This window comes from Cheilinus undulatus, linkage group 17 (genome assembly GCF_018320785.1).
Source record: "Cheilinus undulatus linkage group 17, ASM1832078v1, whole genome shotgun sequence".
Classification (NCBI taxonomy): domain Eukaryota; kingdom Metazoa; phylum Chordata; class Actinopteri; order Labriformes; family Labridae; genus Cheilinus; species Cheilinus undulatus.
In genome coordinates this window covers 1,723,874-1,795,962 of record NC_054881.1, presented here as the reverse complement: position 1 = coordinate 1,795,962, position 72,089 = coordinate 1,723,874, and the positions used below count along the sequence as shown (strand labels likewise).

Sequence of the window (72,089 nt, the reverse complement as noted above, 5' to 3'; positions counted from 1 at the left end):
AGCTTCCAGTGAGAAAAACCCACAGAAACAAAAAAAAAAAAGCCTCCAAAGAGCGCGATGCTTTCAGCCGTCTCTGAGCACGCTCTCCGTGTTGTGTCGTGTCGAGATCCCTGCGTGAGGAGGAAATTGGAAGCAGCACTTCCCTTTCATCTCTCCTCCTCCCCACTGACTACAATTAGGAGCACAGCCACAGTTACCTACAGGACGAGCCTTTCCCTCCTCTCTCAGTCTTTCCTGGAGCAAAACATGATCCCAGTTTGACCCTGCAGCTCTCTGAAGAACACATGCATTCATATACATACTCATGCATACTGATGCAGCACTTAGAGGCCAGAGTCAGGCCTGATATTCAGGTGATAGCGTCTCTCACTGGAGGAAATAACACCTGAATAGAGGATGTTATTTAAAGCGTCCTCACTGTGAAAGGACACAGCGGGGGGGGGTTAGAGGGGGGCGTTTCTCGCTTCATAGAGGCATAACTGGAGGCGACGTGCTCCAAACAGCGACGTCTGCCTCCCCCGTGTGAGAGGAGACTCAGCCAAACACAAAGATGCAGCAAAACGGTGAATCTGAAAGATCCGAGTCAGCAGATTTTAAAGATACGTTAGCTTGATGGAGAGGAAGGTCATCCTGTCTGCTAGCATCAGTTAGCATGTTAGAGCTAACAGGAGGTGAGTGCAGTGACTGTCTGGAAGCTCCAGTCACTCATCAGTGTTCATGGCTACCATTGCACCATGAAGACAGAGGAACACTCAGAGTAAAGGTTATTGGAGCTCCAAGCTTCAGCAGCTGAGATGGAGAGAGTTCTTCACAGTCAGAGAAAGACACTGTTGGAGTAAACTCAGGTTCAATCTGGACTAGAGTTCACCAGGACTGTGGGAGACTCCATGGTCAAGAGCAGGGGTTCTCAACCTTGGGGTCGGGACCCCGCTGAGGGTCATGAGACACTGAGAGGGGGTCTGCAGTTGCCCTAAAAAACTAACAATATTATTTCAATTACACTGCTGCCACTTTACACCATTTTTGTCAAATTTTAACCTCTTTTCATCATTTTTTCCTACCAACTTTAACCCATTTTACCATTTAACACCTATTTTTGTCAGTTTTAAACTCTTCCCACCACTTTTCTTCTGCCTGTTTTTGTCTCTTCTAAACCAGTCTGACACTTAACCTTAATGCTGCCTCTGTTGACCCATTAATGCCACTATTAACCCCTTTTACCACTTTTTACACCCAGTTTTTTCCCATCTTAACCACATTTTACTATTTGATAGTAAATTTTGGTAGTTTAAACAATTTCTGCCAATATCTGCTGAGTTTTTCTTCTTCAGTTAACCCTTTTTTGCCAGTTTATGTTAATTTTTCATCCCATTTCATGAAATTTCTGCCCATTTTTGCCAGTTTTAAGCCATTTCAGTTACATTTTAACTTATATTTTCCACTATTTATGCCCTTTTTCCAACTTCACCAGAATTTTTGCCTTTTTTTGCCATTTTTATGTAATTTTTTCCTCTTCTAACCCATTTCTACTACTTTAAAAATGTCTCTTCTAAACCAGTTCTTGTCACTGAAGCTTAATGCTGCCTCTGTTGACCCATTATTGCCACTATTAACTCCTTTTTACCACTTTTTACTTCCAATTTTTCCCATTTTAACCACATTTTGCCATTTGATATCTCCATTTTTGCTAGTTTAACCGATTTCTGCCAGAATATGTTTACTTTTTCTTTTTCAGTTAACCCTTTTTTGCTTTTTTTTTTTTTACTTTTCATCCCATTTCACAAAATTTCCACACATTTTTGCCAATTTAAAGCCATTTCAGCCATTTCTTCACTCCCTTTAACCCCTATTTTTGCCCGTTTTTCAAACTTTACCCAATTTTTTTACTTTTTTTTTTTTTTTTTTTTTTTGCCATTTTTGTCAAATTTTTGCCTCTTCTGGCCCATTTTGGCTACTTTTAAACCCCCACCTTTTCCACCATTTTTGGCCATTATTAACCCATTGTAGCTATTTTTAATCCAATTTTATTCTTTTTTTTTAACAAAGGGTAATTACATTTCTAAGAAGGCTATTTACTGCATAAGAACATTGTTTTTCTTTGATAAAAGTGTTTTGGTTTTTTTTGTTTGTTTGTTTTTTGGTTAAAAATGAAATATGGATCTCACAGCTTAACTTTACAATGGACCATGGTTTTGCTGACCACCATGGGCCCCCAGTTTGGCTCTCCCCTTTATCCTCCATTATGGATGGCCTTGTCTGCACGTGACTATTCCAAATTGTGCATGGCTGTTCAGCCACCTTCAGGTCCAGTGGGGGTCCCCGGTCTCTGCATCTTTATTTTGGGGGTCACGGGCTGAAAAGGTTGAGACTCCATGGTCAAGACGAAGAAAGTTCTTTGGTCTGATGGAACAGAATGGAGCTTCTAGACCATCAGACAAGACGCCAAACACTGACATCACCACAAACACACCATCCCCACTGTGGTGGCAGCATCATGCTGTGAGGATGCTTCTCAGCAGCCGGCCCCGGTAGGCTTGTAAAGGTAGAGGATAAAGTGAATGTGGAAAAATAAAGAAATCCTGGAGGGCAATCGTACTCCGTTAGAATCAGTATTTGTCTCAGAAAGTGACACCAGGTTTTGACCACAAACACAGGCGTTAGGACTACTTTTCCCTCACCATGCTGGAGTCGGTTTGAACCCTCAGATTCTTACCTCTGTGTTTTAGCCGGATCTCACTGAACCATTCCTTAAAATCAAACTTTTCCGTGGTTGTAAACACTGACTTTGATATTCTGACAGCAGAGAGAACATAATCCAGGCAGCAGACGGAGCTTGTTTGTTCTCGTCTGGCCGACGGCTCCCTCAGTAATTACACATTTCTCACATGTGCAACTTTAATTCCACAAACTTACAATTTAATAACAACACATCATTCATATTCTAGTAATAGTTGTTTTCGCCTCTAGTGCTGATGTCTGTGCTCACAGATAATAAAATGAAATGAATATTAATACTTTAAAATAAAGGTTCACGCAGTGATGAAAGATGTCTGTTAAATAAATACACTGGCTTTAAACTAATCCAGACTGAAGGGCAAAACAGCAGAAGAAGACCAGAACATCCAAATCCTCCCTGGTTCAGGCTTTAGGAAAGGAAAATGTTCAAATGTACAGATGGTGTTTTTAAGAAGGCCTGGGTTAGTTCAGGATGATGAAATCATTGACGTAGGTGTTTTCTTTTAGAATTAGCATTTATCAGATGTACTTGTTCTGTTATTTTACGTCAGAGATGTGGCATTATCAGAAGAGGAGATGGTCTAGTGCAGAGGTTTTCAAACTTTTACTGTCAAAGGCACACCAAAGGTCAAGCCAAAGCATTAAGCCCATATTCTTGACCATGAAATAGTGCATCATCACGTCACTGTATCTGTAGTAGGGATGCATTAAATTGTATTGTTGCCAATGTCCTACATGCCACGTTATTATAGATTATTTTTAGCTGGTATCAATATTAAAATAGGTTAAGATGTAAAACTTCAGCAATAATGATGATTTAGAGCCAAATGTACAGCAAAAATATTGCTTAAGAGACTTTACAACCACCAAGAGCTGATACATCTGTAGGACAATATTTACACTCCAGGTAGGCTGTTGTTTACAGCAAATGTAGGCCGGAATGTAAAGCCAATACAGGTTGATATTTACATCTGATATAGGCCGACATTAACATCTGATATAGGCCGACATTAACATCTGAAATAGGCCGAGTTTAACATCTGATATAGGTCGACATTAACATCTGATATAGGCCGACATTAACATCTGAAATAGGCCGAGTTTAACATCTGATATAGGCCAACATTAACATCTGATATAGGCCGACATTAACATCTGAAATAGGCCGAGTTTAACATCTGATATAGGTCGACATTAACATCTGATATAGGCCGACATTAACATCTGATATAGGCCGACATTAACATCTGATATAGGCCGACATTAACATCTGATATAGGCCGACATTAACATCTGATATAGGCTGACATTAACATCTGATATAGGCCGACATTAACATCTGATATAGGTCGATATTTACATCTAATATAGGCCGATATTTACATCTAATATAGGCCGATCTTTACATCTAATATAGGCCGATATTTACATCTAATATAGGCCGATATTTACATCTAATATAGGCCGATATTTACATCTAATATAGGCCGATCTTTACATCTAATATAGGCCGATATTTACATCTAATATAGGCCAATATTTACATCTAATATAGGCCGATCTTTACATCTAATATAGGCCGATATTTACATCTAATATAGGCTGATATTTACATCTAATATAGGCCGATATTTACATCTTATATAGGCCGATATTTACATCTTATGTAGGCCGATATTTACATCTAATATAGGCCGATCTTTACATCTAATATAGGCCGATATTTACATCTAATATAGGCCGATATTTACATCTAATATAGGCCGATCTTTACATCTAATATAGGCCGATATTTACATCTAATATAGGCCAATATTTACATCTAATGTAGGCCGATATTTACATCTAATATAGGCCAATATTTACATCTAATATAGGCCGATATTTACATCTAATATAGGCCGATATTTACATCTAATATAGGCCGATATTTACATCTAATATAGGCCGATATTTACATCTAATATAGGCCGATCTTTACATCTAATATAGGCCGATCTTTACATCTAATATAGGCCGATATTTACATCTAATATAGGCCGATCTTTACATCTAATATAGGCCGATCTTTACATCTAATATAGGCCGATATTTACATCTAATATAGGCCAATATTTACATCTAATAAAGGCCGATATTTACATCTAATATAGGCCAATATTTACATCTAATAAAGGCCGATATTTACATCTAATATAGGCCGATATTTACATCTAATATAGGCCGATCTTTACATCTAATGTAGGCCGATATTTACATCTAATATAGGCCAATATTTACATCTAATATAGGCCGATATTTACATCTAATATAGGCCGATATTTACATCTAATATAGGCCGATATTTACATCTAATATAGGCCGATCTTTACATCTAATATAGGCCGATATTTACATCTAATATAGGCCGATATTTACATCTAATATAGGCCAATATTTACATCTAATATAGGCTGATATTTACATCTAATATAGGCCGATATTTACATCTAATATAGGCCGATATGACATTAAATAAAGGCCGATATTTACATCTAATATAGGCCGATATTTACATCTAATATAGGCCGATATGACATTAAATAAAGGCCGATATTTACATCTAATATAGGCCGATATTTACATCTAATAAAGGCCGATATTTACACCTAATATAGGCCGATATTTACATCTAATATAGGCCGATATTTACATCTAATATAGGCCGATCTTTACATCTAATATAGGCCGATCTTTACATCTAATATAGGCTGATATTTACATCTAATATAGGCCGATCTTTACATCTAATATAGGCCGATATTTACATCTAATATAGGCCAATATTTACATCTAATATAGGCCAATATTTACATCTAATATAGGCCGATATTTACATCTAATATAGGCCAATATTTACATCTAATGTAGGCCAATATTTACATCTAATATAGGCCAATATTTACATCTAATATAGGCCGATATTTACATCTTATATAGGCTGATATTTACATCTAATAAAGGCCAATATTTACATCTAATATAGGCCGATATTTACATCTAATATAGGCCAATATTTACATCTAATATAGGCTGATCTTTACATCTAATATAGGCCGATATTTACATCTTATATAGGCTGATCTTTACATCTAATATAGGCCGATATTTACATCTAATGTAGGCCGATATTTACATCTAATATAGGCCAATATTTACATCTAATATAGGCCGATATTTACATCTTATATAGGCTGATCTTTACATCTAATATAGGCCGATATTTACATCTAATATAGGCCGATCTTTACATCTAATATAGGCCGATATTTACATCTAATATAGGCCGATCTTTACATCTAATATAGGCCGATATTTACATCTAATAAAGGCCGATATTTACATCTAATATAGGCCAATATTTACATCTAATAAAGGCCGATCTTTACATCTAATATAGGCCGATATTTACATCTAATATAGGCCGATATTTACATCTAATATAGGCCTATATTTACATCTAATATAGGCCGATATTTACATCTAATATAGGCCGATCTTTACATCTAATATAGGCCGATATTTACATCTTATATAGGCTGATCTTTACATCTAATATAGGCCGATATTTACATCTAATGTAGGCCGATATTTACATCTAATATAGGCCGATATTTACATCTAATATAGGCCGATATTTACATCTTATATAGGCTGATCTTTACATCTAATATAGGCCGATATTTACATCTAATATAGGCCGATCTTTACATCTAATATAGGCCGATCTTTACATCTAATATAGGCCGATCTTTACATCTAATATAGGCCGATATTTACATCTAATAAAGGCCGATATTTACATCTAATATAGGCCAATATTTACATCTAATAAAGGCCGATCTTTACATCTAATATAGGCCGATATTTACATCTAATATAGGCCGATATTTACATCTAATATAGGCCAATATTTACATCTTATATAGGCCGATATTTACATCTAATATAGGCCGATCTTTACATCTAATATAGGCCGATATTTACATCTTATATAGGCTGATCTTTACATCTAATATAGGCCGATATTTACATCTAATGTAGGCCGATATTTACATCTAATATAGGCCGATATTTACATCTAATATAGGCCGATATTTACATCTTATATAGGCTGATCTTTACATCTAATATAGGCCGATATTTACATCTAATATAGGCCGATCTTTACATCTAATATAGGCCGATCTTTACATCTAATATAGGCCGATATTTACATCTAATATAGGCCGATATTTACATCTAATATAGGCCGATATTTACATCTAATATAGGCCGATCTTTACATCTAATATAGGCCGATATTTACATCTAATATAGGCCGATATTTACATCTAATATAGGCCGATCTTTACATCTAATATAGGCCGATCTTTACATCTAATATAGGCCGATATTTACATCTAATGTAGGCCGATATTTACATCTTATATAGGCCAATATTTACATCTAATATAGGCCAATATTTACATCTTATATAGGCCGATATTTACATCTAATATAGGCCGATCTTTACATCTTATATAGGCCGATCTTTACATCTAATATAGGCCGATATTTACATCTTATATAGGCCAATATTTACATCTAATATAGGCCAATATTTACATCTTATATAGGCCGATATTTACATCTAATATAGGCCGATATTTACATCTAATATAGGCCGATATTTACATCTAATATAGGCCGATCTTTACATCTAATATAGGCCGATATTTACATCTAATATAGGCCGATATTTACATCTAATATAGGCCGATATTTACATCTAATATAGGCCGATATTTACATCTAATATAGGCCGATATTTACATCTAATATAGGCCGATCTTTACATCTAATATAGGCCGATCTTTACATCTAATATGGGCCGATATTACATTTAATATAGGCCAAAATTTCTGTCTGATAGGCTGATATTTACATCTGATGTAGGCCAATATTTTCGTCTTCTATAGGCTGATACTTACTTCTAGTACAGGGCAATATTTTTAATCTAATATAGGCTGATATTTATATCTAATATAGGCTGATATTTATATCTAATATAGGCTGATATTTATATCTAATATAGGCTGATATTTATATCTAATATAGGCTGATATTTATATCTAATATAGGTCGATGTTTACATCTGATAGGCCAGTATTTAGGCCAGCAAGGATAATGGTATGGGGCTGTTTTTCAGGGTCTGGTCTAGACCCCTTATCTCCAGTGAAGGCCAATCTTAATGCTTCAGCAGACCACGACATTCTGGAAAATGCTATTCTTCCAACAGTTTGGGGAAGGCCCTTTTTTTTATTCCAGTATGACTGACTGTGGCCCAGAGACCAAAGAAGGACTAGAGAGACTAGAGTCCTAATCTCAACCCCATCCAGCCCCTGTGGGATGAACTGGAACAGAGACTGTGAACCAGGCCTTCTGGTCCACCATCAAAGCCTGTAATGGGCAGGTGGCCAAATACTTTTGTCCATATTGTGTATGTCTCCATGTCCTTGTTCCATCTCAGGTCCAAACTGGCCTGGTTTTAGACTGTTGAAGCCCATCTCTGCCTCTGCTCTCTGGTCTTTGACTCTAAATGGATCCATAGTTTACTCTGTGAGCCGTTTGTTGTCTTTAAGAAGACTGGACGACAAAGATTGAGATCACAAATTTGTCAGGAACATTTTTACCGAGGGAATAAAACAAGTTAGATTTTATTTCAGTAAACTAAGAGTTTCTTTAGTTATTAATTGAGTGGCTTTAATTGAAAGATCACCTTTAAATGTCAGCTAAAATCACTCCTAGTTTAATACTTCTCTTGTATTTTTACCACTTGGTGCTTCATGGAGTTGAACTGTTTTCCTGCAGTCGTATCAGTGACCATCTTTTATGTAAAGATTGCATTTGATTGCAGCTTCTCCTCAGAGTCACACGTCTCCTCCGCCGTCCTTCTGCTGTCAGAGAACAAGGTCAGACATAGTCACACGTTACAGACAGCAGCAGGGTGACTGGAGAGTGAAAACTGTAGAGAAAATCAAACATCAGCTCAAGGTATGATGATTGCATGATTCCTGCAGAAAGTTGCATAAATATTTACAGATTTATCCTTTAAATCCAGTGGTTATGTTCTGTTATTTACACGTTTTGTGCATGCAGCAGTCTCCTCCTTTGACCAGATTGTGCAGAAAGAAAAAAGCTTTCCTCAGCAGAGGTAGATTTTAATGGAGCAGCAGCAGAAGGCTTCACACCTGATCTCACGTTTCTTCTTCTCTGTCAGGTTTTTATTCTTGCATTAATGTAATTGCACTTCTTTAAGAGCATTTCTTTAGAAGTCCAGAAGTGCTAAGGCAGTGTTACTCAACGCGTGGCTCTTCTGTGATGATTCTTGTCTCTTTATGTCTGAATCTGAAATATTATTCCCCCAAAAAAACCTGTAAAAAAGGGAAACTTTGACCTCAGAAATGATCCATTAATCATGTTGTTTCCGAGGCTTGTACAGCTGGCCTTAATTGTCAACCATAATTTTTTTATCTGTAAATCTGCATTGCATTTTTGCCCCTTTTTTCGTTTTTTGCCACTCTAAATCCATTTTTACTGCTTTAAGCCCACTTTTTACACTACTTTTTGCCACTTTTTGCCTTTTTGTATCCTGTTTGTATGCTCTTCCACCATTTTTTGGCTCTTTTATCCTGCTTTTTGCTATTGTTCCTCTTTTATTGCCACTTTCCCCACGATTTTTCCACTTTTTTCCACATTTCACTCACTATTGCCTGTTATAGTCGCTTTTCACTCATTTTCAACACTTTTGTTCCACTTTTAACTTATTTTTTGTCACTTCTTACCCTTTTTTGCCACATTCTGCCCTTTTTTGCCACTTTTTCCTTCCATTTTTTCACCAAATTATTGCAATTTTAAGCCTACTTTGCCTCCTTTTCACCCATTTTTGCACCTTTTTCAATTTTTTTCACCACTTACAATCCATTTTTAAAGCTTTAAGCCCACATTTGCCACTTCATTCTCACCACTTTTGGCTTGTTTTTGCCTGCTGTTTGCCAGTTTTTCTGCCTTGTTTGCCATTATCTCCCACTTTTCACACATTAAAGCTGCTTTTTGCCATTAAATGCCACTTTTTCCCCCATTGTTGCCCATTTTTCCTGTGTTTTTGCTGCTTTTTGCCTGCCTTGGACACTTTTCACTCATTTTTTGCCATGTGTTTGTTGCTCTTTGACCATTTTGCCACCTGTATCTTTTTTGGTCACTTCTAACACATTTTTTTGCTGCTTTTTCCTCCCCATTTATGTCACTTTTAACCCAGTTTTTGCCTTTTTTATGCCTACTCTGCCCCTTTTCACCCACTTTCACCCCTTTTTGCCACTTTACACCACTTAGATTGTGGCTCTTGCAAAAGTATTTTTCAAGAATTTGTCTCTTTGCTTGAGCAGGGTTGAGTAACACTGTTTTAAGGTAATGAAAGCGAAAATGCAGTCTTCTTCTGATTCTGCAGAGCGTATGTCTGAGTTCATGATGAAATGGACATTTCTGTGTAATTGTGACTTGTTCACACATTGAAGCTGACTTTCCTCTGCTTTATTTACTGTTTTTTTCGTGTCTCTCGCTGTTTTGTTGTCTCTGTTGTGGGTTCCGGCTATATTTTGCTCTCTTTGACCTTTACACTGCAGTTTTTAAAGCTCCTGATTCACAGAGCCTTATTATAGTATTGTTGGGTCTCTGAACACATGCTCAGGGAGTAAAAATGAAGGAGCAAGGAGACGGAATAAGACATTTCTGAACTCCTCCAAAAACGCTGCTCACAGCCACTGACAGAACCTCTCTGCCTGTCGTCGTTTCAAAGACGAGGAGGAGGAAGAACGGCGGTTTTATCCTCGCTGGTAGGAGTGTGAAGCTGGATTCAGAGACATGCACACGTTGGTCTCTGCAGAGTTCACCGAGCTGAACTCCTCTGAGTCAACAGAAAACTTTAGAGAGAGAGGAGAGGATAAGTGGCTCACAGTCAGGGCCGTTTGATTTATACGCCCCGTCTAAAAACAGCTAAAGCTGACCAAAAGGGCCCAACAACCGAGACTGAAACAGAATTTAACAGTAGAAAAAACATTCAGAGCATCAGGAAAGAAGAGCCAGCTAGAATCCTATCAGACAAGAATGGGACAACATTCCTCCCCCATCATTTTAAAACTCTGACAAACAGACAACGTGTGCTCTCAGATCTCTCATGTCCTCTGAGTGTTACAGATGGTGATTTCTATTCTACTTAATAAAAATGAGGAAAGTCAGTTGAGTGACTCACGTGGAGCGCTGTCAGACTTTAACCTTGGTCTCGCTGCTGGAATCCACTCGACTCTAAAATGTTTCCATGAAATAAAGAGAGGAGGCCAACTTTGAGGAGCTCGGAGGTTTTGCTATCAAATTAAAAATGTGTGATTTCCTGCAGTAACTCAGAGACAGAGACCCTGTTTATACCTGACTTTAACTGCCAGTGACTGTCCTGGACGCTCTGTGTGGACGGACATCAGTGAAGACTGGGTCTGGGTCTGGGATGCCTGGGTCTGGGTCTGGGATGTCTGGGTCTGAGTGTGAGTCTGGGTCTGGGTCTGGGATGTCTGGGTCTGAGTCTGAGTCTGGGTCTGAGATGTCTGAGTCTGGGTCTGGGTCTGGGATTTCTGGGTCTGGGTCTGGGATGTCTGGGTCTGGGTCTGGGTCTGGGATGTCTGGGTCTGGGTCTGTGATGTCTGGGTCTGAGTCTGAGTCTGGGTCTGGGTCTGGGATATCTGAGTCTGAGTCTGGGACTGGGTCTGAGATGTCTGAGTCTGGGTCTGGGTCTGGGATGTCTGAGTCTGGGTCTGGGTCTGGGATGTCTGGGTCTGGGTCTGAGATGTCTGAGTCTGGGTCTGGGTCTGAGATGTCTGAGTCTGGGTCTGGGTCTGAGATGTCTGAGTCTGGGTCTGGGTCTGAGATGTCTGAGTCTGGGTCTGGGTCTGGGTCTGGGTCTGTGTCCTGGATGTCTGGTTTTGTAGGGTAAGGGATGACAGCGCTCCACTGAGGACGTTTCTGATCCCACATTTTGCTGGATTAAATCTAATTTGACAGACTGTCCTCAAACATTCACAAACATTTCAATAAAACTTTCTGATAAAACCAAAAGATTCGAACAAAGCTTTCCCCAGAAACATTTCCCAAAATCTCCAAGTCAAAAACTCAAAGCAAATTCCAGCCAAAATTTCAAAGCAAATTACAAATGAATTCCACCACAATTCCACAGAAACCCTACTGAAAATGTCCAGTTTAATACAACTAAACATCCAAATTATTTCCCTAAAATTTCCATTTAAATCTAAGAAAATTTGAATGGTAATTTCCCTAAAAGATTTCAATCAAATCCCCCTCCCAAAATTACAATTAAAGCACAAAACAAACAAACAAACAAAAAAATCTATGCAAATCAAACTCGTCAGAATATGGGTGCATTTCCCAAAAATTTCATGAAATTTGACTGAAAAATCTCAGAAAATTTATCAGAATTTAAAAACAGTTTCCACCCACATTTTCCAATCAAACTGCCAAAAAATGCAAATACATTCCAGCAAAATTATATGAGGAAATTATGGAATAATGGAATTTCCTCATATTTTCAATGACAGAAAAAATAAAGGCAAATCTCGCCTCAAACTTTCAATAAAAAAAAATAAATAAATAAACGAGCAAATTTCCCAAATTTTTAAAGCAAATTTCACCCCTAACATTTTAACCAGATTTCCAAAATTTCCAATATATTCCAGTAATATTCCATGGAAAGTTATGGAAATTTCAATACACTAAACATTTACAGAAATTCCCTTAAATTTTCAATGACATCATGGAAATTTTAAGCAAATTCCCCCTAAAATATCCAGTCAAATGACAATTAAATTTCACCAAAATTCCAAAATCCTGCAATGTAAAATCCAAACATTTTGCAAAAAAATGTTCAGTGCTATCTCTAACTCTCAACAGTTATTCCGCCAAAAATTTCCAATCCCATTCCCAAAAGCAAAGTGAAGTGATTTCCCCAAATCCCCCTGAATATACTTTACATTTTAATGTCAGTTTCCCCAAAATGAGCCTGCAATTTAAACTCTTCAAAATATAAAAAAGAAATCCAAGAAAATGTCCCAAATTTTCAAAGCAAATTCCAGTATCCAATCAGACTGACAAAAATTCCAAATAAATTCCAGAAAAAAATCCAGAAGAAATATGTGGGGAAAAAAATCCCCAAATTTCCCTCTTATTCCCAGTGATATTCGAGAAAATTTAAAGGTTATTCCACCAAAAGAATTCAGTCAGATTCCCAAGAAAACCTTAAAATCATTTTTGTTAAGTCCTGTGAAAGTACCCCAAAGTCCTACAAGACAATGCAGATCCCCCTCCAAAAAAAGTTTGGACCAAACTATGAATTCATCCCTTATACCCCCTTTTAATATCCCTTTTTTTTACTTAAAGTGCTGAAACTTCTGTGGAAATTCCAGATAATTATCTAAAACAGTCTAACAGCAGAATTAAATTCAATGTTTCAAAAGCAGAAATATAATTTCTTCATCTGTACATGCAGAGTCTGATGAGGAGATTCCGTAATTATGATAATTAAACCACAGAGCCACAGAAATCTGGACTGGGCTGTTGTCTGTAAAGAGGAAGTTCTGCTCTCAGGTCTTTACTAAAACACAGTCAGACACAGGTGAGACTCTCTAAACAATCAGATACAGGTGAGACTGTCTGAACAATCAGACACAGGGGAGACTGTCTGAACAATCAGACACAGGGGAGACTGTCTAAACAATCAGACACAGGTGAGACTCTCTAAACAATCAGACACAGGTGAGACTCTCTAAACAATCAGACACAGGTGAGACTGTCTGAACAATCAGACACAGGGGAGACTGTCTAAACAATCAGACACAGGTGAGACTCTCTAAACAATCAGACACAGGTGAGACTCTCTAAACAATCAGACACAGGTGAGACTCTCTAAACAATCGGACACAGGTGAGACCGTCTGAACAATCAGACACAGGTGAGACTCTCTGAACAATCAGACACAGGTGAGACTGTCTGAACAATCAGACACAGGTGAGACTGTCTGAACAATCGGACACAGGTGAGACTGCCTGAACAATCGGACACAGGTGAGACTCTCTAAACAATCGGACACAGGTGAGACTGTTTGAACAATCAGACACAGGTGAGACTGTCTGAACAATCAGACACAGGTGAGACTCTCTGAACAATCAGACACAGGTGAGACTGTCTGAACAATCGGACACAGGTGAGACTGTCTGAATAATCAGACACAGGTGAGAATGTCTGAACAATCAGACACAGGTGAGACTGTCTGAACAATCGGACACAGGTGAGACTGAACAATGAGACACAGGTGAGACTGTCTGAACAATGAGACACAGGTGAGACTGTCTGAACAATGAGACACAGGTGAGAATGTCTGAACAATCAGACACAGGTGAGACTCTCTGAACAATCGGACACAGGTGAGACTGAACAATCAGACACAGGTGAGACTGTCTGAACAATCGGACACAGGTGAGACTGTCTGAACAATGAGACACAGGTGACACTGTCTGAACAATCGGACACAGGTGAGACTGTCTGAACAATCGGACACAGGTGAGACTGTCTGAACAATCAGACACAGGTGAGACTCTCTGAACAATCAGACACAGGTGAGACTGTCTGAACAATCAGACACAGGTGAGACTGTCTGAACAATCAGACACAGGTGAGACTGTCTGAACAATCGGACACAGGTGAGACTGTCTGAACAATCGGACACAGGTGAGACTGTCTGAATGATCAGACACAGGTGAGAATGTCTGAACAATCAGACACAGGTGGGACTGTCTGAACAATCGGACACATGTGAGACTGAACAATCAGACACAGGTGAGACTGTCTGAACAATCGGACACAGGTGGGACTGTCTGAACAATAAGACACAGGTGAGACTGTCTGAACAATCAGACACAGGTGAGACTATCTGAACAATCAGACACAGGTGAGACTATCTGAACAATCAGACACAGGTGAGACTGTCTAAACACTCAGACACAGGTGAGACTCTCTAAACAATCAGACACAGGTGAGACTCTCTGAACAATCAGACACAGGTGAGACTCCCTAAACAATCAGACACAGGTGAGACTCTCTGAATAATCAGACACAGGTGAGACTGTCTGAACAATCAGACACAGGTGAGACTGTCTGAACAATCGGACACAGGTAAGACTCTCTGAACAATCGGACACAGGTGAGACTGTTTGAACAATCAGACACAGGTGAGACTCTCTGAACAATCAGACACAGGTGAGACTGTCTGAACAATCGGACACAGGTGAGATGGCCGGAAAAATCAGACACAGGTGAGAATGTCTGAACAATCAGACACAGGTGAGACTGTCTGAACAATCGGACACAGGTGAGACTGAACAATCAGACACAGGTGAGACTGTCTGAACAATCGGACACAGGTGAGACTGTCTGAACAATGAGACACAGGTGAGACTGTCTGAACAATCGGACACAGGTGAGACTATCTGAACAATCGGACACAGGTGAGACCGTCTGAACAATCAGACACAGGTGAGACTCTCTGAACAATCAGACACGGGTGAGACTGTCTGAACAATGAGACACAGGTGAGACTGTCTGAACAATCGGACACAGGTGAGACTGCCTGAACAATCGGACACAGGTGAGACTCTCTAAACAATCGGACACAGGTGAGACTGTTTGAACAATCAGACACAGGTGAGACTCTCTGAACAATCAGACACAGGTGAGACTGTCTGAACAATCGGACACAGGTGAGACTGTCTGAATAATCAGACACAGGTGAGAATGTCTGAACAATCAGACACAGGTGGGACTGTCTGAACAATCGGACACAGGTGAGACTGAACAATCAGACACAGGTGAGACTGTCTGAACAATCGGACACAGGTGAGACTGTCTGAACAATGAGACACAGGTGAGACTGTCTGAACAATCGGACACAGGTGAGACTGTCTGAACAATCAGACACAGGTGAGACTGTCTGAACAATCAGACACAGGTGAGACTGTCTAAACAATCAGACACAGGTGAGACTCTCTAAACAATCAGACACAGGTGAGACTCTCTAAACAATCAGACACAGGTGAGACTCTCTAAACAATCAGACAGGGGTGAGACTGTCTGAACAATCAGACACAGGTGAGACTCCCTAAACAATCAGACTCAGGTAAGACTCTCTGAACAATCAGACACAGGTGAGACTGTCTGAACAATCAGACACAGGTGAGACTGTCTGAACAATCAGACACAGGTGAGACTGTCTGAACAATCAGACACAGGTGAGAATGTCTGAACAATCAGACACAGGTGAGACTGTCTGAACAATCGGACACAGGTGAGACTGAACAATCAGACACAGGTGAGACTGTCTGAACAATCGGACACAGGTGAGACTGTCTGAACAATGAGACACAGGTGAGACTGTCTGAACAATCGGACACAGGTGAGACTATCTGAACAATCGGACACAGGTGAGACTGTCTGAACAATCAGACACAGGTGAGACTCTCTGAACAATCAGACACAGGTGAGACTGTCTGAACAATGAGACACAGGTGAGACTGTCTGAACAATCGGACACAGGTGAGACTGTCTGAACAATCGGACACAGGTGAGACTCTCTAAACAATCAGACACAGGTGAGACTGTCTGAACAATCAGACACAGGTGAGACTGTCTGAACAATCGGACACAGGTGAGACTGTCTGAATAATCAGACACAGGTGAGAATGTCTGAACAATCAGACACAGGTGAGACTGTCTGAACAATCGGACACAGGTGAGACTGAACAATCAGACACAGGTGAGACTGTCTGAACAATCGGACACAGGTGAGACTGTCTGAACAATGAGACACAGGTGAGACTGTCTGAACAATCGGACACAGGTGAGACTGAACAATCAGACACAGGTGGGACTCTCTAAACAATCGGACACAGGTGAGACTGTCTGAACAATCAGACACAGGTGAGACTGTCTGAACAATCAGACACAGGTGAGACTCTGAACAATCAGACACAGGTGGGACTATCTGAGCAATCAGACCCAGGTGGGACTATCTGAACAATCAGACACAGGTGAGACTCTCTGAACAACCAGACACAGGTGAGACTATCTGAGCAATCAGACACAGGTGAGACTCTCTGAACAATCAGACACAGGTGAGACTATCTACTCTTCCTCTGTGTTTTTCAGAGATATTTCTCAAACATAATTTTTCACATTGTGAAGGCAGAACTTTTCCAACAGCAACATCAGAGTCTGATGAGGAGATTCTGTAATTATGATAATTAAACCACAGAGCCATAGAAATCTGGACTGGGCTGATGTCTGTAAAGAGGAAGTTCTGCTCTCAGGTCTTTACTAAAACACAGTCAGACACAGGTGAGTTTCTCTAAACAATCAGACACAGGTGAGACTCCCTAAACAATCAGACACAGGTGAGACTCTCTAAACAATCGGACACAGGTGAGACTCCCTAAACAATCAGACACAGGTGAGACTCTCTGAACAATCAGACACAGGTGAGACTCTCTAAACAATCAGACACAGGTGAGACTCCCTAAACAATCAGACACAGGTGAGACTCTCTAAACAATCAGACACAGGTGAGACTCTCTAAACAATCAGATACAGGTGAGACTCCCTAAACAATCAGACACAGGCGAGACTCTCTGAACAATCAGACACAGGTGAGACTGTCTGAGCAATCAGACACAGGTGAGACTATCTACTCTTCCTCTGTGTTTTTCAGAGATATTTCTCAAACATAATTTTTCACATTGTGAAGGCAGAACTTTTCCAACAGCAGGTAAACTCCACATCAACAGAACAGCTGCTCTCTCTCCTCTGTTGTTTAACAGTCGTTCAGGTGTTTCTGGTTTCTTCCTCGTCTGTCGTCATCCTCACGTTCCCACGCTGCTCTCAAGGTTAACCTTTGAAGTGAATAGTCACACCTGGACGTCTGCTCATGTGGAGTTAAATCAGCCTCTAATGAAGGGATTTACAGGGCTTCTCTGTATGCACGGCATCATTGGGATTTAAGCCGTTTCTCCGGTTTGATTTCAGCTTTAATTAGGACTTCCTGGTCAGTTTTCTCAGTGAGGTGACAGAGAACGAGGACGAGATTACAGGAAAACCTTCCTTGAACACCTGAATCAAACACTCCCTCTGTTTCGGCCTCCTTATATCGTACATTTGTAAGAACCTTTGGCTCACCCTGCCACAGATCAGAGAGGGTTCTTGTGTTTGTGCTGAGAGAGAGTGAGGATGAGCTGCTGTGTGATTGATGATACCTGATAGAGGAGCGTTACAGGTTGAAGCTCTGCAGTGGAAGTACCTGTCAGACTCTGAGCTTTAAAAAGAACAAGGAAAGAGAGAAAACAAGAACAGAGAGGAGAAATTGTAAAGAAAAAAATGTCTCCAGTTAGCATAAAAAGCTCCATTTATTCAGCAATTAGAGGAAGAAAACCTTTAACCCTCAGATGGTGTGAAAGAAAATACACTGAGCATGTTCAGGACCATAGAATAGCAGTATAAGTAAAAAAAAAAAAAAAAAATTAATAAGACCTCCTCTTGATTTTTTTCAAGTATTTTATTATGAAATGTATTTATATATATTTGTAGATTAATATAATATAATATTAATTAGTGTATTTTATAATTTGGTATATTTTTATTAGTATTTTAAGTACTATTTATTTTACATTTTTTCTAGTATTAATTTTTAGAATTAAGCTCAGACCTGATCATAAATATCAAATACTGATTAAATTTACAAATTTAACCTTTTTAGTGCCAGTTGAAAAAGCAATGACTCCTGATGATTTGAAAATAAAAAAACAAAAAGAAAATGTATTTTTTATTTAATAGGTTTGATAAATGTTTAACTCTCAGCATTATTTTGACCAAAAATGGACTTCATTCATTAAAAATAGCAACAAAAAAAATACTTCACATTAGAAAGGAAATCTATCTTTTGCACGGATAAAAAAAATAATAATATAGTATTTTTTTCATTTTAATGAATTTAAATATCTGTCTATGTATTATTACATATTATTATTATTATTATTATTATCATTATTCTACTGATCCAATGCTCTGGACTTTTGGGTCCCGGGTCTCTGATGTGAAATGGTCCTGAACCAGCAGACTAAATAAACATCTACATTGAGTTCAGTAACAGCCTGTGATTGTGCAATAACTCACCTGGACTGGTGCCTTCTGGCCTTTGGACCTGATCCTCCAGGGTTAATGATGAACTCGTTCCCCAGCTCTGTGGACCATCACGCTCTACTGTTGGCGTCTGTGTCGACTGTGATGTGGGTTTTTACATGAAGCTTTCTGAATGAGCTGCTCATGTCTTTAACCCTATATGTCAGTGGACCATAGGTGGCGCTCTAACTTTAGTTCTATCCTGTTATATGATGACAGTAAAGGCTTTAAGTTGAATTGTAAGGTCAAGTTCTGATGTTTTAAAGCTCAGAGCTTGTGTAGAGACCTGTTTCAAACCAAAGCCAGTATGGTCCAGAATAGAGCACTGAGGGGGGACGTGGATCTAGTTCAGACTCCTGTTCTGGTCATGGGAAACAAACAATGTCCAACCTTGTCATCTGATTGGATATATCAATCCATTTATTCACCTTTTCCAATAGATTATCAATAAGATGTGGCTTTCAATAATCACATAGAGATCAGTCTGAACAATGAGGATCAATGACAGTTAAAGTCCAGGATTACAGAGTCCTCTGTCTTTGAAAACATGATGTTGGTTTAGTTTGGTTCCACGCTCACAGAGATCTTCTCTGGGAGAATCTGCAGTGGGGAGTCAGACCAATAATAAAAGATTGGAAGCATCCTGTCAGTGAAAGTGTGTGTGAAGGAGTGTATGAGTGTGTTAGTATCAGGATCACAGAACGACAGCTCTCCTCTGTTACAGTCCAGATTCACTCGGATCCTCTTTGGTTCTGTCTGAACTGAGAGAACAGTGGATCCATGTGATGGTGACTGTGTGCTGTATTCACCACCATAGAACTCTACTACCCAGATTCTATACCATATGCCTCCTGTCCTCTCAGCAGACTCTGGTAACACTCCCAGGATCCAGTTTGTACTGTCACTGACCTGGACGTCCCAGTTGTGAGTCCCTGAGTTAAAGCCCTCAGAGCCCAGGACAGAGTAGTAGTAACAAACCCTTTCTGGATTATCAGGAAGCTGCTGACTCTCTCCTCCTCCTCTCACAGAGGTCAGATCATCAGACAGGATGAGCTTTAATCCAGCCGTGTTTGGGTCTAGAATGACGGGCGTGTAAGAGACCATGTCCTTCATCTTGGTCCAGATCTTGAAGCCCAGGTTGCCCAAGTGTTTGGCCTGGTCTATCAGAGCTCCTGAGGGCAGCTGTGGCTCCTCCAGCAGGGGGCGCTGCTGGACTCTCTCCACTGCAGCCTTGTAGTTTCTCAGGAAGGAGACGTCTTGGGCCGTCAGCTGGTCCTCTGTGGCTCTGACTGTCTGTGAAAGATCTGCTATCTGTACTCTCAGAGCCTCCATCTGCTCCTTCATCCTCTGTCTCTTCTGCTCCTCTTCCTCCTTCACTGCATGCAGCCTGGCCTCCTCTTCCTCTGCTAGAAACTGATGAAGCTTCTGAAACTGCTCCTTAATCTGCCTCTCTGTGTGTCGGGCCTGGACCTCCATGTGAGCTTCTGTTAGATCAAACTCCACTTTAACATCTTTAAGAGCCTCTAACTTCTCCTTTAAGGGCTGCAGAGTTTCCTCAAGGTTCTTCTTGTGTTCTTCTGCAGCTTCATCGATGGGTCTGAATCGGTGCTCAGTGTGTTTTTCTGAATCTCTGCAGACGAGACACACCAGCTCCTGATGGTCCAGACAGAAGAGTTTGAGCTTCTCCTGATGCAGACTGCAGAGATCCTCTGAAGCTCTCTGTTCTCTCTCCTGCAGAAAAGTCTCACACAGATTCTTTAAAGCAAAGTTAGGATTTAATTCCTTCGACTGTCTCCTCTTACAGATGGGACACTCCTTGTCCTCCTTCTCCTTCCAGCTCTTCTCCACACACTCTCTACAGAAGCTGTGGCTGCAGGACAGCATGATGGGATCTTTAAAGATGTCCAGGCAGACCGGACAGCTCAGATCCTCCTCTAACTTGGACGCCATTTTGTCTGGAGTGAAGCTGGAGACGCTGCAGACAAACAGGAAGCCACTCCCCGTCCCTGAAAGTTCCTCTCTCTTTGGTTCTGAGTTCTTTTAAAGTCTGCTTCAGTTGGTGGATTCAGTACCTGGTTAAAGTGGAAGTATTCCCAGTTATCCCAGTAGAACCAGTACTCCCAGTACTCCCTCCTGCTGTCCTCTCTCAGTGGAAGTGGTGCTGGTTTTGGTCCGGAGCTCTCTCTCTCTCTGTCGGAGTGACCGTCTCTTCAGGTCAAAGTAACAGTCTGTTTTTTGTTTGGTCTGAGGTTAAATAGGGTGAGGGGGCGGAGCTTCCTCAGAGCAGGAACACAGAAACCAGTCTGATGTTTTCATGAAGCAGAATCTGGAGATCAGGAATGATTTTTAATCCTCTATGTAACAGGAACAGATCATCTTCTTCTGTGGTGTTTCTGATTTTGACGCTACAATGTTAATATATGCTACAGATCTGTTTAAGAGAGCTGGAGTTAACACTGGCTGAGTACGGTGGCCCAGAGGGGCAACTGCAAAAACATTTCCCTCAAAACTAAAATCCTCACACAATGTTAAAAAAAGCTTTTCTTTTCAAAAAGAGTTTGTTTGCTGTAGGGATGTATGATATTTTCAATATAATCTGAACATTTGTGCTAATGTTTGCTCCCAATAAATTACGTCTAAATATCAGCCTACATCAGCTGTAAATATAAAACGCTGGAATAAGATTGTGTAGTTTAACTGTCTGGACCAACAGACCTACATCACCTTTCTTTATCATATCCATCCTCATTGATTCAGTACAGTCTGGCTCCAGACTGTTCATCTGAGACACCGTATATCTAACAGCTGTAAAACATGCTAGATTTAACCCTTGTGCCCTCCTCAGGCATTTTTGGGCCAATTTTCTCAACTTTTTTTTTTTTTAATTTGTGATCATTTTGTCAGTTTTGCAGCTTGTGGCATGAATTTTTACAGCAACTTTTCTTTCTAGTTAAATTTTTGAAATCCAACATATTTCACTCTTAAATGTCATTCATGCTCTCGCAATGAATTTTGTACCCTCTGGACACTTTCGAGGCAAAAATGTACAAAAACTGCCATTAAATCCACATACAACAATTTTTTTTTCTACTTTTTTTTTTCAATCATTTTCAAGAATTTAACCCTTTAAATGCCAGTTTGATTATTTGAAATATTTAATTTTTTTTCTACAAAAAAAAAAAAAACACAAAAAGTGAATTATTTGACCCATCCAGACTCTTATCACCCCAAAAGCCCCATCTCTCTACTATTTATTATATGGAAAATAATCCACTTCTTGTGATATTTGCAGTAAAAAATGAAATATTTTAAATAATCAAACTGGCATTAAAAGGGTTAAAATTCTGAGAATTATTTATTTTTTGTGGTTTTGAGCAGGTCTGAAGTTGTTAAAGAGATTTATAAAAAATAAAAATGGAGAAAAAAATATTGATGTTGATTTAATGGCAATTTTTCTGTCTGTGTACATTTTTGCCTCGAAGGTGTAAAAAGTGTAGTAAATTTGAGGAGGGCACAAGGGTTAAGCCCAAAAAAAAGTAAAATTCCTTGATCTTAACCCTAAACATCCATTTAAAGTTAAAAGGCCCACTGAGTCAGTGATGTGGTCCTCAGAGTCAGTGATGTGGTCCTCAGAGTCAGTGATGTGGTCCTCAGAGTCAGTGATGTGGTCCTCAGAGTCAGTGATGTGGTCCTCAGAGTCTGTGATGTGGTCCTCAGAGTCTGTGATGTGGTCCTCAGAGTCAGTGATGTGGTCCTCAGAGTCTGTGATGTGGTCCTCAGAGTCTGTGATGTGGCCCTCAGAGTCTGTGATGTGGTCCTCAGAGTCTGTGATGTGGTCCTCAGAGTCTGTGATGTGGTCCTCAGAGTCTGTGATGTGGTCCTCAGAGTCTGTGATGTGGTCCTCAGAGTCTGTGATGTGGCCCTCAGAGTCTGTGATGTGGTCCTCAGAGTCTGTGATGTGGTCCTCAGAGTCTGTGATGTGGCCCTCAGAGTCTGTGATGTGGTCCTCAGTGGCTCTTAGAGCCTTGGACAAACAGATGCTTCGGTGTATCTAAGACTCAGCATAGTTGGTCCAAATCTTTTTGTGGATATGTTGCAAAAACCAGACAAGTAGTGGTCACTATCTATGCAAATCCTGGTCCTAAGTTTCACACATAACTCTGAATTTTCTGCTGTATCTTTATAATCAGATGGATAATTGTCCTTAAACTGGAGGACTGATGCACTTAAAGAGGAGAATTCTGCAAAGAAAAGTGCATAGATATCTCCCAGCATCCCTCGCTGATGTTTTTGAGCTTTAATGGCCGAGGAGCAGACAGGAATCAGCTCAGATCTGACCATTTATTGATTATGTCGGCTGAACAGGAGGGGAGCAAATTTCAAGGACATAATCGAGCAGAAAGTCTGAAAGCCAGGCGCATTTATCCCCACCCACTGTGTAAACTCCACTCCTGTTTGTCTTGTACAAACACGTAGGAATACCTTTGAAAAACCAGTGCCAGGGAACATAATCTGCCTATTTGGCAAAGCAAAGTTGTGTGATAAAAACATCATTTTCGGAGAGTTAATCTGAGGAGTCGTGTGGGATGGTCTTTATCCCTTCACAGACTCGAATTAGATCAGTCATCCTCGCTCACAGAGGCAGATAAAGACAGACATACGTAAATAAACAGCCGAGCGCTCGTCTTTCCTCCCTCCGCCTGTTGGTCTGTCACTCTCTCTCTGAGCATTTGGGTGTAAACAAAACCGCCGCAGAAACCTTCATTTGTCCTTGTTGTCAACACAAGTTTGTTGCAGAAGTCTGCTCGCCGTTCTCCACACAGGGACACTCATGGCCGTCAAATGTCAGCCGCAGCGTGCGAGCGTGCAGCCTTCACACGCAGAGATGATTGGTTGTGTTATCAGTGTTGAAACAGACAAATCAATCCCGCCCGACAACCACACAATTAGCCGCTTTATTAGCCCGCTTGTAGCCGCGCTCTTCTGGAGGAGGGAGTCAAGTACCCGCAAATAAATGTTCCAGCAGCGAGGAGACGGCGTTTAGCCGAGCGGGGACAGAGGTGAAGATTGATTGTGCTGATTAAAACTGTGAATTACAGAGAGGATCAGCGCGCTGGCTGCATATCTCACTTGTTGACCGTAATGAGGAGAGTGCTTCTGTTGAGCTGAAGGGGAGAAACAGACAGAAGCTGCTGAACTAATCAGAATAAAAAACTTTATTTATATAACGCTCTGAAACAGATGATTTATGATGGAGACGGTTCACAATATAAGGAGCAAAACATAAAATCAAGTTAAACTGCTGCAACAACAATGGCAGTCTGGCTGCAGGTGCATGCCCTGCAGACCATCGCTGACAGGGAGGAAGTACATGCAGAAACTTTCAAAATAAAACCAGATACACTTCTGGTTAAGGTAAGAGCTATGAGACCTAAGCTTTAAGTTTGCATGCATTTTTGATATTTCCTACTTATCTGGGATTAAAAGGACCTGATAATTACTAAACCTTCAACAAGTAGTTCTTAAAAACATTGAAGCCATGAAAGAGGATAGGAGAGCAGAGCAAAGATGGAATCAGTCAGGTCTGTGTGCATTTTAACATCCTGAAGGATTTATTCTGTACTTTTCACTGTGTAGTAAACAAAGTAATATATTTAAAAACTAAATTTTCATAATCACAACAGCAGGAAAAAAGGTCTACGCGCACATCCAAACCTAGGCGGGCAGGTGCTGAGTCGAAAAGGATACTGTCAAAAAACAAAAAAGCGTCTCGCACACTGCAGGGCTCCAACAATATAGTTATTTATTGCACCAAAGTGGTGACGTTTCGAGCAAATGTCACCACTTTGGTGCAATAAATAACAATATTGTTGGAGCCCTGCAGTGTGCGAAACACTCACAACAGCCACAGGTTTTATTTAAGACTGTGGACCACCTGGGTAACCCAGCCCCTCCATGTGTCCCGGTCCAGTCTGTTGCTGATTGTGAAATGTTATCCTATATAAACTCAGCACTGGAGGAACATTGTGTCTTTTTCTGGAGGTACCAGAGCTCCAACACAGCCCTGCTCAAGGTGACCAATGACCTTTGATGGCAGCTGACAGTGGTTTGTGCTCAGTCTTGGTTCTTCTGGACCCCAGTGCTGTATTTAACACAGTCAATCATCAGATATTTTAAACAGACTGAGGCACTGGGTCACCGTCATTTTACCCGTATGACTGCATTCCATCCTTGCCTTTGAAGATGATGTAATCCTTTTATAACTTTAAACATTCCATCCTCGCCTTTTAGGATCATTACATTCTTTTATGTTTATAAAACATTCCATCCTTGCCTTCAAAGACTTTAATGTCTATAAAACATTACATTCTCACCTTTAAAGATTATGTCGTCCTTTGATGTGCATAAAATATTTCATGCTTGCCTTTGAAGATATCATCCTTTAATGTCTTTCAAACATTCCTTCCTGGGCCTTTGATGATTTCAACCTTTAAAGTATTTAATATACTTTAAAAAGATGATGGCTTATATAACATTTCATCCTTGCCTTTTTTACACAAGCCAGTCTTTGCCCTGAGTCATCATTTCAGTCTAACAGTACCTGAAAAGGTTCATAATCTCAAGTGTTTCCATTATAAACAAGATTATGACAACATGAAGGAGAAAAGCTGCTAAAGAGACTCTGGTCTCAGTCCTAGACTCCTCTAGACTCTGGTCTCAGTCCTAGACTCCTCTAGTCTCTGGCCTCAGTCTGAGACTCCTGTAGACTCTGATGTCAGTCGTAGACTCCTCTAGTCTCTGGTCTCAGTCCTAGATTCCTGTAGACTCTGGTCTCAGCCCTAGACTCCTCTAGACTCTGGTCTCAGTCCTAGATTCCTGTAGACTCTGGTCTCAGTCCTAGACTCCTCTAGTCTCTGGCCTCAGTCTGAGACTCCTGTAGACTCTGATGTCAGTCGTAGACTCCTCTAGTCTCTGGTCTCAGTCCTAGATTCCTGTAGACTCTGGTCTCAGCCCTAGACTCCTCTAGACTCTGGTCTCAGTCCTACACTCCTCTAGACTATGGTCTCAGTCCTAGACTCCTCTAGACTCTGGTCTCAGTCCTAGTCTCTGGTCTCAGCCTTAGACTCCTCTAGTCTCTGGTCTCAGTCCTAGACTCCTCTAGACTCTGGTCTCAGCCTTAGACTCCTCTAGACTCTGGTCTCAGTCCTAGATTCCTCTAGACTCTGGTCTCAGTCCTAGATTCCTGTAGACTCTGGTCTCAGTCCTAGACTCCTCTAGTCTCTGGCCTCAGTCTGAGACTCCTGTAGACTCTGATGTCAGTCGTAGACTCCTCTAGTCTCTGGTCTCAGTCCTAGATTCCTGTAGACTCTGGTCTCAGTCCTAGACTCCTCTAGACTCTGGTCTCAGTCCTAGATTCCTGTAGACTCTGGTCTCAGTCTTAGACTCCTCTAGTCTCTGGTCTCAGTCCTAGACTCATGTAGACTCTGGTCTCAGTCCTAGACTCTTGTAGACTCTGGTCTCAGTCCTAGACTCCTGTAGACTCTGGTCTCAGTCCTAGACTCATGTAGACTCTGGTCTCAGTCCTAGACTCTTGTAGACTCTGGTCTCAGTCCTAGACTCCTGTAGACTCTGGTCTCAGTCCTAGATTCCTGTAGACTCTGGTCTCAGTCCTAGACTCATGTAGACTCTGGTCTCAGTCCTAGACTCCTCTAGACTCTGGTCTTCGTTCATCTATCTAGACTGTTAGTAGGGGGTCTGCAGGACTAAGTCATTAGTGATCTGGATCAGCTCCTCTCCAGGTAAACCGGTTCACCTGTGGTCCATCACGTCATAGTAAAAATCATAACTAAAGAAATGTTCTGATTGGTCCACATGGAGCTCTAATGGACTAACTTTCCTCGTAGACCCCATGTCTAATTTTCACGCTTCATCAGGATCACATGACTGAAATCATCCTATCAGGCTCCTGTTTCAGACCGTGTGTGTGTGTCGGGGCGAGGGTAGCCATTGATTCCCTCTTCCACAGCGTGCAGGTTAACTGAGCTGGAGCAGAGCAGGAGGAACCAGGGGATGGATGGGGATTATTTGGTGGATCCACACACAGGGAGGAGAGAGAGCTAAAATCAATAGGGGTAAGAGGGAACATCACCCTGAAGACTGATTGTTTCCAGCTCGGATGCAGAAGGAGAGAAAATAGCTTTCTTATTGAATCAACAGCAACCTGCTGCTCCCTAACACACACTACTGTACACTACACACACAAACACACACCGCTGTGTTGTCTGTGTAGGCAGGAAAAGAGAGGAGAGGGAGGAAAATTATCAATCAAAACTATCAGACTGTTTCTAACGAAGCTGAGGCAAAGTCAGCCTCTCTGCTGCTGCTTTATTTCTGTTTAGACCCCCGAACACAATCCCCCAAATTTCCTCCAATCAACACTTCTCATCTGCAGTCTCTCTTTTTTTCTAAGCTGATTTTTATTCACACCAGCGCTGCGAACATCAGCGTCTGGAATCAAAATAAAAGAGACGGCTCAGTTCTGATGAATTAGCCCATCTTTGATCATCAAACAGCAGGAAGGATGTTCAGGAAAAGTCGGCTCCAGCGGTTCAGGCTGGAGACTCCGAGAAGATTTAAGGCCAGGAAGTTTGTTTAAAGTTGGCTCCGTTTGTGAGGAATACGTAAGCAGAAAGCTGACTAATTAAAACCATCAGACACAGTCAGCCTGCCAGCACACAGAGATACAGCAGACGGAGGAATATTAGACGGATTAAACAAGTTTAATTTAGAATAAAAGGAAACTTTAATGGTTGGAGAAGGAGATCAGCCTTTAAGTTTATAAAACAAACATTCACCCACAAGACGGAGCTGTGAGAGTCTGTGTGAGCAGATTATAACTGGAATAATCTCTAATCAACATTTATAAATACAGAGGAGCAGATTATAACTGGAATAATCTCTAATCAACATTTATAAATACAGAGGAGCAGATTATAACTGGAATAATCTCTAATCAACATTTATAAATACAGAGGAGCAGATTATAACTGGAATAATCTCTAATAAACATTTATGAATACAGAGGAGCAGATTATAACTGGAATAATCTCTAATAAACATTTATGAATACAGAGGAGCAGATTATAACTGGAATAATCTCTAATCAACATTTATAAATACATAGGAGCAGATTATAACTGGAATAATCTCTAATAAACATTTATAAATACAGAGGAGCAGATTATAACTGGAATAATCTCTAATCAACATTTATGAATACAGAGGAGCAGATTATAACTGGAATAATCTCTAATAAACATTTATAAATACAGAGGAGCAGATTATAACTGGAATAATCTCTAATCAACATTTATAAATACATAGGAGCAGATTATAACTGGAATAATCTCTAATCAACATTTATAAATACAGAGGAGCAGATTATAACTGGAATAATCTCTAATAAACATTTATAAATACAGAGGAGCAGATTATAACTGGAATAATCTCTAATCAACATTTATAAATACATAGGAGCAGATTATAACTGGAATAATCTCTAATCAACATTTATAAATACAGAGGAGCAGATTATAACTGGAATAATCTCTAATCAACATTTATGAATACAGAGGAGCAGATTATAACTGGAATAATCTCTAATAAACATTTATAAATACAGAGGAGCAGATTATAACTGGAATAATCTCTAATCAACATTTATAAATACATAGGAGCAGATTATAACTGGAATAATCTCTAATCAACATTTATAAATACAGAGGAGCAGATTATAACTGGAATAATCTCTAATCAACATTTATAAATACAGAGGAGCAGATTATAACTGGAATAATCTCTAATCAACATTTATAAATACATAGGAGCAGATTATAACTGGAATAATCTCTAATCAACATTTATAAATACAGAGGAGCAGATTATAACTGGAATAATCTCTAATAGAGGTTTATATCTTTGTTTGTTTGTTTGTTTGTTTGTTTGTTTGTTTGTTTTATTATTTCATCGTGCCATACACCAAAAGAGGAGCCCAGCCCTCACAGGCTTACAGGACACTGAAATACAAAACAAATAAGAGCAATCAAGCAAAGATGAGAGTAACTGATCACAGCACATATCAGACAGGAACAAATCGAGTGTCAACAAAATGTTGCTCATTAGCAGTTAGACTTTGCTCTTGTTATTAGACCGCAGCTTTAGTCAAATATAAAGTGTTCCTTACGCTGTTGAAAAGCATTCAGCACAAATTGTGTAAGTTGAAACACTTTGTGTGAAACAAAAATTTGAGTCTTTCTTCATCAGACATAGAAAACAAATCAGGACACTGCAGACATTTTACAGAGACGCTGACATCTTAGATTGTGATACAGAGGACAATAGAATAAAAAGTGCATTTCATTTTCAACTTCACCCAAATCACACACACACACACACACACACACACACACACTTCCTCAGGTACAGCATGGAAGCGACCTGTTTCCAGAGCCAGAGGAAGGACGCCACGTCTGAGCTGAGCACAGACAGATCTCTGACCCTGGTTAGGTTTAGAGTAACATAAAGCTCTGGACTCTAAACTCTTTTAACCAGATTATAAATTCTTAATTTAGGTTTACATACAACCTCCTCAGCCCAATTTTGTTTATACCTCTCAAAAAGTATTGATTTGATTTGATTTGGTTGACATGACACCTTAATTTATTCCTATATATATACTGGAGACCAGCCTATCAAATATTTTTGCTACTTCTCTTGCCCAGGTGTAACTATTGGACATGTCCCAGTTAAATATTTGTTTAGTCAGTCTGCTCTCTGGCATATTGATCAATCTGTTCCATAGCCACACCATGTCACCTATATGTCTCACTGCACAAGGTTCCCAGCCCGTATCACTGTTGAATGCAAGTTTTGGGGCATTTTTATGTATGCCCAGAAAGCAGCAAATAGCTCTATTCTGAACTGCTTCACATCTGGATGGACTACGGTAACCCCAAACCCCTGCCCCATAGTCTAATACAGGGCAAACGCAGGATGTATACAGCTGTGTGTACGTTTTGTAGCCAAGATCACGACAAAGTTTAACTTTATTAAGGACGGCTCCCAGAGCTCTACCTGCAGATTCTGATAAAAGTTTAACTCCTTCAACAGATGTAAAATGTTCATCAGTGGTCAATCCTAGATACTTGTAATTCTCAGTAAATAAAAGGGGAGTAGAACCAAAACAAAATTCAAACTCAGTTTGTGACTGCCCCTTCTTCCTGAAATGCATAATCTGAGATTTATCTCTATTTATCTTTAATCTCCATTTACTACACCAACAGCAAACACTGTTTAACAGATTCTGAAGGTTGTTTTCAGTCCCTGCAAGGAGGACTATATCATCTGCATGTAGCAGAGTAGCTACCTTTAGATCACCTACTTGAACACCAGTCGCTGTTTGTTTAATTATATATATATGTAAATACAGAGGAGCAGATTATAACTGGAACAATCTCTAATAGACATGCATCGATGGATGGATGGATGGATGGATGGATGGTTGGATGGATGGATGGTTGGATGGATGGATGGATGGATGGATGGATGGATGGATGGATGGACGGACGGATGGTTGGATGGATGGATGGTTGGATGGATGGATGGATGGATGGATGGATGGTTGTGTGGATGGTTGTGTGGATGGTTGTGTGGATGGATGGACAGATGCATGGATGGATGGATGGTTGGATGGATGGATGGATGGATGGTTGGATGGATGGATGGTTGGATGGATGAATGGATGGATGGATGGTTGGATGGATGGATGGTTGGATGGATGGATGGTTGGATGGATGAATGGATGGATGGATGAATGGATGGATGGTTGGATGGATGAATGGTTGGATGGATGGATGGATGGATGGATGGATGGATGGATGGATGGATGGATGGATGGATGGATGGTTGGATGGATGGATGGTTGGATGGATGAATGGATGGATGGATGGATGGTTGGATGGATGGATGGTTGGATGGATGGATGGTTGGATGGATGAATGGATGGATGGTTGGATGGATGGATGGTTGGATGGATGGATGGATGGATGGATGGATGGATGGATGGATGGATGGATGGATGGTTGGATGGATGGATGGTTGGATGGATGAATGGATGGATGGTTGGATGGATGGATGGATGGATGGATGGATGGATGGATGGGTGGATGGATGGTTGGATGGATGGTTGTGTGGATGGATTGACAGATGCATGGATGGATGGATGGATGGATGGAGGGCTGGGAGGATGGATGGATGCATGCATGGATGGATGGTTGGGAAGGTGGATGAATTGATGGATGGATGGATGGTTGGATGGATGGATGGTTGGTTGGATGGATGGATGGACAGATGCATGGATGGATGGATGGATGGATGGTCGGATGGATGTTTGGATGGATGTATGTATGATGGAAGGATGGATGGGTAAATAAACAGTGGTCTCTTTGTACTGTTTGAATTAATATTTTATTTTGAAGTTTTGCCCTGTTGTGTCCTCTATGTGACTTCCTGTTAGCTGGATCTTCTGTGCTCATACTGAGGCTGCAGCATCAACGATAAAATCCTCCAGCAGAGTTTATAACAGATTAAATTCCACTCATTCATTTACAGAGAAGCTTAATTTCCAGAAAAGCTGCTGTGAAATGAGACGTTTTTAAAGAATAATCCGGGTCACAGACAAACTCCTGAAGGAGCAGATCAAACATTTACGTCTGTTTCCTCGTTAATGAGGAGCTGATTACTTCCTGTTAACTTCTAGATATCTTTAATGATTGTGTGATTGATCAAAGTGATCTTCTGATCTCTGCAGACGATCAGTCCTCTGACGGAGAATCAGAGCAGAATCAGTCTGATGAAGAACCGTTAAACTCTGACAGGCGTCTGAAATATCTGACGGGGAAATCTGATAGAAACGCCGCCAGATAAAAGAAATCTCTACAGCAGCGGGAGCTTGGCTCACCTGAGCGCACTGAAGTTTCCCAGCATCCTCCACGTTCCCTTTAACCGCCGCCTCAGGAGAGGAAACGCGCGCTAAAAAGAGACGAAGAAGAAGAAGAAAGCGGAGTTCATTAAAGGTAAACAGCCTCATTTCTGCCCTCATACAGCTTTTATTCCATCTTTTTATCCTCATCTCACAGTTTCTCTACAGTCTTTATTTCATCTGCTGCTTTTTATCCTAATCTCGCTCTTCACTCACATTTGCATACAAACACAACCACACACACACCTCCGAGATCAAACCGGTGTGAGACGACTCCAATGGGATGTGTTCAGATTAAGGGGATTAAAAGTCATGGAGCCCGGCAGCAGAGAGAGAGTCGATCCCAAGGTAGCGGCAGCTTCCTCCACCTGACACTCTTAATCTGCCGCTCTGAATCAACACTCTCTCTCTCTTTTTCCTTTGTAACGCCTTCTGTCGCCAAAATATTCAGCTTCATCCCCAGATACTTCCTCCTCTTCTGTTCCCACACAAACTTCCTCTGTAGTCCTCCTCCTCATTAGTCCGCTGTGTTTAAAGACCAGTTTAAGCTGGTGGAACAGGGTTCATACGGGCCAGAATACCGGCCTTAATCCCCACGTAGACCACTGATATCATCATTAACATTTATATCAATAGTAAAGAGGCTCGGAGCATTTATGTTTCAATTATCAGCCAAAGAAAGCTTCAAATCAACTACAGATGAACTTTGAACCCTTTAACAACAACACCTTTAAAACTGAGGTTTCTAAATGGATCACAAAATTCCTACCCCCATTTTTTTCTCTGTTAAAAAATTTCCCCTTTACCCCCCCCAACATTGCCTCTTTTTAACCGCTTCTCACTCACTCCACCCTTTCCAAACCCATTTGCCTCTTTAAAGGTCACATATTTGACCCTTTAAGACAAGTTCATGTCGGTCTCAGAGGTCCCCAAAACACGTCTGTGAAGTTTGTTGCTGTAAAAACCTCCAGTATTGATTTCTGCATGTCTAAAAACCCCTCTGCTTCAGCCCTGCTCAGAACAAGCTGTTTCTGTTTCTGCAGCTTTAAATGCTACTGAGCTGTCTGACTCCGCCCCTGACTCCGCCCCTCTCAGGAAATGGATGTTGCTTAAAGGATGTGGCTCTCCTGATTCTCCTCAGCGTGAGAGGAGGGCCGAACTTCAGAGAGACGAGATCCCAGGAACACCTGAAGGGTTAAACACAGGATGACGAAATGAATCGGAGACTTTTTAGCTCTAGACCAGGGTGTCAAACTCAAGGCCCGGGGGCCAAATCCGGCCTGTGGTGCAGTTCTACCCAGCCCACCAGATCATATCATATTTGTATTAGAACCGGCTCACCAGTATGAGGTCTGCAGATTTCCTCCAGTACAAAAATGTGAACTTAACCTTGATGATTTATAATATTCTTGTTTAGTCATAAAAATTAGAAAAAGTAAACAGTAAAAATAATTTGATAAAAAGTCAGGAATGTAGGAGAAATTTGTTTTCTCTATATTTTCATTTTTGCATCTCCCATGACTTAAAATTATCATTTTGACTTGTTACGTCTGCCAAGGAGGTCATGTGATCGGGTGGGTTAGTTGATCGGTTAGTTAGTTTGTTAGCAACATAACTCAAAAAGTTGAGAACGAATTTTCATGAAAATTCAGGAAATATCAGAAATGGCATAAGGAAGAACTGATTCGACTTTGGGAGTGATCCGGATCACCGTCTGGATCCAGGAATTTTTTAAAGGATTCTGTACTATTGGGAGATAGGTCTGTGCTGTTACCACTTTACACCAGGAGATGGCGGACATGAGTAACTTCAGTCCCAGCAGCATTTTTGGGTGTGTTTCTATTCAAAGTTTTGGAGTTTATAGAGTTTGAAAGACACACGCCCGGTCGAGGAGACGAGTCGGAGCGTAACAGAGAGAAAGACAGCGAACTGTAGCGAGAATACTCCCAATGCTGGGAGGGATAGAGGAATATTCACCCTCTGACATGACCTCCAGTCGTCTGGTGAGACCATGGGTGCTTCCGCCATGACAGTCCACCCATAGCGAAGCCAATGCTTTGCCTCACCGTGTCTCCACCCCAGCGGGGAGGGAGTAATCAGTGAATTAGATTTTGGGAGTCATCCGGATCACCGTCTGGATCCAGGAATGTTTTGAAAGGATTCCTCACTATTGGGAGGAAGGGCTGATGGCGGAGGTCTGCGCTCTCTGAGTGCTTTTCTAGTTTCATATTTTAACCTTTACATCTCAACTTTGACTTTTTATTTCACCTGTAAGATTCATAATTTTACATTAAATCCTAGTTTGAATTTTTAAAAACATGTTTTTGACTTTTATCTCATGTTTTGACCTTTCTCAATTCCTTATTAGACGCTTATCTTTTTTTTTCCTTTAAAACTTGTGATTTTTACCATAGTTTCATATTTTGACTAATAAAAGTCATGAATTTGAAATTTAATCTTATATTTTAACATTTTAAAATCAAAATTTCAATATTTATCTCACATTTTGATTGTTAAAAATCATGGTATTCTATCTCATATTTTGCCTTTTAAAAACATTATTTTGACTTTAAATGTCATGTTTTTACCTTTAAAACTTGTAAGTTTGACTTTTTATCTCAGATCTTGAGTTTTTAACTTATCTTGTTGACCTTTTAGTCTCAAAATCATTCAGGGTGATGGTCAATGGTTACATGTTGACCCTGTTAGTCCCTCAGGTTAGACCCAAATCCAGAATCCGGCCCCTGCTGTAGACTGTCAGGACAGTAATGTTAGTGGGCGTGGCTTCAGCTCATTCACAGACACGCCCACACCATCCTGGAGCAGATTTTCATGATAATTTCATAACCTTAGAGATGTTTCAGTTGACTAAAATCTGGTCTGATGGTACATAACACAGTGAGCTGACATACAATGAACCCTAATACCATTATTTTGCCATTTTTTAACCGCTTTTTACCATTTTGCCTCTCTAGACCAATTGTTGCCAGTTTTTTCCCACTGTTTCCACTGTCTGACCACTTTCACTCCCTTGTCTGCCAATATTTGTCAGTTTTAACCCTTTTTTGCCAAATGTAGCTGTTTTTGCTTTTGCAATAATTCAATAATTTTTCCCTTGACATAATTTTAGTTCCTATTACTTTATTCTCTGCCAGCCTGGTTGTGCACATCATGGCTTAGCTGTGAAGTCTGACTTTCCCTTTGACTAAGTTCTGGTCAGTGTGCCCGTCCACGCTGCTGACGTTACCAAAAAGAGGTAAATCTGTCTGAGAAAAGGAGTTTACATTTAAAAAGGCTATATTGTACTTCAGCAGAAGTAAATAAAATAAATTTTGTTTCTTTGAGAAGAGGTTGTTATTCAGGATAAATATAGAATATGGTTATCACTGATTGACTCCATGATGGACCATGGCTAACCTCCATGTGCCCCCCCCCAGTCTGCCTGGGCCCTAGAAAGCCCAGGGGTCGGGGGTTCATCCTGTCCAGCTAGTGCTTTAAGTTGTTGTAGATTTGATTAATCATTCTTACATTAAAAGTTTATTTCTATCCATTCACCACAGCAGTCTGGGTCTGCAGCAGACGTTCTGCTGTCTGGATGTTTACTACCATAATGAGGAAATGTTGTCGATTAATGCGCCCCCAGGTCTCACTAATGTGGATAATGAAGGTATCAGTGAAATGTTTCCTGACTACATATTTCATTCTCAGTAAACATCTGCTCATTATGGTGAAACTCTTTATGTTAATACAGAAAAAATAAATCCACAGTGACTCCAGATAGAGCATGTTTATTCAAATCAAAGCTAGCTGATTTATTCAGCACATTAAAACATCAACCAAGGTGCTGCACGAGTTTAAACACAAAACAAACAGACAAATATGAGTGAAATAAACTCTAAATATAATCGTTGGAGTGTAACAAAAACGACAGGTGAAGAGGCTGGTATGAAGAAAAGCGTGAGTGTAGCAGAGGAGGAACTTTTAATGCTGGGTTTGGGTTACTGTTAAAATATTCAAAGTTAATATTTTAGTTAAATATAACAAAAATCAGCCTCAGAGTTAACGGTGGTTGACGTGCCAAACTTTCAGGTGATGCTAGGAGCCAAAAGCACACAGTGAAGGCAGCTGTCCTCTGCTGCAGGCGGTGGAATGGCCCAGAAAAGCAGGTCATGAGAGCCTTTCTAGTCTTAGACCCCCTCAGGCCTCCTCCAATCAGAGAGGACAATGTGTCCTTTTCACACCTTGGTGTGAAGTGCTGCAATGGCCACTGGGAAGGCGAGTCCCTTGGTTTTTATGAGTCTTTGACAAATTCCATCAAACCTTCCATGACTTCTTCATGTCCTTCAGAGGTGGACTGGCTGGTGTGTTTGGGACCTTGTCCTGCTTTATAACCTGTGTACTTGAGCTGGAGGGGAAAAAAGGTGGGAAAAGGGCCCCAACATCCCCAGCTTCACCAACATTCTGCCCTGTGCGGGTGTTGTCAAAGCATATAACAATCCACCCATACTTTTGAGGATCTTTACATGTTGTTCTGGGTTCTTCTGGGACCTCCTGCATGAGTTGTCCATGTGCTCTTGGAGTCATTTTGGTTGGAAGACCACTCCTGGAAAGGTTCACCATGTTCACAGTTTTCTTCATTTGTGGATAATGGCTCTCACCAGTCTGAAAGCCTTAGAAATACTCAGGCACTCTTGGGAAGGTTCACCATGTTCACAGTTTTCTTCATTTGTGGATAATGGCTCTAACCAGGCACAAAGCCTTAGAAATGGCCAACCACTCCTTGGAAGGTTCATCACTCCTCACAGTTTTCTTCATTTGTGGACAATGACTCTCACCAGTCTGAAAGCCTTGGAAATACTTGGGCACTCCTGGGAAGGTTCCCCACTCTTCACAGTTTTCTTCATTTGTGGATAATGGCTCTCAGCAGTTCCAAAACCTTAGAAATAACCAGCCACTCCTGGGAAGGTTCACCACTGTTCAAAGTTTTCCCCATTTGTACTTAATGGCTCTCAGAGTCCGAAAGCCTCAGAATTGTCTTTGTAACCCTCTCTACACTGACAGATGTCAGTGACTTTTTCCTCGTCTGTTGTTTTTTAGTTTCTTTGGTCCATGGAGGATTACGTGTCACACACAGCGGCCTGCATCGGCGCTGCAGACAGAGCAGATCCACTGCTAAACTTTCTGCATCTTTCAGAGCTTTAAAGTCCCAAATGTGAGCCGGGTTAATAATCAGAGTCAGTTCCAGCCAACACGGCTGACAGCAGGCTCAACAGGAGGTTGATTAGATTTGATTTCAGGGTCTGGACTCTTGTGGACGTTTTTATTTAGTAAATCTGGGGCTGACCTGAGACTGTGTGACCCACGGCAGAGAGCTGGTGCCCCATCACTCCCCGTCTCTGTGTGCTGGCACGCCCGGCGCTGCACGAGGCCGCGTCAGGGATAATTGAGAGCGGATGCACATTTCATTGTGTCTGAAAGAGTCTGATAGCATCAATAAAGCAGGAGGACGAGGAGCGGGGGGGGCAGATCCGCCTGTAGCCGGGCCCCGGGGTCACACGGCCTCATTAGTGGACCATCACAGTCCCTAAGTCACTCAGAGAGACATCATGGAGGGCCCCTGAGCTGTGGCCCCCACCCCCAGAGTGTCCTGATCAGCCTGAATCACTCCTCTTCCTCCTGCAGCCGCTCTCCTCCTCTTCTTCTCTTGTTTTCTCTGCAGCTGCTTATGTAACAGCAGCCTTCACTCACAGAGAGGAGATAATGGGGCGCACACAAAGAGCAGAGGAAAGTCTCAGGAACAAACACTGAGACTCACTTTTCTCCAACTCTTTGAATTTCAAACAACTAAATACCACAGTTTGACTCGAGCAGGAGCTGTACTTTCTCTACGATTAACGGTTCAACTTTCTTTTTAGTCAGACTAAACTGAGATGGATGATTAAATATTTAATCCGTCACATTTAAGGAGCCGTTTCAGCTCCCACTGCAGTTAGAACACACGAGCACCCCCATGTCCTAACAGAAGAGGAAGCAGTAGAAGTTTAACCCTCAGAGCATCCTTTAAAATCAGCCCCCTCCCCAAACCCGCTGTAAAAATATGATGCATTCATGTTTTTTCCACTTTAAATGAGTCAATCCTGTAAACTACTTCAGCCTGACATATACATATCAGATAATAATGATATGGAAATTTTAACCTTTTAAAGCCAGTATGGGTCCATAACTCCACTGTTTGTTCATTAAAAAAACATTTACTCCTGTAAACTGCTGTAACTTGTTTTATTATTGAATAAACACAGAGTGTGCATGAAGCTGGACATGAAAGACACACACACAGACACAAACACACACATGCCATTGTCCAACATCAAAAGTGGCCCACGCTAACATTTCAGCAGCAGTGTACCCTTTTAAAAAACAGTAAAAAGTGAGATTTTGTTGCATGCTTAGAATGGAGAAAAGTAGCAGCATCTGGTTGACTAATATAAAAATTAAAACTGAAGGCCAGTGCATTAGTTTAAGTTAAGATAAATGTGGGATCAAAAATGTCATTTTCAGTGGTTTTCAATGGGGCCGTTTTTGTCCTTAGGGACAAATGTGTCGGTTTTTTCATTACTTAGCCATTTTAGGCTAATTTAATGAACTGATACAATTATTCAAAAATGTGTTGAAGATTACTATCCCCTGGAATATTTTAGCTTTATTCATTCAACACAGCCAACATGGCATGAAAATAAAAAAACAGACTGTACAGAAAATGTTCCCAGGAACCTCTGAGGGTTAAATTCAGAGCATTCAGGAAGTTTTCAGACCCACTTCAGATTTTTTAGTCTAGTTATGTTGCAGCCCACGGCCGCTCATAAGGGGGGATAAAGGGAGGGCTTTCTAGGGGGGACATCACCGTCTTTTATCAGGTTAGTCTGTGATATTACATTTAACCTGAGTATTAACCAGGCTTATCAAAAATACAACCCTGTCTCTGAAACAGAATTACCTCTGTTTTTGGTTGTGTGAACAGTGTGGACGAGCACAGTCATGATGTGAACAGACGTCAGGGCGCTGAGGACAGAGCAGAAGGAACTGAAATAACTCAAAGCAAAAAATGATGGAATTTAGGGGAAAATGTGTTTAGAAGTTAAAAATATTGGCTGACAAAATGTGAGTGAAAAGCGGTTAAAGAGTGGCAAAAATGTGTTAAAACAGGAAACAGTGGGATAAAATCCAATAACTTTAGTTATTTAGCACATTTTAAAACCATGTCTACCTCAGTGCTACACAGAGACTAAAACAAATAAAATCGTAAAACCACAGAAAAACATGAAAGTAACTAAAATCATATAAAGATATTTTCTTGATTCAATTTAAACTTTTTGCCACCTATAAAAAAATTAAATAAATTAAAGCAAGTAAAGAAAACTAAAGGCATACAGGAGAGCACAGTTAAAGCTAATGAATAAGAAATAAGTTTGAAGAAAAGTTTAAAAGTCAGTGAGGCGGTTTGATTTCCAGAGGAAGCTCATTCCACCGTTAAGTTGCCTCCACAGAAAACGTTTTTTAATCTGGACTTAGGGACTCCAGGGGATCTGATCAGGAGATCTCAAAGATCTGGATGGACTATAAACTTCTAAAAGGTCATTTCAAAACAAACAATAAAATCTGAAATATCTTTTAATAAATGAACAGGGGCGGGGGAATGGGGGTAACATGTACATAGAAAACTGAAAAGTGAGTCAAGAAAGGCAGGAAAACAGCAAAATAATGGTAAAAAGCAGTGAAACGGTGGTAAAGTTGATTGACAAATGTGTATAAGGCAGAATGATGGTGAAAAGTGGTTAAAAAGTGGCAATAATAGGCTTCGAAATGCAGCAGGTGGAAAAATGCAATTTTGCAAAATTGCAACAGCCCTTTAAATCAGGCCCCAGCCCGGACTGTTAGAGGACAGTAACTGCTGAAAATCATCTCAGTGTGTCGCTGTCATTTCTTCATCAACCTTCCCAGCATCGGTCGGTCCTGATGGATGTTTTTAAAGATCAAAAGCGCGCGTCATAATCGGCCTCTAACGAGAGAAAACCTGAGAAATTGGTGAGTTTTCTCTGTTTTCTCTGTTTATTTCTCAGACGTCTCCTTGTATTCAAGCAGTTTGACGCTCTGCACATTAATTGGCTGCGACTGAGAGGATAAATATCTTTTCCCAGCATGCACTGCAGTCAGAATCAAAACAATACAGACAGGGAGTCCAACAGGAAACACTCGACATGAGAAGAGAAACACAGGAGACACGAGTGAGCATGCTCAGTAGAGTCGGGGGGAGTCAGCCGAGGTTAGACAGTTTATTGTTGCTGAGAGACACGTCAGGACTCCTTTACCTCTTCTTTATCTACCTCCACACATACACGAGCGCTCAGCCCCGGGCTGTAATCAGGGAAATGTTGGAGCAAATTTGTTGTGCAATAGGAAGCCCAGAGGAGGCTGAGTAATGATGCACTGCAACACACACACAATAACACACACAGATACACGCCGCTGCTTGTTGTGTGTGCAGCTGAATTATTGTTTACTTTGATGCAAACAGATTTTAACAGAGAAAGACAAGGGGCCTCTACAGACAAAATAAAGAGCGCCACACTCCAGCGCCCATCCACCAAGGGACGATGGAGCTCTAGAACCCGTTAGACCTGCAGGTGAGTCAGAGAGACCAGGTCTAATTAACCGGACCATGAAGGGTTCAGACCTATCATGACTACGCTGCAGATCAATCATCCCTGCTCCAGGGCTGTTTGATCGTTTTCAGAGAACCATTTTTACTGAAGGAAGAATCAGCCGCTCTATCAATACCTCAGCGCAAAATCAACTCAGTCACAAGAAACGGCACTTAAAACCTAAAACAGTCATGTGGACTGTCAGACAGCCTGCCTGTGAGAGTCTCTTCTGCACCACATTCCATCTGCACTGATTTCTATCTGCACCGTGTTCTATCCTCACTGTCTTCCGTGTGCCCGGCATTCCATCCATGCCACATTCCACCTGCACTGTGCTCTATCTGCCCTGCTTTCATCCCTGCAGAGTGCCATCCATGCAGCATTTGATCTGCACAACGTTTCATCTGCAACACTTTCAGTCTCTGCTTTATTCAGTCTGCACCGTGGTCAACCTGCACCATCATCCATCTGTAACTGAGCCACAATCCATCTGCACCATGTTCTGTCTGCGCTGCATTTCATCTTCACAACTTTCCATCCACGCCACATTTCATCCGTGCAGGCTTCCATCTGCACCATGCTCCATATTCATCCTGTTCCACCTTCATCATGTTCCATCCTTGCTGTTTCATTGGTGCTGCATTCTGTCTGCTCAGTCCTCCATTTGCTCCGTAGTACCATCTGTGCCATTCGTCCCCGCCACATTCCATCCTGTTGTATTCCTGCTACACCATGTTCAGTGTGCACCCCATTTCATCTGCACAATGTTCCATCTGCACTGTGTTCAATCTGCACCATTTTCTATCTGCACTGCATTTCATCTGTGCAGAGTTCCATCTGCACCTTATAGGTCGTTTCCACCAAGCAGTCCGGCTCAGTTCGGTGTGGAACGGCACGCTTTTTTTTTTTTTTTTTTTTTTTTTTTTTGCGTTTCTATAGAGCAAAAGTTGGAAAGCATCCCAAAAAACCGACCCGTACCATCCCACTTTTCGGCACCCTCCTGTAGGGGTGCCAATCTTACCTACCCGTACCAAAAAGGTGGAGCTACACACACAACAATCGGGGCTGCACTGACGTCAGATTTGGGATAAGATTCAGAGCTCAAGCCTTGTAAGCCACCTCCTTGCTTCCCTGATAGTGGCTGCATGTCATTTAAAGGAGTTCTGCACAATAAATGTCATTGCAATCGTGACGTCAGGCTGAGCATTACACAAAAGGCTGTCATTATTTTAGTATCTAGTAGTACAGAAAGGTTTACCAAAACGTATTTATTCTTTGACATATGATGTTAAAACCTCAGCGTTTAATATGTGTGCTTTCAGTGAATAAATCCACTTCTAAACTCTCATAATTCATTGAAATTCCATTGAAAACCATGCATGGTGACTCCTGATATCATTTAAGGATTATATCAGAATTTCAAGTCACAAAAATTTCCAGCATACTTAAACTACCAGCACTAGTTTGAAGCTTAAAGATGTTCCACAGAGTAAGGGTAGAAACTACAAACATCTCCCCTCTCTGGGGGTAAAGACCCCCGTTTCCCAGCAGGCTGCATGTTTAGGGGCCTGTATGCTGAGCTGCTAAACATTTGGAGCTCTAACGTATGGAGTTGGCGTGATCTGACTTTTTTTTACATCCATGCTTCATACAGTCGAACATCCATCCTCCCCACGGCTCTGCAGAAGCCTCTGCTCCACCCATCTTCTGCTCTATCTCCGTGCTCCAGCTTTCACCATCCCTCCCAGCATCCCTCCACCGCTCCATCAGCAGCAGGGGGGGCGGCAGGGAAGCCATCTGACTGACTCTATCGGAGCTATCGGTAAATCCTCCACCGGGGTTACTGGAATGATTTCAGTGTGTTTCAGAGGTAAAGAGCTCTGTGTACTGTATATATGTGTGTGCTAGCCTGCAGGGAGGCTTCTGCAGAGGAACAGAGCGTGTGGGATCGAGGGCTCGTATCACAGTCAGTTTATCAGCAGCTGGGTCTGATTGGAATTGGGCCTGAGGACAGGAAAGTAATATGGTGTTGAAGTGAGATCTCTTCTCATCAGATCCCAGGGCTTGCTGTAGCCATCTCTGATTGGCTGGAAAGGTTACGGATCAGCCCCACCATCACTTTGTGTGTTTGTTGGTGGTTTGTGTTTGCCGCACGTGCTGCTCTTCCTCCCACACATCACGGCGGCATCTGCAGCGAGCCGTGGAGATAAAACTGAAGCAGCAAAAACACACCTTCAAAGTCAGCAATGATTTACCGTGTGCAATTTACATCTAAAACTTTTATTACCCCAACCAGCCCGGCAGAGACTCTTCTAGAAGTGATGGAAATATAAACGTCAGGCATGAAGACGGCCCTTAATGCACAGTGTGAGGCAGATTTCCCATTCTCTTTGAGAAAATGTCAACAGAAATTAAAGAGAAAATCTGGTGGTAGAAAAGATCTCTGTTGTCTGATCTCAGAGGAAACGTGCTGCCAAATTTGGAAAACCAACAATCTCAGCAACAGTTCTCAAGAAAAAAATATATTTGTTGGCAGATCTGCAGAAAAAAAAAATAATCCCAGGATAGAGGAGAGACTGGTTGCCAAATCTCATGAGATTAGAGAGAGTTTGGTTGCTGGCTGAAGAGAAAGAAGCGATGGCATAAACCCTTACATGATTTTAGGGGCCATAACAGCTGTAGATAGAGTACAAGGGCCATGAGGGGCCCTCACACCCTGTCTGCTTAATCCAACAACCCCAGGAAGATACAACAGCATGGCTTCATTATCAAAATAGAGTAACATCAGATCTGACAGAGATGATCAAACATTTAGCAAGGCAAGGCAAGTTTATTTGTATAGCACATTTCAGCAATAAGGCAATTCAAAGTGCCTCACACAGGACATTAAAATACACTAACAAAGGGAAAAAAGAAACACAATGGAAAATTTTAAACGAAACATGTAAAAGGTGATTAAAAACAGCAAATAAGATCCACAAAAGATAAAAACCTGGGTTCCTCTTGACCTTGGTCTGGAGACTGAATTCTGTCCCAGATAGTTTCACGTTTCTGGCCAATACCAGATCCTTATCTGAGCTCCAAGCTCTTGACTTAAAACAATTTAAAAGAAGAATGTAAAAGGTGATAAAACAGCACATAAAATCCAAAAAAGGTAAAAACACGTATATAAAAGTTACAGTGCAGAGTTAGAGCAAAAATAGAAAATTTAAAAAGTAATAATGTTTACCTCATTACCTCTTAAAAAAAAAAAAATTAACGGATCAAAGTCAGAACTCTGAGATAAAAGACAGAACCATTAGATCAAAGTCAGAATAATGAGATCAAAGTCAGAATAATGAGATCAAAGTCAGAATAATGAGATCAAAGTCAGAAACCTGAGAATACAGTCAGAACTCTGAGATTAAAGACAGAACTCTGAGATTAAAGTCAGAACTCTGAGATTAAAGACTGAACTCTTAGATCAAAGTCAGAATAATGAGATCAAAGTCAGAACTCTGAGATCAAAGACAGAATTCTGAGATCAAAGTTAGAGCTCTGAGATCAAAGTCAGAGCTCTGAGATCAAAGACTGAATAATGAGTTCAAAGTCAGAACTCTGAGATGACAGTCAGAATTCTGAGACTAAAGACAGAACTCTGAGATCAAAGTCAGAATAATGAGGTCAAAGTCAGAACTCTGAGATTAAAGACTGAACTCTTAGATTAAAGTCAGAGCTCTGAGATCAAAGTCAGAACTCTGAGATTAAAGACAGAGCTCTGAGACTAAAGTCAGAATAATGAGATCGAAGTCAGAACTCTGAGATCAAAGTCAGAACTCTGAGATTAAAGTCAGAACTCTGAGATCAAAGTCAGAATATTGAGATTAAAGTCAGAATTTTGAGATTATAGTTAGATTTCTCAAGTCAAAGTCAGACTTCTTAAATTGAAGGCAGATTTCAAAGATTAAATGCAAAGTTTTTGTGATTAAAGTCATAATTCAGAGATTTAAGTCAGATCTAGAAAGTGTTGGTGGGATCATATGCCAGGAATGTCTCAGGATTTTACAGCAGGAGTTGGAAAGAGTAGCAGAGGAGAGGAATGTCTAGGTTGTCCTTCTGCTTCCACTCTGACCTGACCTGGACTAGCAACAGGAGAGGGATGGAGAGATTCTAACCTTAATCTCAGGATTCTGATTTCAAAGTTTTCGAGTTAATTTCTAGAGTTTGAACTCAAAGTTTCTCAAAAATGTCACCTCTGTCAGGTTAGCCTTCAGTTTAAGACTACATTTCATAACTTTCAGTCATAGAATCTTCAGAAATGTGTTTCTTAGCTGTTTGTCTTGTTGGCATGACATTGAAATTGAATTGAAATGTCTTTATACTCTAATTTCTAAGGTTCAGCCTCTGATAAAGGTCAGACAGATGAAAACATTTGATACTAAAGAAGAGCAAGAAAAGAGATGAATATTGTGAATTCTATGGATGCATATTTAAACTTAAACTCCTAGAAGTCTTCTGAGAAGTTTTAAGGACAATTGGAGCAATGGTGTGGCGTGCAAATTAACACAGACATACAGACACGCCAACAATGATAGAAGATTAAATGCTTTTAAGCTGTTTTTCATTAGTACATTTCACTTTGTCAGGTTTTTTGTCGTCCTGTCCCTACTTTTTTGAGATGTGCTGCTGCCATCAAATTTAAGATGAGCCAATATTTTTCATGAAACATTAAAATGTCTCAGTTAAACATCTGAAATGTTGTTTGTGCTCTACTGTGAACAAAATACAGGTTTGACATTGGCTTCTATTTTTTTACATTTGACAAGGCACCCCAAATTTTTTGGAATTGGCGTCGTACTGAACGAGGTCTGGCTGCCTTTAACAGAAAAGTCACCACGGCCAATGAGAGTCAGCCGTACTTTGATCCCGTATACCTGGTGGAGGCGTGTGACGATGGTCTACTCATATCGCTGACCTCTCAGTGACTGCTCCATCATCAGTGTGTGTAGGTGTGTGTGTGCGTGTGTATGTAGGTGTATGTGTGTCAGTGTGTATATGAATGAGTGGGGAGCGCGATTGACCTGAAAATTGTCTATTAAATGTCCTCAATAATTATTGATCTGCTGCTGCTGGGGGCCGTTATCAGAGTTCTATGAGGCTGTAATTATGAGCAGTAGTGATTGGTCTGAACGTAGGTGTTTCAGTGTGAGAGGTTAAATCCATCACGGTTCGCCCCGTGGCCGCCATTAGAGAAAGGTCAATGTTCACGGCTCGCCTTGACAGCTCTGAATGGCTAATTAAGATCTGGATCAGTGATGGCGATGTCAAATGTCGGAGTGATTGACAGGAAGGACTGACGGGCCATCATCTCACACACAGATTTAACAGTAGGTCCTCTATCTAACAGAGTGTTACCAGGAAGATCAACAAGATAACTTAAATATTATTTAACATTTTTGTTGTTTTAAGCAGGTAAAACTCCTTTAAATGTCCTAAAATCTCCAGAATGAGCTGCTTTAATGACACAGTCTAACCCTGACCCTGACTTTTACCCGCCCCACAGTAAAACTAATGTTTGAACTCACAGTCACAGTTTAAACACAGCAAGAAATGTTCAGGGAATGTCTCTATGAGCGAGCAGGCAGAGGAGGCATCGTTCAAACCCTTCCAACCTCTGGATGGTAAACTGGTTGACTTCAAAGTTCACATCATTTTTCTAGTTGTGATGTCATGTGACCTGGTGCCTCGTCATGATTTGAGCAGTGAAGATGCTGGTGAAAAGAATGAATGTTCAGTCTAAACCTGTGCACTGATTAAACTGGAATGGTGACTGGGGGCCTAAATGCAAGGATGGAATGTTTAACACCTGTGCAAGAAAGCTTCGAAGGCAAGCATGCAATGTTTTACAGCTGTTAGGGATGAAATCATCTTCAGTGGTGAAAATGGAATGTGTTACAGCTGTTAAGTTAACAACATCTTCAAAGGCAAGAATGGAATGTTTTATGGCTGTAAAAAGATGACATCATCTTTAAAGGCAAGAATAGAATGTTTAATAGCTGTTAAGGATGAAATCACCTTCAATGGCGAGAATGGAATGTGTTATACCTGTAAAGAATGACATCACCTTGAAAGTCAAAGGTGGAATATTCTATAGACTAAAGGATGAAATCATCTTCAAAGGCAAGAATGGAATGTGTTATAGATGCTAAGGTAACAATATCTTCAAAGCTAAGAATGGAATGTTTAATAGCTGTTAAGGTAACATCTTCAAAGGCAAGGAAGTAATGTTTTATAGTTGTTAAGGTAACAATATCTTCACAGCCAAGAATGGAATGTTTAATAGCTGTTAAGGTAACATCTTCAAAGACAAGGATGGAATGTTTTATAGTTGTTAAGGTAACAATATCTTTAAAGGCAAAAATGTTTTATGGCTGTAAAGAATGACATTATCTTGAAAGGCAAAAGTTAAATATTTTATAGAATATAGGATAAAATCATTTTCAAAGTCAAGAATGGAATGTTTTACGGGGTACGGTAACAACATCATCAAAGGCAAGGATGGAATGTTTTTTTTTGGCTGTAAAGGATGACATCATCTTGAAAGGCAAGGATGGAATGTTTTATAGCTGTTAAGGTAACAATATCTTCAAAGGCAAGGATGGAATGTTTTACAGCTGGTAAGGTAACAACATCTTTAAAGGCAAGGATGGAATGTTGTTTTGGCTTTAAAGGATGACATCATCTTGAAAGGCGAGGATGGAATGTTTTTTTTTTTGGCTGTAAAGGATGACATCATCTTGAAAGGCGAGGATGGAATGTTTTTTTTTTGGCTGTAAAGGATGACATCATCTTGAAAGGCAAGGATGGAATGTTTTATAGCTGTTAAGGTAACAATATCTTCAAAGGCAAGGATGGAATGTTTTACAGCTGGTAAGGTAACAACATCTTTAAAGGCAAGGATGGAATGTTGTTTTGGCTTTAAAGGATGACATCATCTTGAAAGGCGAGGATGGAATGTTTTTTTTTTTGGCTGTAAAGGATGACAAAGCACTGGACCTTGGGGGACCTTTGCTGCAGCCATCCCCACCCTGAGGAACTCACTCCCACAAAACATCAGGAACTCAGACTCAATACTAAATTTCAAATCACTTCTCAAAACTCACCTGTTCAAATTGCATCTTCTTGACCCCTTTTTTCCTTTGTTTTGTTTTGTTTGTGAAGCATCTTTGAGTGTCCAAAAAGCAGTGTATAAGTGTGATGTATAATTATTATTATTATTATTATTATTATCATCTTAAAAGGCAAGAATGTAATGTTTAACAGCTCTTAAGGATGAAATCACCTTCAGTGGAATGGATTGTGTCTCAGTTGGAGGTATATATGTGTCATCAGCATAAAATAAAAAAAGCCAGATAAAGATTCTGAATGATGAACCTAAAGGAATAGTTTAAATAAAAAATTAAAGGGAACCTGAAATAGCCCTTGTGGTACACCACAGGTGGTGTGTAGTTACATGTGGAGGCAGCAAAGGTTCTGTTTAAAGACAGGAATAAAATCTAGTAAGAGCGTCCCTTTGTTTAGTAGAATCCAGCAGATCACGTCCATGATGGTCGGCCTGTAATGTCAGCTGTTGATGATGTGTTCACATCAGTGGTTTTCAACCATTTTTTGGCGCACCTTAGATCTAGTTAAATTCTCAAGGTACACTAACCTTGCAAAGCAGATGGATACGCCTGTTTCCTTGTTTTTCACTGGCGAATCCATCTTGTTAAGCTCCCGTCTGAATCGTTTGGGCCCGGTTAGCCAGCGACAGGACCAATCAGCGATGAGGGGCGGTACTTTCAGGCACAGCAGTGTCGTGACATAAACAAGCAGCAGCAAGAGCTGGTGCAGTTATGGAGGAAGAGATTAGCGTGGATGCTGCTAAAGCGCCAGTTTTATGAGAACTTGACGACATTTCTTCATGAAAAGAAGAACAGAGAACAGCAGTGAGTTGTTTTCTTTCCAAAAACCACAAAAGTCGAGTACCGACATCTCTATAGTCACCATGTTTCACGTTAATCCTTGGTAGCAGCGCAAGCGCTGCTCGATAGCTGCTACGTCACGTGTTTTGTTGCTCTGATTGGCCCGTGGAGATGTGACAGACAGAACGTTCATCCAATCACACTCTGAGTTTTTTTTAAATCCTCTGCCTTTTCTCAAACGTTTCCTATTGAAGCTTTCCCAGACGGATGTGTGAAACACATCCCTCTGGCGTGTCAGGTTAAAGGTACACCATATCCATACAAAATCATCAGCACCCACTCTTCCTTATTTGCTCACATTTATAGTTATCTGTGACTCACAGCGCCTCCTAGGGACCTGGGGGTCTTCTAGATTTGCAGTATTCCTCTTCTGCAGCTGCCTTTGAGTTTGTTACCCACGCTGATGAAATCAGCAGGGGGTTATGGAAAGGGTTACGTATCTTTCTTTCTTTCTTTCTTTGTATGTGTACTAGATAACTCCAGAACAGAAAGTCGGATCCTCACCAAACTTTCAGGGAATGTTGGGATAGTGACAGGGAAGAATTGATTAGATTTTGGTGATGATCCGCGCACCCGTTCAGTTTTTCTCTGACTTCGAAATTTTGAACACTACGGTAATCAATGGGAGCGTGAGTTCCTCGGTGGCGCTGCGTAGGCGTGGGTCTGCTTCCTCAGACGGCCACTCTAGTTTCATGACTGTGTTCCGTTTATCTTTCTGCAGCCAGTTTTATTTTTGCTTTTTGTGGCAGTTGACAGCATGTTTGATTTATTGCATGTGTTTCTGATGTGCACTTCTGAATCTGCTGCATGTCTCTGGATTGTTCTGATTATTTCCAGTGTGCACATTTGAGATGTTGCAGTTTACTTTTACTGTTTCACTGTTCACTGTTTTTATCTCTTGTTGTTCAGATTAATTCACCATAGACTGAACAGCATTTGACTAAACCCTCTCTTCCTGCAGGCTGCTCTTTATTTCTGTTGTTACAAAGAATCAAATTTGAGGTTTGGTTCTCAAATGAACCCATGAAGTGATTTTAAAGCCATCATCAGTTATTATATTCAATTATTGTAATTAAGCTGTCAAATACTGATGTAATAATTCCACATTCAGACGCCCAGAGCTGTTAGAAAGAAGGGAAAAATCAGAGAAATAAGACTGGAGCTGATTATTACACTCCCTCATAGACAGAAGGATTCCCACCATGCTGGTTTATAAGAATGTGACTCTGAGAGCTGATTGGATGTAGACGAACCCTCTCAGTGAACGCTGACACACACACACACACACACACACAGATCTGTAAATCACTGAAAGACCGTCACACTCCATGAAGCACAGAGCGGTGAGCTGCCAACAAACCTTCAAGGATGTTTTCACAGATCATGTGACAATAAAAACAAATATGTCACTGCTCACGGCGCTGTTAGCTCCCCTGAGAGGTGCATTATGGGAAGAAGTCAATACTAAATATCTGAACGGATGGTTCGTCTCACTTTTCTTCACATATACGTACCTTTATGATGATATCTGTAGATCTGAGAAGGCTACAGCTGCAAACGCCCCGTAGCTTTACCTCCCCTCAGATTTAAATGTAGTAATAATGAAACACAGAGGACGCACTGATTACAGAGCTCATTCTTTTTAACCGTTCCTGCCACCTTTAACCAGCTTCTGCTTCTTTTAAAATCTTGTTCCACCATCTATCCACAACAGTTATTGTCATTTCTAACTCTTTTCTACCTTCAAACTCATATTGTCCACTTCAGCCAATTTCTGCTGCTTTTAAAATCCAGTGACCATCCATTAACCATCCTTTTAGGCCAATTACTGCCATTTTCCCCACATTTCTGCCTTTTTAAACACATTTTTACCTCCTTTAACCAACTTCTTTTACTTCTCATATGTTGTTCTACCACCTATCTGCCCGTCCTGCCATTATAAACCCATTTTTGCTAGTGTTTAATCCTGTCTCATCACACTTTCTGCCTGTTTTTGACTCATTCTGCCTATTGTTGCCTCTGATAATAGATTTTTTTCTGACATTAATCCCTTTACACCACTTCAACACCCATTTTTGCCACTCTTTACAGTTTTTCACAATTGTTCAGTGGGTTTTTGCTGGTTCTAACCCATTTTTACACCTGAAATTCGATTCTTATTCTTTTAAATTCTAATTTTACCTTCTTTTTCTAAATTTTTGTCACTGTAACAACATTAATACCAGCTCTAACCCACTTCTGCTTCTGTTAAAATCCAGTTTCACCACCTTTGCCGCCAGTTTCTGCCATTGCAACCCATTCATGTGTATTTAAACCCAAGTTTGCCTTTTTAAAATCCTGTTTCACCGCTTTCCTGTCTGTAATGCCATTTCCTGCCAATTGTTGCCTCTCCTGACCCATTTTTTTACCCTTTTTCATCAATTTTGATACCAATTTTTGCCACTTTTAACAGCTTTTCACAATTTTCTTTTAGTTCTTACCACCTTTAAACACATTTTTACCATGTGAAACCCATTTCTGCTTCTTTTATAACCTTTTGTCACCACCTCTACCACCACTCAATGCTATTTTTAACCCCTTGTTGCCTATCTGTGCTTAATTTTACCTCTGTTTTATGAAGAAGCTAAGACTTTATACTCATAAACTCATTTATACTCATTGAACTACTAAGATTATAAACTGATGAAATGTGAACACTTATATTAATGCATTTATAATTATTTAAATTATGACAATGTTTTAACATCCCATGAAATGTTTTTGCAGTTGCCCCTCTGGGCCACCGTACTCAGCCAGTGTTAACTCCAGCTCTCTTAAACAGATCTGTAGCATATATTAACATTGTAGTGTCAAAATCAGAAACACCACAGAAGAAGATGATCTGTTCCTGTTACACAGAGGATTAAAAATCATTCCTGATCTCCAGATTCTGCTTCAGGAACAAATCAGACTGGTTTCTGTGTTCCTGCTCTGAGGAAGCTCCGCCTTCTCAACCTGCTAAAACTCACAGATAAACAGGAAACAGATTGATATCTAAAATATGTCATAAAACACATGGGGCAAGCCCCGCCTCCTCACCCTGCTTCACCTGTGAAAAACCAGAAAAACAGACTGTGACTCTGCTCTGAAGAGACACTCACTCTGACAGAGAGAGCTCCAGACCAAAACCAGCACCACTTCCACTGAGAGAGGACAGCAGGAGGGAGTACTGGGAGTACTGGTTCTACTGGGATAACTGGGAATACTTCCACTTTAACCAGGTACTGAATCCACCAACTGAAGCAGACTTTAAAAGAACTCAGAACCAAAGAGAGAGGAACTTTCAGGGACGGGGAGTGGCTTCCTGTTTGTCTGCAGCGTCTCCAGCTTCACTCCAGACAAAATGGCGTCCAAGTTAGAGGAGGATCTGAGCTGTCCGGTCTGCCTGGACATCTTTAAAGATCCCATCATGCTGTCCTGCAGCCACAGCTTCTGTAGAGAGTGTGTGGAGAAGAGCTGGAAGGAGACGGAGGACAAGGAGTGTCCCATCTGTAAGAGGAGACAGTCTAAGGGATTAAATCCTATCTTTGCTTTAAAGAATCTGTGTGAGACTTTTCTGCAGGAGAGAGAACAGAGAGCTTCAGAGGATCTCTGCAGTCTGCATCAGGAGAAGCTCAAACTCTTCTGTCTGGACCATCAGGAGCTGGTGTGTCTCGTCTGCAGAGATTCAGAAAAACACACTGAGCACCGATTCAGACCCATCGATGAAGCTGCAGAAGAACACAAGAAGAACCTTGAGGAAACTCTGCAGCCCTTAAAGGAGAAGTTAGAGGCTCTTAAAGACGTTAAAGTGAAGTTTGATCAAACAGAAGTTCACATGGAGGTCCAGGCCCGACACACAGAGAGGCAGATTAAGGAGCAGTTTCAGAAGCTTCATCAGTTTCTAGCAGAGGAAGAGGAGGCCAGGCTGCATGCAGTGAGGGAGGAAGAGGAGCAGAAGAGACAGAGGATGAAGGAGCAGATGGAGGCTCTGAGAGCACAGATAGCAGATCTTTCACAGACAGTCAGAGCCACAGAGGACCAGCTGACGGCCCAAGACGTCTCCTTCCTGAGAAACTACAAGGCTGCAGTGGAGAGAGTCCAGCAGCGCCCCCTGCTGGAGGAGCCACAGCTGCCCTCAGGAGCTCTGATAGACCAGGCCAAACACCTGGGCAACCTGGGCTACAAGATCTGGACCAAGATGAAGGACATGGTCTCTTACACACCCATCATTCTAGACCCAAACACCGCTGATCCAGAACTCATCCTGTCTGATGATCTGACCTCTGTGAGAGGAGGAGGAGAGAGTCAGCAGCTTCCTGCTAATCCAGAGAGGATTGATGGTTACTGCTCTGTCCTGGGCTCTGAGGGCTTTAACTCAGGGACTCACAGCTGGGACGTCCAGGTCAGAGACAGTACACGCTGGATCCTGGGAGTGTTACCAGAGTCTGCTGAGAGGAAGGGAAACATAAGGACTAGAGTTTGGGCAGTACGGTTCTCTGATGGTAAATACAGAAGATACTCACCATCACATCCACACACTGTTCTCTCAGTTCAGTCAGAACCAAAGAGGATCCGAGTGAATCTGGACTGTAACAGAGGAGAGCTGTCGTTCTGTGATCCTGATACTAACACACTCATACACTCCTTCACACACACTTTCATTGACAGGATGGTTCCATTCTTTTATAATAGGTCTAATTCCCCGCTGCAGATCCTCCCAGAGAAGATCTCTGTGAGCGTGGAACCAAACTAAACAAACACGATGTTCTGATGCATTTGATCCAGTCACTTCTGATATTTGAAACTTTCCTTTTAGGTTTTAAAATAACGATGGGCCCATAATAAATGAAGCCAATGCGGAAGTGCAAAAAATTGCTATATTGCTAGTGTCCACTAGAGGCTGGCTGCAGGAACACTGTAAGTCCCGTCTGCACACCTGTTTAACAGACGGTTTGACACTAGAAATAAACTGGTTTACATCCTGGTTCAAAACACCAAACGTGTCTCATTAGCTAGTGTCTTATTGTGCTCCCACTGTACGGGGGGGAATTTTTTTGTACCACAATCGTTTGGATTATATTTAGGATGAAAGCTGATTGGCGCATCTCAATTGATTGACAGAAAGCTCGGCAGGCAGAGGCTCCCTTTCTGTCAACCAGAATGCTAGCTAGCAGGCTAACAGGAAGTCGCGCTTAGTGGAATGTTTAATAGACTGTAATGACATCATTTTCAAAGGAATGATGGAATGTTTAATAGACTGTAATGACATCATCTTCAAAGGAATGATGGAATGTTTAATAGACTGTAATGACATCATCTTCAAAGGAATGATGGAATGTTTAATAGACTGTAATGACATCATTTTCAAAGGAATGATGGAATGTTTAATAGACTGTAATGACATCATTTTCAAAGGAATGATGGAATGTTTAATAGACTGTAATGACATCATCTTCAAAAGAATAATGGAATGTTTAATAGACTGTAATGACATCATTTTCAAAGGAATGATGGAATGTTTAATAGACTGTAATGACATCATTTTCAAAGGAATGATGGAATGTTTAATAGACTGTAATGACATCATCTTCAAAGGAATGATGGAATGTTTAATAGACTGTAATGACATCATCTTCAAAAGAATAATGGAATGTTTAATAGACTGTAATGACATCATTTTCAAAGGAATGATGGAATGTTTAATAGACTGTAATGACATCATTTTCAAAGGAATGATGGAATGTTTAATAGACTGTAATGACATCATCTTCAAAGGAATGATGGAATGTTTAATAGACTGTAATGACATCATCTTCAAAAGAATAATGGAATGTTTAATAGACTGTAATGACATCATTTTCAAAGGAATAATGGAATGTTTAATAGACTGTAATGGCATCATTTTCAAAGGAATGATGGAATGTTTAATAGACTGTAATGACATCATTTTCAAAGGAATGATGGAATGTTTAATCGACTGTAATGACATCATCTTCAAAGGAATGATGGAATGTTTAATAGACTGTAATGACATCATCTTCAAAAGAATAATGGAATGTTTAATAGACTGTAATGGCATCATTTTCAAAGGAATGATGGAATGTTTAATAGACTGTAATGACATCATATTCAAAAGGAATAATGGAATGTTTAATAGACTGTAATGGCATCATTTTCAAAGGAATGATGGAATGTTTAATAGACTGTAATGACATCATCTTCAAAGGAATGATGGAATGTTTAATAGACTGTAATGACATCATCTTCAAAGGAATGATGGAATGTTTAATAGACTGTAATGACATCATTTTCAAAGGAATGATGGAATGTTTAATAGACTGTAATGACATCATTTTCAAAGGAATGATGGAATGTTTAATAGACTGTAATGACATCATTTTCAAAGGAATGATGGAATGTTTAATAGACTGTAATGACATCATCTTCAAAAGAATAATGGAATGTTTAATAGACTGTAATGACATCATTTTCAAAGGAATGATGGAATGTTTAATAGACTGTAATGACATCATTTTCAAAGGAATGATGGAATGTTTAATAGACTGTAATGACATCATCTTCAAAGGAATGATGGAATGTTTAATAGACTGTAATGACATCATTTTCAAAAGAATAATGGAATGTTTAATAGACTGTAATGACATCATTTTCAAAGGAATGATGGAATGTTTAATAGACTGTAATGACATCATTTTCAAAGGAATGATGGAATGTTTAATAGACTGTAATGACATCATTTTCAAAGGAATGATGGAATGTTTAATCGACTGTAATGACATCATCTTCAAAGGAATGATGGAATGTTTAATAGACTGTAATGACATCATCTTCAAAAGAATAATGGAATGTTTAATAGACTGTAATGGCATCATTTTCAAAGGAATGATGGAATGTTTAATAGACTGTAATGGCATCATTTTCAAAGGAATGATGGAATGTTTAATAGACTGTAATGGCATCATTTTCAAAGGAATGATGGAATGTTTAATAGACTGTAATGACATCATTTTCAAAAGAATAATGGAATGTTTAATAGACTGTAATGACATCATTTTCAAAGGAATGATGGAATGTTTAATAGACTGTAATGGCATCATTTTCAAAGGAATGATGGAATGTTTAATAGACTGTAATGGCATCATTTTCAAAGGAATGATGGAATGTTTAATAGACTGTAATGGCATCATTTTCAAAGGAATGATGGAATGTTTAATAGACTGTAATGACATCATCTTCAAAGGAATGATGGAATGTTTAATAGACTGTAATGACATCATCTTCAAAAGAATAATGGAATGTTTAATAGACTGTAATGACATCATTTTCAAAGGAATGATGGAATGTTTAATAGACTGTAATGACATCATCTTCAAAGGAATGATGGAATGTTTAATAGACTGTAATGACATCATCTTCAAAAGAATAATGGAATGTTTAATAGACTGTAATGACATCATTTTCAAAGGAATGATGGAATGTTTAATAGACTGTAATGACATCATTTTCAAAGGAATGATGGAATGTTTAATAGACTGTAATGACATCATTTTCAAAGGAATGATGGAATGTTTAATAGACTGTAATGACATCATCTTCAAAGGAATGATGGAATGTTTAATAGACTGTAATGACATCATCTTCAAATGAATAATGGAATGTTTAATAGACTGTAATGACATCATTTTCAAAGGAATGATGGAATGTTTAATAGACTGTAATGACATCATTTTCAAAGGAATGATGGAATGTTTAATCGACTGTAATGACATCATCTTCAAAGGAATGATGGAATGTTTAATAGACTGTAATGACATCATTTTCAAAGGAATGATGGAATGTTTAATAGACTGTAATGACATCATTTTCAAAGGAATGATGGAATGTTTAATCGACTGTAATGACATCATCTTCAAAGGAATGATGGAATGTTTAATAGACTGTAATGACATCATTTTCAAAGGAATGATGGAATGTTTAATAGACTGTAATGACATCATCTTCAAAGGAATGATGGAATGTTTAATAGACTGTAATGACATCATTTTGAAAGGAATGATGGAATGTTTAATAGACTGTAATGACATCATCTTCAAAGGAATGATGGAATGTTTAATAGACTGTAATGACATCATCTTCAAAAGAATAATGGAATGTTTAATAGACTGTAATGACATCATTTTCAAAGGAATGATGGAATGTTTAATAGACTGTAATGACATCATTTTCAAAGGAATGATGGAATGTTTAATCGACTGTAATGACATCATCTTCAAAGGAATGATGGAATGTTTAATAGACTGTAATGACATCATCTTCAAAAGAATAATGGAATGTTTAATAGACTGTAATGGCATCATTTTCAAAGGAATGATGGAATGTTTAATCGACTGTAATGACATCATCTTCAAAAGAATAATGGAATGTTTAATAGACTGTAATGGCATCATTTTCAAAGGAATGATGGAATGTTTAATAGACTGTAATGACATCATTTTCAAAGGAATGATGGAATGTTTAATCGACTGTAATGACATCATCTTCAAAGGAATGATGGAATGTTTAATAGACTGTAATGACATCATCTTCAAAAGAATAATGGAATGTTTAATAGACTGTAATGGCATCATTTTCAAAGGAATGATGGAATGTTTAATAGACTGTAATGGCATCATTTTCAAAGGAATGATGGAATGTTTAATAGACTGTAATGGCATCATTTTCAAAGGAATGATGGAATGTTTAATAGACTGTAATGACATCATTTTCAAAAGAATAATGGAATGTTTAATAGACTGTAATGGCATCATTTTCAAAGGAATGATGGAATGTTTAATAGACTGTAATGGCATCATTTTCAAAGGAATGATGGAATGTTTAATAGACTGTAATGGCATCATTTTCAAAGGAATGATGGAATGTTTAATAGACTGTAATGGCATCATTTTCAAAGGAATGATGGAATGTTTAATAGACTGTAATGACATCATTTTCAAAGGAATGATGGGATGTTAAATAGACTGTAATGACATCATCATCAAAGGAATAGGGCTCTGTTATCCTGGTCTTTAACTGTCATTTATCCTCATTGTTCTGATTGATCTTTATGTGATTATTGGAATCCACATTTTACTGATAATCTATTGGAAAAGGTGAATCAATGGATTGATATATCCAATCAGATGACAAGGTTGGACATTGTTTTCCATGACAAGAACAGGAGTCTGAACTAGATCCACGTCCCCCCTCAGTGCTCTATTCTGGGCCATACTGGCTTTGGTTTGAAACAGGTCTCTACACAAGCTTTGAGATTTAAAACAGAATGTCTGAATGCAGGACTCTGACTTTAAATAGAGAACTTTGATGGTATGGTAAGATGACTGAACCATCTCCAGCTACAGATTTAATCTTTCACTGTGTTTTTCTACAGTCTAGTTCTGACACACAGAGTGCTCTCAGAGCCTCCATCCTGTATATTTACCATCTGCAGAAATTTACTGTTCCGACCGCAGATTCATTGCAGTTCTGCAGCATCTTGATGACAGTTTTTATGATTTGACCATTATTTACATGCCTAAGGATCGTTTTGGTGTTGAAGTTTGGTTTCCTCTGAACACTTTCACTTTCAGCCTGGAGCAGAGAGAGGTGGGGGAGAGGAGACATCATTGAGCCAGTTAACTGTCATTACAAAGAAAACAACAAATAGGCTGCTGGCCCTGCTCTGTGGGGTGATGCTTTGAGGAAAACAATCAGAAACTAGGGCTGCAAGGAGCACTGAGGGACCTCGCACCTCCGTGCAGGTTGGGATGTAGCGCAACCGCCAGAGTGTGATAATAGTGGGGTGTTGGCAAACCTGTGCAGTGTGCTGCAGCACAGCAGAGAGACCACGTTATTCCTCCTCTGAGTATGGTCCCTTTGAAAAAACATAAGCACAGTGCACTTTGTTTATGAGGTAGTACTGCCCCGTAACAGTAGGTGGCAGAGGGAAAAAGGTTGATGCTGATATGTGGAAGTGACCAGGGAAGGACAATTAATTATGTAAAATTAAAACCAGAGAAAACATTTTATGTCCAAGGTGCTCCTTGCGTGTTACAGTAGGGGGTGCAACAGTTAAACTAAGAAATTAATATTTAAATCTGGAGAGGGGCAGACCACAACCATACTTGTGACATTTGAAGGCAATCAGATGTTTCATATGAGAGTTACACCTACTTCCTGTCTAATGGTGAAGGATCAAGATGGCCGCCATGGCCACTTGGGCATCTTTTTATGAAACATGTCAATGTTGGGATTGATATTGAGGTCTTCAAGTCAAAATCAGAGCATGATAGATTCAACACACTAAGAGGATCACAGAAATGAGCAATTTGTATCACTTCCTGTTGGCAGTAGAGGGCGCCATGATGAGCTGGTTGCATGTGGGAGTGTTCAGTACAATGATGTTGTTTTACCATAACACACTGATGATCATAGAATGATCTCTGCCTTGGTTGCATTTGATTTCAGTGAATAATTTCCCCAAAAGAGGCCTTATTTTGGGCCTTTACTACGGCCCCGCCCACTGGTAAACCGTCCCGCCAAGCACAAGCTGATATCTCTAACTTCTCTACTTTGAGGAAAACCCATTCTGGAGTGGAGCAGATCAGTCCCCTCTGACAACTTCGATTAGATGCGAGGTCTGGAAATTTGCTGAAAATCACAGAGAATGGACCAAATATGGCTATTACCTACTTTCCTGTGCATTTTAAAAGATGGCCCCAAGAGGAGTTTTTGTAGGTCTAGTGATGATACATATGTGTACCGTTTTTTTAGAATCCTAGGTTTACCCTCCTTTGGGGCTGATGTTTGGAAATACTGTAGGGGCCGCCATTGAGTCATCAGGCCACATGCCCTAATAAAAATTATATGGTTGGTATGAATGACCAACAAGGGTCATGCAAATGAAATTTGGTGATTGTACCATACTGATAAGGCAAAGAAAACACTGCTTCCTGTTTTTTGACATTTGAGGCGGCGCCATGTTGACAGGATAAGAGGCATGTCAATGAGGCCTGGATTGGCACAATGCTTAAGGTGTTAAGACTGTTTCAGGGCAACTTTGAGGATGATTGGACCACCCATGTAGGAATGAGGACACAATATTTTTAAAAAGTAAGTTTGTGTTGCCAGCAGGGGGCGCTATGATGAAATGAGATGTGTTGCACCTGGATGTATTCAGGGTGGAGGTCTTAATATAGCTGTGAAGTTTCATGAAGATTGACATGAGAACTACTGAGTTATTAAGAAAAACATTTTTGGCACGGTGCCAAGAATCACGGTCCAAATTTGGTGCTTAATAATCGCTACATCCTGTGGTGAAAACTCATGTAGAGCACAGGCTGAGATGTCACACTTGTCTAGTTTGAGGCAAAACCACTCTTAAGTGAAAAAGTTAAGTTCCCTCGTATGGGTTCGATCAGATGGGAGGACTGTAAATTGACCGAAAAACTGCCAAAATTGGACACTTTGCTTTATGATCCCACTTCCTGTACACATTTTTAAAACAGAGTATATTCATTTTTTGTTCGTCTGGACTTGATACATATGTGTACCAATTTTCATGCACATCGCTAAAAGTTTGTGGAGGAGAACCCAAAAAAGGATGTTTCAGGATCCATAGGGCCTTTTTTTGAGCAAGATGAATGGAACCACCAGAATACAAAATTTTTCCCCAGGACCTAACAAGCCACCAAATTTGGTGAGTTTTGGATCATGATAAGGCCCCCAAAAAGGCATCTGTTTTGAGAGAAAAAAACGAATGAATAATTCTCTCAGATACAACAGGACTCTCGGACCGAGGTCAGTGCTCGGCCCTCATAAATCATACCAGCACCAAAGTAGACCAGCCCACCTGGAAAATACCCGGGATGCTGGATTGACAGTCCAGGATGTTTAATAGGGTTTATTCAGCTAAAATGGTCCTGCTAAGGTTGGAGCGTCCTGGCTCCCTGATCTTTAACAGCCAATCACAATGACTGATCTTGAATGCTTGCTTTAGAACTTGTTGTTAATAACAACAGATTTTATTGGTCAGAGGTTGCTCAGGTAGGTGGGGCAGATCATCGTGCGGCGTGAAGGAGAGAAAATGTGCAGAAAGTGACAGAAGCTAAGAAAAAATGGCTCTAACTAAGAACAGACATAGATTTAGGGACAGTTTACCAGTAAAGAAAAATACTGTTGATTATTTGACATGCTCCTTTAAATAGAAATCCAAAACTAGGGCTGCAAGCAGCACTGGAGGGCCCTCGCACCCTGGTGCAATTCGGGGTGTGGCGCAACCTCCACTGAGTGGCAAAAGTGGGGTGTAGTTGAACCCATGCTGTGTGCTGCAGCACGGCAAAGGGAGCAGGGTGATCCTTATTTGAGCATCATGACGTTAGAAAAATTCAGCATGGTGCACTTTGTATATGATGTAGTACTTCCCCTCAGCAGTAGGTGGCAGTATGGCAAAGGTGGAGGTGGACATGTAGAGGTGATGAGGGACGGACCATTTACTGAAATTTGTAGAGAGGCAGACTCCGATCATATGTGTGAAATTTTAAGGCAATCGGGTGCTTCATATGACAGTTACACCCACTTCCTGTCTCGTGGCGAAGGACCAAAATGGTCCACATGGCCACTGGGTCATCCAGGAATGAAACATGTCCATGTTGGGACCGACAGTGAGGAGTTCAGGTCAAAATCAGGTCATGATAGGTTCAACACAGTAAGAATAATCCAGAAATGGCCCATCTGTATCACTCCCTGTTGGCAGTAGGGGGCGCCATGATGAGCCGTTTTCAATGTGATACTTTTGTGTTGCCATAATAATTTGAAGACCACAGAATGATATCTCCAAAGTTACATCAGATTTCATTTGATATTTGTCCAAGACATTGCCTTATTTTGAAAGTGGGGTGGAGCTGGTGGACTTCCTGTTGGGATTTGGCATCGGACGGAAAATCATAGGCCTTGGATCAACGGTGTATTTTTGGTGAATTTTTTTGTGGCAACCCATAAAACAGACATGAAAATTCAATGGTGTAAATGTTCACCTGGCAGAAGAAGGCACTGTGACAAAAGATGATATTGATGCATGGTTGTATTCAGGACCATTGTGAAATTATCCTTGTGGAGTTTGGTGATGATTGGATTAAACACTAAAAAGCTATAAGGCAATAATGGTGGAACTTCACAGCCAACAATAGAGCAAAACGCAGAAAAGTTTGGGCAGCAATAACGTCAGCACCCTATGATGAAAACTCACGCGGAGCACAACCTGGGGACTCAAGGTTGTCTAGTTTGAGTAAAAAGATCTGGAGTCAGATAAAATCCCTCGGACAAGTTCTTTCAAATACGACCCCTAGATTTATGAAGAGCAAAATGAAAAAATGAAAATGGCCGACTTCCTGTTTGAGTTACGATATGTGTCCAAGAGGCTTTTTTGTAGCTCTGATGATGACCTATAAGCACACCAAAATTCATAAGCCTGGGTTGAACCAGCTGGGTTTGCTGAATTTTTGAATATTTGCAGTGGGCACCATTGAGCCAAGAGGGCACACCCACCAACAAACATCACATCAATTATCTCAGCATGCCTAAGTGAATTTTCTCACCAAGTTTCATTGCTTTACGAGTATCACAAGCCCCTGAAAATTCTACTTCCTGTTTCATGGCGAACAAAATATCGCCAGGGCCACGCCTTCTAGCGGAAATTTTTTTTCCATTGCATATGTGTAATGTCAACTCTTTGGGAACAACCTGAGTGAATTTCAGCATGATTTGGCCAATTATGTTGGAACTGGAATGTGAAAGTTAATTTCTGTTGCCATAGGGGGCGCTATAAGATTTTTCTAAATTTTAAAACATGAACATGTTTTTGCCTGGGCTGTTATCAAGCACATGAAATCTGTGGAAGATACAGCAGAGTTATGACTGTTAAACCATTTTGGGAGAGTCATGAAAAAAAGTTTCATTGAGAAATTGGGATGAAGCTGGTGGACTTCCTGTTGGGATTCTGGCATTGGTCCAAGAAGCTTTTTGTAGGTGGGGTCATGATGCATGTACTGACCAAAAATCATCTGCCTAAGTTCAAAGGTGTATTTTTGGTGAATTTTTAAAGTGAGAAAAGTGGAAAAAGTGCCAAATTCAATATTGTGATGTCACAAGGGGGCGGAGTTATTGATTTCTGATGTTGGTGCATGATTTGATAGAGCCTCCATGGGTGGTCATCTGTGAGAAGTTTGGTGATGATTGGTGTAAGCGCTCAAAAGTTAAGGACAATAATTGTTGTTTTTACACCATTTTTTTTCTGAGAAAAATGGTGAAAAAAATGCTTGTCAAACTTTGGCGCCTTATAACGGCCCAGCCCTGGTCAAAAACTCACCATTTGTACATCTCCATCTTGTCTACTTTCAGGAGTAACCACTCTGGAGTCAATCGTATAAGTCCTCTGGGCAGAGTCCGTTCGAATGCGAGTACTGCAAATTTGCCAAAAATGGGCAAAAATGGCCACTTTTTGCTGATTATATCACTTCCTGTGCATTTTAGAGGATGGCCCCGAGAGGATTTTTTGTTCGTCGAGTCATGATACATATGTGTACTGATTTTCATGCATGTCGGACAAACTTGTGGGCGGGGCTCCAGATTTGTTGGTTTTGGCGCCCCCTAGCGGCTGTTTGTGGAGGGCAAATCTGGCAACACAAGGATGCGAAGTTTCTCAGGAGTCCTGACGAGATGTGCAAAAATCCAGGACCAAAATTGAGCACGAAGTGTCGAAAAAATAATAATTTTTTTGGGCATAAATACAATAGGGTCCTCGCTCTGAGGTCGGGGCGGTGCTCGGGCCCTAAATATGAAAATAAACTTTGAGTTTTTGGAGGGAAAAGTCATGTGAGAAACTGGCCCATGTCATCAAAACAGTACCCATACGTTAGTCCTCAAAACACATTTTAAAGCCGAAAGAATGAATGAGGATAGACGATAAAAGAAAGGTGATGTAGTTCTGATGGTCCAGGAAACTCCATCTGTTTCATACATTCTGACATATTTACAGCTGATGTAGGCTGAGATTTAGACCTGATTTCTTGGTGGTAAATACCAGCAGAAATGTTCAGATCATATTGAAAATATCGTACATCCCTATCGCAAACAAACTCTTTCTGAGAGGGGCCACCGTACTCAGCCAGTGTTAACTCCAGCTCTCTCAAACAGATGTGTAGCATATAGTAACATTGTAGCGTCAAAGTTAGAAACACCAAAGAAGAAGATGATCCGTTCCTGTTACATAGAGGATTAAAAATCATTCCTGATCTCCAGATTCTGCTTCATGAAAACATCAGACTGCTTTCTGTTCCTGTTCTGAGGAAGTGCTGCCCCCCACCCTGTTTAACCTCACAGAAAAACAGGAAACAGGAAAAAGGCTGTTAGATTGTTCTGAGGAGACGCTGACTCGGACAAAGAGAGCTCCAGACCAAAACCAGCACCACTTCCACTGAGAGAGGACAGCAGGAGGGAGTACTGGGAGTACTGGTTCTACTGGGATACTGGGAATACTTCCACTTTAACCAGGTACTGAATCCACCAACTGAAGCAGACTTTGAACGAACTCAGAACCAAAGAGAAAGGAACTTTCAGGGACGGGGGGTGGCTTCCTGTCTGTCTGCAGCGTCTCCAGCTTCACTCCAGACAAAATGGCGTCCAAGTTAGAGGAGGATCTGAGCTGTCCGGTCTGCCTGGACATCTTTAAAGATCCCATCATCCTGTCCTGCAGCCACAGCTTCTGTAGAGAGTGTGTGGAGAAGATCTGGAAGGAGAAAGAGGACAAGGAGTGTCCCATCTGTAAGAGGAGACAGTCGAAGGAATTAAATCCTAACTTTGCTTTAAAGAATCTGTGTGAGACTTTTCTGCAGGAGAGAGAACAGAGAGCTTCAGAGGATCTCTGCAGTCTGCATCAGGAGAAGCTCAAACTCTTCTGTCTGGACCATCAGGAGCTGGTGTGTCTCGTCTGCAGAGATTCAAAAAAACACACTGAGCACCGATTCAGACCCATCGATGAGGCTGCAGAAGAACACAAGAAGAACCTTGAGGAAACTCTGCAGCCCTTAAAGAAGAAGTTAGAGGCTCTTAAAGATGTTAAAGTGAAGTTTGATCAAACAGAAGCTCACATGGAGGTCCAGGCCCGACACACAGAGAGGCAGATTAAGGAGCAGTTTCAGAAGCTTCAGAGGAAGAGGAGGCCAGGCTGCGTGCAGTGAGGGAGGAAGAGGAGCAGAAGAGACAGAGGATGAAGGAGCAGATGGAGGCTCTGAGAGCACAGATAGCAGATCTTTCACAGACAGTCAGAGCCACAGAGGACCAGCTGACGGCCCAAGACGTCTCCTTCCTGAGAAACTACAAGGCTGCAGTGGAGAGAGTCCAGCAGCGCCCCCTGCTGGAGGAGCCACAGCTGCCCTCAGGAGCTCTGATAGACCAGGCCAAACACCTGGGCAACCTGGGCTTCAAGATCTGGACCAAGATGAAGGACGTGGTCTCTTACACACCTATCATTCTAGACCCAAACACTGCTGATCCAGAACTCATCCTGTCTGATGATCTGACCTCTGTGAGAGGAGCAGTGAGACAACAGCTTCCTGCTAATCCAGAGAGGATTGATGATTACTGGTCTGTCCTGGGCTCTGAGGGCTTTAACTCAGGGACTCACAGCTGGGACGTCCAGGTCAGAGACAGTACACGCTGGATCCTGGGAGTGTTACCAGAGTCTGCTGAGAGGAAGGGAAACATAAGGCCTAGAGTTTGGGCAGTACGGTTCTCTGATGCTACATACAAAACATGCTCACCATCACATGGATCCACTGATCTCTCAGTGAAGACAGATCCAAAGAGGATCCGAGTGAATCTGGACTGTAACAGAGGAGAGCTGTCGTTCTCTGATCCTGATACTAACACACTCATACACTCCTTCACACACACTTTCACTGACAGGATGGTTCCATTCTTTTATAATAGGTCTAACTCCTCACTGCAGATCCTCCCAGAGAAGATCTCTGTGAGCGTGGAACCAAACTAAACAAACACGATGTTCTGATGCATTTGATCCGGTCACTTCTGATATTTGACTACAGAAACTTTCCTTTCAGCGTTTAAATCAGAGATGGACCCATCCTCTTTGTTCACCTCTGATCTGATTCTGATAGATCCTGATCTGATGAATCCTGATATTTTTAAATCATTCATTTTCTGATTGTTGTTGCTGGTATTCTGTGTAAGGTTACACGACACTCTAGGAAAGTTGAAACAGGATTTCTCATTCAACATTTATTTTACAGTGTATAAAACTGAATATTATTTCAGATAAATTTATTTAAACTGGGACTTCACATAAATATGGTTAACAGCAACAAATTTAAGTAGGGCTGGAAGCAGCACTGAAGATCCCAGGGACAGAAGGTGGCAATATGTCAGAGTCGGATGCTGAAATGTAAAATTGATGAGGGACGACCTATTTATCATGTGAAATTGGGTAAAGATTGGAATTGTTGTTTCAGAGGTGTAATTGCATCTTACAGTGGGGGCATTACAGCAAAACCATGAAATTAACATTGAAATTTGCAGACAGGCATACCCTGATCATACATGTGAAATTTTAAGGTAATCGGGTGTTTCATATGAGAGTTGCATCCACTTCCTGTCTCATGGCGAAGGATCAAAATGGCTGCCATGGCCACTGGGGCATATGTTAATGAGTAATATCAATGTTGGGACAGATATTGATGAGTTCAGTCGCAAATCAGAGCATTATCGGTTCAACACAGTAAGAATAATACAGAAATTTCCCATTTCCTGTCTGAGGCAAAGGATCAAAATGGCTGACATGGCCACTGTGTCATCTAGGAATGAAACATGTCCATTTCGTGAAAGATATTGAGGATTTCAGGTCAAAATCAGAGCATTGTAGGTCGAACACAGTAAGATTCACACAGAAATGACCCACTTCCTGTCCAATAGCAAAGGATCAAAATGGCCGACATGGCCACTGGGGTGTCTCCTGCAGAGCACAAGCTGAGATCTCCATCTTGTCTAGTTTCAGGAAATATCAGTCTTGATTCCAGGAGAGAAGTCCCCTCAGAGGACTACTGGAGGTACTTATGGTATCTTACAGTAGGGGGCGCTACAGAAAATCCATGAAATTAACACCAAAATGTATAGAGAGGCAGACCTTTATCATATATGTGAATTTGAAGGCAATCGGGTGTTAAATATGAGAGTTACACCCACTTCCTGTACAATGGCGAAGGATCAAATTGAACGCCATGGCCACTGGGTCATCCAGGATTGAAACATGTCCATGTTGGGAAAGATATTGAGGAATTTATTGAGGACAAAATCAGAGCATGATAGGTTGAATACCGTAAGAATAACACAGAAATGACCCACTTCCTGTCCAATGGGGAAGGATCAAAATGGCCGACATGGCCACTGGGGTGACTGTTAATGAAACATGTCAATGTAGGGACAGATATTGTGGACTTCAGGTCAAAATCAGAGCATAATAGGTTAATCACACTAAGACAAATGCAGAAATGACCCATTTGTATCACTTCCTGTTGGCAGAGGAGGGCGCCATGATGAGCTGTTTTCATGTGGGCGTGTTCAGTGTGACACTGATGTGTTTCCATAACACACTGAAGTCCATAGAATGATGTCCCCCAAAATTACATCAGTTTTCAGTGAATAAATCTCCCAAAAGAGACGTTATTTTGAAATTGGGGCGGAGCTGGTGGACTTCCTGTTGGGATGTTGGCATGGGTCCAAGAGGCTTTTTTGTAGGTGTGGTCAAGACCATCTGCAGAAGTTCAACAGTGTTCAGGGGCTGAATTTTTAAAGTAACAAAAGTGGCAAAAGTGGCAAAATCAATGTTGTTTTGTCAGAGGGGGGCGGAGTTATTGATGTCTGATGTTGGTGCATAATTTGATAGAAGCTCCATGGGTGATCATCTGTGAGAAGTCTGGTGATGATTGGTGTAAGCACTGAAAAGTTATGGACAATAATTGTTGTTTTTCACCATGTTTTTTGAGAAAAATGGTGAAAAAGTGGTTTTCAAAGTTTGTGGCTTTATTACGGCCCCGCCCCGTGGTGAAATGGATTTCTTTTGATAACTTTAGGTGTCCATCTTGTGTAGTTTGAGGAGAAACCAGTCTGGAGTCAATCAGATGAGTCCCCTAAAATCTAGTAGTTTTCAGGGGGTTTAAGGCCCCCAAAACAAGCCGCGAAGTGTCGGAAAAAAAGAAATAATAATAATAATAATAGTTGCAATTTCAATAGGGTCCTCACACTGAGGTCGGTGCTCAGGCCCTAATAAAATCAGATGAAATCTTTTAAACTACAATGCACTGTAAAACAGCAGCAACAACTGTAGACAGCCAACAGCAGCACAGGGCAACTGCAGCAAATAGAACATTCATAATAAATGTGTATGACTGTAGAAAAAGTGAACAAGTAGAAAAAAATATCTGCAAAATAACATTCATCTTTATATAACTAAACAGTCTGATACCAAGATTAATGTCAGAGCCTCTAACCATATGAGATCAGACTGACCCATCTCTAGTTTAAAGAGAACAAATCTATGATGTTCTAAAGTGACCCAGCAAGAAAACAGATGGCATACACCGCGTTCCACATTATTATGCAAACAACGTTTTTCTCTGATTTTCTAAATATCAGTGCAAATGACAATATTTTTCAAGTCATCAACAGTTAGAGTATAATTCAGATGTTTTTGAACAAACTTCATAATGATAACTATTATTTTTTAAAAATAAAAACCTCAAAATGCTCTTTTCCACATGTTCCACATTATTAAGCAGGCCACAGGTTTCAGCAACATGGGAAAGAAAAAGGACCTCTGCTGCTGAAAAGTGTCAAATAGTGTAATGCCTTGGACAAGGAATGAAAGCATTCGATATTTCAGGAAAAATTAAGCATGATCATCGAACTGTGAAGAAATTAGTGTCTGATTCAGAGCACAGACGGGTTCCTGCAGATAAAGGCATAATGAGGAAGGTTTCTGATGGACAAATCCATCAGATTAAGAGAGCAGATGCTAAAATACCATTACAAAGCAGCAAACAGGTATTTGAAGCAGCTGGTGTCTCTGGAGTCCCACCAACCTCAAGGTGTAGGATCCTCCAGAGGCTTGCAGTCGTGTATAAACCTACTATTCAGCCCCCCCTAACCAATGCTCACAAGCAGAAACGGTTGCAGTGGGCCCAGAAATACATGAAGACTCATTTTCAAACAGTCTTGTTGACTGATGAGTGCCGTGCAACCCTGGATGGTCCAGATGGAGGAGCAGTGGATGGTTGGTGGATGGCCACCATGTCCCAACGAGGCCGGGACGTCAACAAGGAGGGGCGGAGTCATGTTAGGGGACCATGTCCCAGTTTACTGAAGGTAGCCCAGGGGCCACATTAGGCCCTCCAAATCATTTTTAGCACCCCTAAAGTCATTTCAAATACCAATAAATGATCAACCTTTAGAAAACAGTCATCACTCATAAAAATGAAAACAAAAACATTTTTCAGATGTTTTAATGCTACTGGTGAGTGGTTTGTTATTTACTACCTTTATTTATTTAATGGAAACAATGTTTTTTTTTCAATTTCATTTAATTTTTTGGAAAAATATATATATATTTGATTTATGTGCATTTATTTTTATTTATTTTTAATTTGTTTTAAACACACTTATTTTAAAGTTTGTTGGTATTTCATGAAAAACATTAAATGTATCCATTAATTTTTGAATTTATTTTATTTGTGTTTTCTTTATTTTCTATGTTATTTTTATTTAATATATTTCTTTATTATTTTTATATTTATTCTTCATTTTTGATAATTGTGTTTGAAATTATTTTGAAAATCAGTTATAAAACTATTCATTATGTTGTTTTTTATTTTGTTTTATTTTTGATTATTTAAATTCTATTTCACTTTAATCACTAACCATGGAATTTTTTATTAAATTTGGAATTATTAGAATTTCTTTAAATCAGTATTACTTAATTTCAAGTTTTTTTATTTAATTTAAAATTGAAATGTTTATCTTAACTTATACATTTCTTTTATTTTTGTTTTATTATTATTATTATTATTATTTACTTTGTGCTCATTTTTTAATTCATTTTTATTTTCTGTTTAATTGGTGTTCAATATGATTTATTTCTTAGCCTTTGATTTTAAAGATTTAGAAATGTATTCATTAAATTTTTAATTCCTTTAATTTTTATTTTTGTGTCAGTTCTAGTTTTTACATTCTATTTCGCTTACAATTTTTTCTTTGTCGTTTTTTTTTTTATCGAACTTTTGATTATTTAAATTACTTTAAATTTTTGTTACAATTTTATTTATTTGTAGTGTAGTTTCTTGTATTTTATCTAAATTTATTTTATTTTCCTTCTTATTTTATTGTTTCACTAATTTTTTAAACTAGCTTTTTTTGTTTGTTTTAGTGGATTATATTTGCTTCATTTGTTTCTGTTTTTATGCATCACTAAATGCACGTGATAAAGAAATACTCAAGTAAAATACCAAATAAGTATCATGCAGCTTAAATTGGATTTCAATTTGTGTTTTTCTATTAAGTAAATTATTTCTATTTGTATTTGAGTTTAAAAAACATAAATGACGGTATAATAAATCATCAGGAAACAATATATTCCTCTTTTCATTGCATCATGGGTAACCACAGGGGTTAAAGTGAGAATATCCAACAACCTTAACAGTCTGGCCCTTTAGCATTGACAGTAAAATGAATGCGGCCCTCCTGGTGACCAGAGATTTCCATCCCTGCTCTCTGTGATAAATAAATCAGCCATGGACTTCAGGAGGAAACAGCAGGTGGTGATTAAACAATCACAGATGATGAAGTCGTTATCAGAGTTCAGTAAGTTTTCTAAAACATGACAGAAATGTGACAGCCGTTCTGATTTCCTGGGTTTCTCTTCAGAAGTTTCATCTTCCTCAAACAAACGTAGACGTTTGTGGCTTTTTCCTAAAAGTGGCGTTTGATGTGTCTTCATGTGTGCCGTCAGTTATTCCCTAACCGGCTTCTGCTTCATCCTCCCACAATCCTTTGCACCTCACAGCAGGAAGTGTTTTTATCATGTTTGGAGGATTTCCTCTCAAGTTTTTTAATGTGCAAATGAAAATGTTTGAGGGGACGATGAGTCACTTCATGAGTCACTGCGTTGTTTCTGTGCTGGTTAGAAATGTTTTAGGCCCTCCTCCTCTGTCTCTGCAGGATTGTGGTTCACATTAGACTGAATATGTTTGGATGTTTTTATTAGCATGCAGTAAAGTCAGGGTAAAGAAAGCATGCCTGAGGGCTAGGGCAGGCCTCCAACAGTTCCCCATTGGATTATTACATCCAGAAAATATGCACCCATGTTGAAGTATTTAGGTTTTTTTTTCTTAAACCCCTACGGCTGTTACAACAACCTCAAAAACGGTTCAGATTAGATCAGTTCGGTTCAGCACTGAATAAATATTTGATACACATTTCAGAAATCCACCTGTCAGCAGATAGAAAGCAAATATGATGCATGAAAAACACCTACAGATTACAAGGAAATTAATACCGCCTGTGAAATGTTCTGTTTTTTAAGTTTTTCCTGAGATCTGTTAAACAGAACATGGAATTCATAACACAGCTTTTCACACAAATCTGGGTTTTATTTTGGATGATACCAGGGTCTAAATGAAGACTCCCCAGATCTACCAGGGTCTAAATGAAGACCCCCTTTAGATCTACCAGGGTCTAAATGAAGACCCCCTTTAGATCTACCAGGGTCTAAATGAAGACCCCCTTTAGATCTACCAGGGTCTAAATGAAGATCCCTCTTTAGAACTACTATGTTGCTATGTGCTGTATCCCAGTGTCAGACTGCAGCAGACTGTCTGTAAAATCTATAAACACATGAAATGTTTTACAAAGGATGACATCATCTTCAAAGGCACAAGAATGAGACAGGATGTTTTTAAAAGCTTCAAAGGATGACATTTTCTTTAAGGAAGGTAGCCTGAATGGTTTTTAGATATTCAAGATGAAATCAGCAGCAGCAGCAAATGATGGAATGTTTTAAACTTAAAAGAATGACATCATCTTCAAAGGCAAGGAGGGAATGTTCTAAACTTT

At 40.2% G+C, this 72,089-nt stretch overlaps 2 protein-coding genes and 1 pseudogene across 2 annotated transcripts; 2 read left to right on the top strand and 1 right to left on the bottom strand.

Moving 5' to 3' along the window:
• Positions 1–19,526: 19,526 nt before the first annotated feature.
• On the bottom strand, positions 19,527–21,254 carry LOC121525484 (nuclear factor 7, brain-like). Its single transcript, XM_041811514.1, has one exon. The coding sequence runs from the start codon at positions 21,043–21,045 to the stop codon at positions 19,654–19,656; it is 1,392 nt and encodes a 463-aa protein (XP_041667448.1). The 5' UTR covers positions 21,046–21,254; the 3' UTR covers positions 19,527–19,653.
• Positions 21,255–52,089: 30,835 nt separating this feature from the next.
• On the top strand, positions 52,090–53,610 carry LOC121525201 (nuclear factor 7, brain-like). The gene has a single exon (XM_041811058.1). It carries the CDS (start codon positions 52,219–52,221, stop codon positions 53,608–53,610), a length of 1,392 nt encoding a protein of 463 aa, XP_041666992.1. The 5' UTR covers positions 52,090–52,218.
• A 10,768-nt stretch (positions 53,611–64,378) lies between these two features.
• LOC121525200 lies at positions 64,379–65,961 on the top strand (annotated as a pseudogene).
• Positions 65,962–72,089: the final 6,128 nt, after the last annotated feature.

What these genes read in the sequence shown, in the direction of transcription:
- LOC121525201 (XM_041811058.1), top strand. Translation starts at nt 52,219, where the DNA reads ATGGCGTCCAAGTTAGAGGAGGATCTGAGCTGTCCGGTCTGCCTGGAC.
- LOC121525484 (XM_041811514.1), bottom strand. Translation starts at nt 21,045, where the DNA reads ATGGCGTCCAAGTTAGAGGAGGATCTGAGCTGTCCGGTCTGCCTGGAC.